The sequence below is a fragment of the Rhipicephalus microplus genome, chromosome 7, assembly GCF_043290135.1.
Source record: "Rhipicephalus microplus isolate Deutch F79 chromosome 7, USDA_Rmic, whole genome shotgun sequence".
NCBI classification, from domain to species: domain Eukaryota; kingdom Metazoa; phylum Arthropoda; class Arachnida; order Ixodida; family Ixodidae; genus Rhipicephalus; species Rhipicephalus microplus.
This window is the reverse complement of record NC_134706.1, coordinates 50,401,965-50,474,053: the sequence shown is the minus strand read 5'-3', so window position 1 is coordinate 50,474,053 and position 72,089 is coordinate 50,401,965. Positions and strand designations below refer to the sequence as shown.

The window sequence follows — 72,089 nt, the reverse complement described above, 5'->3', positions numbered from 1 at the left end:
TTATTGATTTTATTTGCGTACTTCTAGATTTTTTGTTCACGCAAAGATGATTTTTCGCTCACACCCAACGAAACTGACGCCGACGTAGAAATGTCAGCGGAACAAGCTCTGTAATGCTATTGCGTTAAAGGAATGTGTCGTTCGGAATGCACTTGTTCTTCATCGGCACGAAGTACACATATTGCCTTACAGATGTGTATATAGCGGATGAACAGATGTGTATATAGTGGGTGATGAGGCACCCACCATGTGGGTGCCTCATCACCCGCTATATACACATCTGACATGACGATGAGGCACCCACACGGTGGGTGCCTCATCGTCATGTATAGTGGGTATCTTGCATGTTCTGTGCCATGTCTGGCACGCGACTGTCGTTCATTGTGATCAGCGTCATGGTCATCAAATGACTACGGTGGACAGGCTTCAACCTAAGGTGCCTCACTCTTAAAATTCTCGTGCCTCCGCGAGGTAAATGATAACTAGTAAGCGAAGCTAGGTTCCTAGTTTCATAATGTCTACATTAATTTAACAAACTTGTACACACAATGAACGCACGGACGACGGACGGATGAATGGGCAGACATACGAAGGGATGGAAGCACAGACAGGCGTACACAGAGAGAGACGACGGACAGGTAGACGGACGCATGGATGTACGAACAGATGAAGGAACGGGTGGTGTGGGTTTTGTTTTTTCACAGCTGTGTCACAGGTGTGGTGATACGAATGTGGACGCAGTTACATTGCTGGACAAGATGATATAATGCTGAAAGAGAGCCCGTGAAATTCATAGCGTCGCCCCTAAAACATTTAGGGAATCCATACCTGAATGAGTCTGGTCGAGGGAAATATTGGTGACCCTGGGCTTAAGTGAGCCCTAAGCGCCAAAGAAGTTTGTTAAGCGAGTCTGCGTCAGCTCCACATTTTATGGGTGACCTATGCAGCCAGGTACTTTTACGGGTACTGATGATGCCGATGTATTGTACTGGCTAAAGACATTCTTCTGCGTGTGTATACCTAATTGATGATTTCTTTAAAATTTTTTATACTATTGATAGATAACCTACACGTACAAATGACTTCCGCGCGCTGAACGATTTTGGTTGCGTCGGTGTGTATAAGATTTTAACTCACTCCTACAACAACAAAAAAAATGGGCAGACAGCAACTTTTATATACTTGGCGTCGCAACTTTGTATACATGGTGTCACAACTGTTACGCAGCAGGATTTAAGTATACAGGAACGTCGTAGCCAACACTTAATAGATATTGTTTATACTTCATTCAAGTAGCGACAAAAACTATTTGAGTAAATTTGGCTCTAAAATTATGTGAAAAATTGCTATTCTGATCGCAAACTGTTTCGCTCTCGTGGAGGAACTGCACTTCCACCACTCTCTCTCCTTTTCTCCGCTAGACACACACAGAGACACTCATATATATATATATATATATATATATATATATATATATATATATATATATATATATATATATATATATATATATATATATATATATATATATATAATCAAGTAGATCCTCCGTGAGCAGTCACAACGTGGTTTCTTTTGACGTTTCACCTAGAGTTTGGCCTTCATCAGGATTGAGGTTACAGTTTGTTAGTGCTGATCCTGATGAAGGCCTGACTCTGGCTGAAACGTCGAAATAAGCCCCGTTGTGGCTGCTTACGGAGGATCTACTTGACTACTTGCAACGCTATGGCCACTCAACCACCATGCCTGCCTATATATATATATATATATATATATATATATATATATATATATATATATATATATATATAGTGGGAGTAATAATTTAATGGGCCAGTTAGTCTTCTTGAAGCTATTGGATATGGCCCAACGGGAGCGTTGTCAACAAGGAGAAATATATTTATCCTTGTTCACAACGCTTCGTTGTTCCATATCCCATACCTTTATATATATATATATATATATATATATATATATTAGCTCATATGCATCATGTCACTACACAATAGCTTCGAATCAACATTGTAGCATGAGTGCCAGTGTTGGTTCTTAGCACACAGTACTTTCCTTTCTAAATAAGCATGGGCTCTGACGTAAAAAGATGTTGCAGTCTTTTTATTTACCTAATAAGGGTTCATCGCTACATTGTGAAAACACGCCATATAGCTAATGAGAATTATTCATCCCTATAGCAGCAGAAAACGTAGGAATATCAGGTTTGCTCTGAAAACAACTTATTCAAGTACCAAGAAAAGGCGACCTTTCGAAAGTTCCTATTGCACGTATGTCTTCGCGTTTGTCAAGACTGTTGAAGTGTGTTTAGGTAATAGAAAGGCAGCCCCAAAATTACGTTGATGATAATGTTATCTTTGAAGTGGTTGTAATCAGTTTTGTAATGGCTGCGCGGGATGAATATTCACTTCATTGTTCCGGCCATCGTAAGGACATTGGTAAAAATTGATACTCACTTGTCGTCGTAACAGTGGTTGATCTTAAATAGGAGGCAAGACAAATAAATTTCGTGAGGCGAAATGTACCAATGAATTTAGCCTGCGTATGTTGTGCGTATTTTTGCAGGGCAAGAAAATTGTGCGCAAGTTTTCTCCCTTTGCTAGATGTTCGCCTTCAGCTACTTCGTTACCGTTGGGTGCAGCTGGTAATCGGGTGCGCCCATGCGGTAATGCAGTAACGTGTTCAGCGAATCTGGTCATGTCCTGCAGCAGACCACCTTATGAAACTTCGAGGACGTTGCGTTTTCAATGTCGAACTTCTCCAAGTAGCCTTCCTATCAGTTTCAGACATCTAATAATGAATTGGTGCGAATACAGTATCATTGCTTTAAATAAATAAAAGACCGTAAATATTTGATAGAGATATGAATAATGCAGCGCGTGCGGTGCGGAATACGAGATCAAAAACTCTCAAAAATAAGTGATTTTGCAAATTTCACGGCTTCTCTTATGTAAGTTTTTTTACTTAAAGCGCGTCTTAGCAGCCAAAAAAAAAAGGTGGTCTCTTTTACGCATCACTGGGACCACCCTTCTGGCTCGCCCGGCGCGTTTAGTTCCGGTTACTCCTACATCCCGTTTCAGGAATTCGACGTTGCCTCCCTAAATCAACGCGCAATATATTCTATTTATTTAAAATCTGGCTGGCCATATTCTGCGACGTCAAATGTATTCGTGATATAATCAACCCCCCTAAAGTTTTATAATGCAAAGGAAGTTGATATGGTTTGTTATTCGCTTCTGTGTGTTCTAATTAGTGGCGAAATCTTTCGCCTCGCACCGACCAAGAAATTGTCTACGACGATGGCAAGTGCCCACCTATATAGTTTTTAATAAAAAAAATCTGTATTGTTAAAAAAAAACTTTCATACCCATCTGCGCCAGCCGCTCCTAAGATAGAACAATCAATCTCGAACCCACTGAATGGTGTGCATGCAGAATGTGTATATTATATACACAAGATTCATTCACAAAAATATACGTTTCCTTGCACATATTTTGACAGCAATCACTAGAGTTTCTATAAATATTCTCGCGTATTCTAAGGAAAATTTTAACGTGTATATATTACATTATACTTTGACATACAAAAATTTCTTTGACATAAACCTTCCTTTATTAGGAGTGCTTTGTCTGAAAGAATGAAAAAGGAAAGTGGCTATGTAGTATGCAAACAATCCCGTGCATTGCTCACAAAGTGTGAGCCTCCCCATTTCTAATGTGCATACTACTGAGGGGAAAAATTGTGTGGTATGCAGTGCCATGATAAAATAAAACTCTAAGTCATACACTTGGTTTGGGAAATTTGCAGGTACTTTTTATTCAAACGTAGTATTGGTATTCAAGTGCTCAGTTGTGGAGTACTGGAAGATTATTTATCACTCTCGTATATGAATTAGTTAAATACGTTTCTAGATATTACTTATTGTTAAATTACTAGTGTTAACTGTCAATAGCCTCAATAAGTAAGGACATATAATTAATGCAGAAAAGCACAAATATGAAATTTAACCTTTCGGGCAGTGGAATGCAGAACTGACAAAAAAGAAGGAAAAAACATTATTTTGGTAATTATCATCAATTTAGGTGTCCTCACATGTACATTTATGATATTACCTGCTGTAAGGGTTGTCGTACTGTTTGTAAAAGCATTTGAAAGTAAAAACAATCAGCCATATTCAGTAATACTAAAAAGAAAATTTGATTCTTCTTGGAAGTAAAATGCGCGCCACAAAGTGAAAAAAATCTGAATAACCATGTCTCTTTTAAATCATTGAACAGCACAAAATTTGTCAATACTACCGGTCGCGGAGGTACTAGTGATCGTTATCAATGCTCCTAAAAAACAAGGATAATCCAATGTATTCATTTAAGCAAAAAAAAAAAACATTTGGCAGATCCCACGTATCTGGGCATCGACGATATGCGAAGCATGCAGAGGGAAGGTGACCATGTTGCAATTGTTTTATTGAGAAACACGCCATGAAATGACGCTAAATATATGTACAAATATTTCACGCACACACATATGTTGAAGAGTTGCAGATGTTTGTATAACCATGTGTTCGCACTTGCGCAATGATGCCAACTGGAACACGCGCAATAGCAACACCAGAAGCTGTTATGAAGCGCTGATGCTCGCGAAGATGCTGGCTCTGGACACTGCTACATAAATCAACTTCAGCACATGGCAACTAACCGCAATTGACATTAACCCGACGTGACGGCTGTGTCAAAGGAGTACATATATAATGTTTATTAAATTGGGTAGGCAGCACTGCAACCACTATTGACGTTTCACGAAGATTATAACGTATATTTGTAAAGTAGTTCTGAGACCTGGCGTAGCTCTGTGGTAAAATGCTAATTTGGTTCATGCCAAGGTAAGGGGGTGACCACGAGAGCACCCAAACGTAAGCGGCTGGATAGATAGATATATAGTCGCCGAAGTTTGGTAACAAATACTTCGCATTTAAATTATAATTTTTTCTTGGTTGTGAAATGCCGAGCTGTAACAAAGGAATAAAATATGAAAAGTTTAATCACTACTTCTCGTTTATGGCTCTAATATATAATTTCTGCATAATACCTGTTGTAGTGATAGGTGTGCTGGTTGTTGGAGCTTTTGAAAAGGAAGCATATGAAATAGTGTTTAGTGGAAGGAAACAGAAATATGAAATTTTTGGTCGTTAAATAATGAGTTCACAATCAGAAAAAAAGCAAGAATAGTGTATTGCTAGTTAGATGCTTAGCGAGAACCTGTCACCTTGTTACTGCTGCAAACAGTTTCAGGTGTTCATCATCACTTCCAGTAGATTGCCCCGCCGTGGTGGTCTAGTGGCTAAGGTACTCGGCTGCTGACCCGCAGGTCGCGGGTTCGAATCCCGGCTGCGGCGGCTGCATTTCCGATGGAGGCGGAAATGTTGTAGGCCCGTGTGCTCAGATTTGGGTGCACGTTAAAAAACCCCAGGTGGTCGAAATTTCCGGAGCCCTCGACTACGGCGTCTCTCATAATCGTATGGTGGTTTTGGGACGTTAAACCCCACATATCAAATCAAATCAAAACTTCCAGTAGATTGTTCCTAGCATGCCGAGCAGACAACACCACAGAAGATGCATGTAAACGTCAATGCTGTGTATATCACGCTTCACACGTAAGCTTCCTTCCAATCAGGCTTGTTGAGCCTAAACTAAGCGCAAGATGATTTAGTCAGTGTAGTTGTCACATTGCCCCACACTGCACCATGTAAGTCGTGCGTGACGCACACTTGTTGTGTTTTTCCAATCTGTATTTCAAATAAATCGAATTGTTCTTACAAGCGGCTTGAGGTTTTCGTTATACCAACTAGAACAAAGCGCTGTATATATATTTGCTCTAGAGAGAACCAAACCTATATACTTGTCCTAGAGAGTCTAGGCCAACTTTTTTTCATGTCGCCATAATATCCGCAGTCGTAGGTGGGCGAGCACAAAATAAAATTTGCACCCACCCCCTAATTAATTATAGTGAACAAGTTAGTGATATCTCCTTTCAAATATTCGTAACTCAATATTTCTTTATATTAACAGTGGGTGAAGGGTTGATGCTGTGTGCAAACGTGATATGCACCACCGTTCATTGACAATCAGCAATAAATGTACGAAACAAAATGCTCAACTTTGGCACTCACATAATCTTCGCAGCCGGGCGGTGCTTTAAAATAGAAAATAACACAATGTTGCGACGTTGATGCCCCACTCTCGCACGTTTGATGTATTGACAAACGTTTTAAGTAAGAAATTAGACGCTTTATTACCTTGTAGTGTTATATCAAGAAATTTCATACTTTAAATCGTGAGTGTAAGAAGTACAAGACAAGGATCACTCAAGATGCTTTTGCACCAGCATGAACAGACTATTGTGGGAAAAAAAGTGCACTGTCAAAAAGTCGGCGTTTAGGCAAAGTACCAAGAAAAGCCTTTTTTAGGATTTAAAGTCTCACTTATTATTCGCATTGTATAACAATTTTACGCTGCAATGAACTTAAAGTCTCGCACTATGTATAAATTTTGGAAGATATTTTAATTGTTGCCGCTATTTAGGTATTGCTTTGAATAGCATTTTTTCTCACATGGGTGAATCTTAGAGTACAACTGCTTTTGCCCCTCCCCCACGTCATAAGTTTTTACAAATATACTGCAAGACAAACACAGAGAGGGTGGGCGCAAAAACATGAAACTTAAGTGCTTTCAGCGTAGTTTATCAACGTTTCGTCACGCCGAGAGCACTGCGCAAATAAGAGAATGTCCACATAAGTATATTCGTGGTGTGTCCTGACACACTTTGATTGCGTGCTTCAGTAACCACAATGTAAAATCAACTTCAAACCACTGAAACAAAACTGCTAAGCAAGCATTGAAAAATAAATCTGCCTGAAAGTTTGCGGAATTCAGCATAAGGACATTCACTTGAATGAACCACTGGCTACATCTTGAAAATCAGCGTGCGTTTTTTAGACGAAAAGAAATGTAAACCATCTCCTATTTAGCTGTGGCGTTTTTCCTTTGCAAAGTATGCACAACGTTATCATATACTAATGAATGTTTCATTCTGTGTTCTTCTCATAATGATGATAATATGTGGGGTTTAACTTCCCAAAATGACCATATGATTATAAGAAACGCCGTAGCGGAGGGTTCCGGAAATTTTGACCACCTGGGGTTCTTTGACATGCACCCAAATCTGAGCACACGGGCCTACAACATTTCCGCCTCCATCGAAAATGCAGCCGCCGCAGCCGGGATTCGATCCGGCGACCTGCGGGTCAGCAGCCGAGTACCTTAGCCACTAGACCACCATGGCGGGACGTGTTCTTCTCATAAGCAAACAGCAAGGTATTCTACCTGAAGTCAAGCATCACATCTGTGTTATTTTTATATAGTGTCTGTTGGTGAAATGACACTCGCCGTCAAGTTATGGCACGTAAGTACATAACTTCACGGGGAGTACATAACTTCATGACTCGACCGCTGGTGCACCTGGACCACTGGCATTTTCCTTTTTTTTAATTCTGCGAAAAATTCAAACGAAAGTGTTTCAGGCCATTGCAGTAAACTATCTCAAAATACTATTGCTCATGTGGTAGTTTATATGTATTTTCACCTACTTCCTAACTTTTTTGTAAAATTATCCGCTAACTGACAATGTCTATTTGGTAAACTATTAGGTATACTATAGCTGGTGCTCTGTCAATTTCGGACGTAACAGCGCAACAATTATTATTATTTATTACCCCGTCTTCTACAAGAGTGCCTTTATTTTTATGCTCACAGACCTTATATATTCCTACAAGTTTATCCCTAAAATTATGCCGTATTGCTGTAAGAAAGGCGGGATGTGGTACCCTTAACAGCACAGCGCTTAATGACCATGTCTCGATGGTTAGCTAACATCTCGTAACATGGTTCTGTGATAAAGTAGAGTGACATCGGGAACCAGGCATGTGGGCAGTCAGACTGAAGCAAAGAAAGAATACGTACATAATGTATCTAATGTATTGCGTATTATTGCCACTCTATATCTTTATTTCCTTTAATTACCTAACATTCTTCAAAGAACACTTTAAATTTTCAGCCTTACATTATGACCAGTCCCCAGGAGTGGGTAGGTACCGTAAGTTGAAGAAAAAAACAATCAAACAGCTGGTCCAGAAACATGTGTATCTACACATCCCAGCTGGTAAAACATATGGATCTCCAAAGTGAGGTACCGTCCGTATCATGGCCGATTCCCCGAGGTGGGTTGCACCAGGACTCCGTGGATCAACCAACCTACCAACCAACCAACCGACCCGCCGTTGCCTCTTGGCTTGTTGATTGCAATGGTGCAGTACGACAGCTGAACCCAAAGGCTGAAGCCACATTGACGCGTCATCACGGGTCGTGGACAGCTCGGGTCTCTCCATCCAGCAACGCCATCTAAGCTTCCTCGATCATTGACTCCACGACTCGACCGCTGCCGCACCTGTCCATCAAATCACCCACGGAATGAGTCAATGCCTATTCAGTAGTTCCAGCGCACAACCTGACAAGCACTTAGCTGCCACCTGTGTCTGAGAAGGAGTAATTGCTCCTGTTGTTTGGAAACTTCACGTAAGCTTTCAGTGACGGGGGCGGATCACGCTTGCAAGACCTTTCCGAGGTGTGAGCACACAAAGAGCGCCTTTTAGGGTGCAGCCTCATATCAACGGGTGGCATACAGCCACCCTAAACACTGTTCGCGCTTCCCGTGGCGACAATCTCTCACTCAGAACTTTATCGGCACCTCAGCCCGGATGAACCCTCTGACAAGTATCCACGACCGTAAGCACAACCGAGTTATCATGGGGATCATCATAACATGTCAGCGTGTAATGTGCTGGCATCTATGTATAAACGCGTGCTCTGCTGATTATGTGTTTTATGGGCATTGCCCCATCACGACTGGTAAGTTGGCGCTCTTTGTCAAGCCGAAATCGCACAGTCATTTCATTTCACCAATAGTCGCATACTAGGCAGAAACATGGGGAATGAGCGAGTAGGTCCAAAATGTGCGTCGTACGGAATGCGTCGTACGTATCTGAGTCGTACCGAATGAAAAATCTTATACACTGATGCAGATCAGGTTTAAAAGAGTTGGATATATTACGAGAACAAAAAATGAGGAACCCTTAAGTTTCGCCTTTAAGAGTTGAACACGATAGCAAAATCCGGCCACTAGTGCACCCTTAAACCCCTAAGTGCATACTTATTCATATGTTTTGTTATATACATACGCACGCACACAAACACGCACACATTAGATCGGACCAGCGCACGCTATTATTTCCGATTTGGCTCATTTTCGTCGGGACATCTGTCAAACAAAATGCACTAAAGGGGCCCTGAAACACTTTTTCAAGTAACCATCACTCCAAGAGCTTATTGTCTCACGAATTCAACGCTACAAAAATTTTAGGAATCCATTTAGTGCGAGTGGAGTTACAAAGGTTTGTCGCGTGCTGCGATTGCATTCTCTCTTCTCTCGTCCCAACGAAAGTGCTGGAAGCTAAGCAGGGAGGGGTGGCAGGGCAAAGAAACTACCACGCCTCGTGACCTTGAGCACTTTTTTTGTCTTCGAATGCGTGGCTTTTTCAGCGCGATCGCGTGCGCACGTGTGAACAAGTAGCGGCCTCCCACGGCTATCGCGGTAACTTTATTTTTCAGTCGCAAATTCACAGACGATTTTAGAGACGATATTAAAGATGATAGTCTTTCTTGGGGACATTTGAAGGAAAAATTTTGGTCTGTCTACATGTCTGTCTGTCTGTACATTTATCTGTTTGGTCTGCCCTTAACGATACCTCAAACTGCTTCAAACAGCCAACCTCATCCGCAGCGCCCACCAGTAATGCTCAAGGTGTAGCGTTCATAGTTGTGCGATTGTCAATTAAAAAGCAAATACTGCGCATATCTGAGGTGCCATAACACAACGTCGATGTTTTGTATGTCTCCCTTTATACTATAAGAGTCACACACAAGTAACTCTAAAGACTGTTGTGTTTATCGCGCTTCGCTGACAGTGCAACGCGTTGCTAAAAAAATGGCAGTATATCCACGGGGTGAATGACGGAGAGTGGGGCGAAGCATCCGTCCGTCCTTTCAATCTTGCGTCCGTCCATCTATGCGTCCGTCTGTGTGACTATCCATGCGTCCATCTACCCGTCCGTGCGTGCTTCTGTTCGTGCATCTACACGTTCATTCGTGCGTCTGTCCCTGCGTCCGTCCCTGCGTCCATCCGTCCGTGCAGCCATCCATGCGTCCGTCCATGCGTCTGTCTGTGTGTCTGTTTGTCCATCTAGTCAACACTCCAAGTACCACCATGTGGCTAGCATCTTTTCATCATATATCCCACACATAGACGCACCGCCATCAAGCGGACATTCCAAGGACTAAACGAAAGGTGGCACACGCACACTTTCTTACGACTTGCGCTTCATGTCTACTTCCAACCTTAAACCACCTCGAGTTCATGGTAGATACTAGTTCACTGTATTCAAGGCACCGCGGCCCAATGCTCGCTAAACCTTTCTAAAACCAAAAAGGTTACGCCCAGCGAGTATAATATAGCAACCCTTTCTTGTCCAATGTCAGATAGTGCTCAATGTACATGCCAATGGCTGCTAATGTGGAATGAGATACAGGAGAATTCGGCTTTTAGTTAACGCGCACGCTGCGAATTTTTTATTGTTAAACAACGCACAGGAGAAATTTCCCACTGGCACCACTTTGCAAGTCAAAGCGTAGGACTGGTTACGCACTACGACTACGACTATGAGGGACGAACGGGTGGCGCTTTATGGAGCTCCGCCCCTAAAATGTAAGTGTTTCGAACACTTTGCTACGACGTCACGGTGGTGGCACCTGCTCGTCGCTTTGCATTCTGCACCTTATCACCTCCGAGACTGGCGCGCATCTTTCTCTGCGGGCTCGCAATGGCTTCTTTATCGAAGATAACTGCCAGATAGCGCTCATTCGCATCCGGTATTGACGGAGATAGGTTAGATTTCAGATTCAGTAAGAAAAAATCAGCAGTCATGATTTTTATTGATGATGAAGGTAGTGAGCTTAGAATACAGGAGGTCACGCTAGAAATAACAGATAAATGCAATTATCTGGGCGTATGGATAGGCAATGGGGCCGAGTGCCTAAGGGAACACGAAATATACGTGACGACTAAAGGTAACAGGAATGCAGTGGTGATGAGAAACTGTGGAATTAAAATAAGTATGATGTTGTGGGAGGAATGTGGAAAGGGGTCATGGTTCCTGGTCTGGCGTTCGGCAATGCGGTCGTGTGCATGAGATCAGAAGTTCAAGCAAGATTAGAAATTAAGCAACGTGGAATAGGTAGGCTTGCCTTAGGATCTCAGGGGAATACAACAACTAGGGGAGTAAAAGGTGATATGACATGAACATCATTTGAGGACAGGGAAGCAAGCAGCAAGATAAAATTTGCGAAGCGATTGAGAGAAATGGGGTAGGAGCGTTACGCTAAGAAGGTATTCAGCTACTTGTACATGAAGAATGTCAATACAAAATGGATGAAGCGAACCAGAAAATTCACTGGTAAATACTTAGAAAACAACAGGGGGCCAAACCAAAAAAAAAATTATCGGTTAAGAAGAAGGTGAAGGAAGCTGAGACCCATATGTGGAGAATTGGCATGATTAAAAAGTCCGCAATAGAGATCTATCGAACTTTTAAGAAGGAAATTGCCAAGAAAAGGATCTATGATAATACTCGGGGTAGTTCTCTACTGTTTGATGCAAGGACGGGAGTATTGCGAACCAAGACATATCGGGCCAAATACGAAGGGGTAGACACGGTATGCAGTGCGTGTGGAGAGGACGAGGGAACTGCCGAACACTTGATGATGGTCTGTAAAGGGCTTCAACCTATAGTTCAGCATGATCGCACAAAGTTTTTCAAAGCACTGGGGTTCAGGGACAGGGAGGGCAAAATAAACATTAAGTGGGTAGAATTACCTAGAAGGAGGTTGTCTGATTGGTTGCTAAATTCAAGGCACGAGTGAAAATGAAACCCTTCACTACAAAGTACGAGTCCTCAACCTCACTATTTAAAGGGAAAACAATAATTTAGCTTTTGGTCCATTAAGTATTACGGCTTCTTGGCGCGAGCCACCACCCGATCTAAAGGGTACAGCCATATCACTCCATCCATCCATCCTACATGCTCGAGGCACTCCAACGTAGTGCCTCAAGAATACAATTCACCAATTTTCTTGCCTAAAACATCGAATAATCGTTTTGTTCACTCTCTCCAGAAGCAAAACCGTCTTTCGACGGCATTCGCAGTGTAACATGCACATTCGGGCCCATTTTTTCGCTCACAACCAATGGGGCTGACGCCGACGGCGGGTTTTCTGTGACACGAGTTTTTTAACGCGATCACGTTAAAATTACTCGAGGCATACCTAACGTGTTGTACAAATGACTGGGAGTCAGATATAGTGATAGAATGGGTTTGAGTGAACGAAACACAGGGGAGAAAGGCATTTGGTGTAAGTGCGGGTGAAAAACAGTGCCAAAAAGACGCCACAAGAAAGCGAACGAGAACACCACATTTGTCCTGTTGTTTCTGCGCTGTTTTTCACTCTTAATTACCAAACAGCCCATATGCGTACCCTACTAGAGTTGAGTTATTTGAACGCATCAGATATGATTGTCTTTCTTAACACAGAGGAAGTTTGGTATTATCGGGAAGGGTGTTCCAGTCGCAGTAGATTTGAATACTTGCTATTTATAATGATCAATATGAGATTGTACTAAGTTATACCATAAAAGTACCCGACTAGACGTCTCTTGCTTTTTCAACTGTGAATTTCTCCAAACTTGCATTGCAAGACGACTGCATATATCAATGGCATTTTTCGTAGCCGATATCATGTTGCAGTTTTTTTGTTGATTGGGATTACATGAGCACGAAAAAAAAACTTAAAATATTTGCTTGCTTTACCATACAAAAAGTTATATGATGGATTATGATTTATGCCTGTTTGACGTTCGTGAAAGTGCCGTTTTGAAATGTCTAAAACTTTGAATCGACATATACAAATGGCAAACTAACTGTTGTCAAATAGCGCACTATATCTTGTTGTTGACCTATCTAATCTGTCCATGTGAGTGACTCACTAATTTTCAAAGTTCACTCTCTAAAGACTTTCATGCTCTCATCCTGGAGGTACACAAAACTTTCTTGGTTGAAATAGTTTTTTCTGGTGCTACATTGACGTATACCATTTTTCCTACACTTGCGCTTTCAGGAAGATATAGAAGTTTTCTGCGATTTTGTATGAAGCCAACCAACTCCTTCCGCTTCCGCAGACATCTTTAGAAGCCTTGTTTGCACATATGCAGGTTAAAGCACTTTAAGAAGATAGGTATAAATGAGGTCGAGACTTCAATTTGACGGTATAATTCTTTTTAGTAATCATGCGAAGGGATTAGTTTATCTTTGGTAACCACGTATTTGCATATTGGGACAATTTGTTTAAAAAAAGCGCCAGCAGTTTTCTTGAATTTGTTTAGTTAAAACATTATGTCTAAGATTGCGTTAGCTTCATCTGTACCATTCACCTTCACATTGACAAACTATGAGATACCTAATTGCTGACTACTGCTCAATAGTAAGATAAATGCGTTGACAAAGCAGATCGCCAGTAAGGGGGAACAGTCGGAAAAACATGAGTGCGTGCTCGAAAAATTGCATGGACTTGAGGGCGATGATCCCAGTCTTGAACAAAGAAAAAATGACTGGACTCTGCCATTGTCTGCACGGGGCTTGAAAAGAAACGTTTTTCCAACAGTGTGGGAGGTTGTGTACACGTCTGAAAATTTGAGGTGAAAGCGGGCAGGTGAGGGATACGTGTTTGTTTGAAGTAGACGCAAAGTGGTGGCCTGTGCCTGGTTAAGCTTGTAGTGAGGTGGGGGAAAAGCTCCAGTGTGGCGGCACTCACCCGGGTCCGCTTACGCACATGCTGTGGGAGTGCCCGGCACAGTACAGCCACCCTAACACCACGACATATTCGTCGAAGCTCCATGAGGCTCTGCGGAGCCCCACTATTGACGACCAAATCTGGGCGACCCAGCACGCCCGTGAGGTGGCGTCGAGGCAAGCCCTTGACGTCCCCTCATTGGAGGCTTAGGCCCGGCCACCTAAACCTGCTGGTTTCTTATAATAAAGTTTATTCCTCCTCCTCCTCGAACAGTGTGGTGGTGACAAGAACTGCATTGGTGAGGTTGACACGACGTTATGCTGGTATTGTGAGGTGTGAACATCCACACTGATATGGCCCCTGGGTGAAGTCAGAAATACTGTGGGCAAGATAGCTATAATCTCGCTTCTCATGGAAGCCTGATGTAAGCAGTCATTCCAATGAAGGCAATATTAGCATAAAACATCATATTGAGCCGAAGCGCTTGCTACGCCTAACTGGCTTTACGCCACGTCGGTGATGTGGCATTGTGAGTGCCAGTGACAACTGAGTGGCCTGCTTTAAATAAAAAAATCACTGCGAATTTCACTTATGCCGTGGCCTGGTGCAAATTTACGGCTCTGCCACGTGCATTCATGTCCCGCCACTCCCAACGTGAAATCGTATAACGTGTTTCAAAGAAGAACTTTCAGTAGTGTGGATTCATGTTAGATCAACTGCTTGCCACACAAGGGGTCTGGTTTCAATTCTCAACCAGACTAAACCCCTTTGTATTTACTTATTTGCAACGATTTCTAAGTGAGGAGTGCAACGCCCTTCCGAATTCTTCCTTTTTTTGCTGTAGATTTGCACTTATCTTTTTTTTGACAACTCACCACGTGCCCTAAGTAGTGGTGCACAGAAGTTTGTCATTATCACTTTAGGGACGCAAAAGTGAGCCGGTTGTAGTCATTGGTTTGTAGCTGGATGTGTCACTATTATGTCGTATTTCTTGAGGTGACTGCTTGAATATGCTCCGAGTCCCAATATTTTCGAAATTGTTTGAGAGCTTAGACATCTCAAGACATTTTAGTTTGGTGGCATCAAGACGAACGATGCTATCATGTCGTAATGTTGATGGAAAGACGCGTGGTACCTAAATGTGGCTGTGTGGCCAAGGCGTACATAAAATCACGTGGCATCGCCATGCAGCTTTATCAATGACATTGCAGCGCCCCCAAGATTGTGAAGCGATTATGAGGTCATCTTCAAGTATTGTCGCTTTGTCAAACGTGGGGTGATTAAAGACACTGCAAAGCTACCTTACCTGCAAATATATTTCCGGGGGATGTGGTGCGCAACAGTGAATACGGTGCAATTAGCGGGAAATTCCGAAATAGCAAATCTTGCCTTTGGCTTTTCAGTTGCCTTGGTGAAGGTGTAATATAACGTCAAACTTTCTGTGCGGATGTTTATCTTATACCATAGAACGATGAATTCATACGCAACGCGTGTTCTACGGCGTACATGAAGCGCATACGCTCATTAAGCATTATACGCATACAGAACGTTTTCGCGATAAAAGAAGCTAGAAGCTCTGGTGAATCTCACCAGCAGCGTGGGGCATTTAAAATTACATTCTTTCAAGCGAGTAGCCATGGTGAAGCAAGACTCCCACAGCAAGCTATTATTTGTTCCTCAAGCACCGGCCAGTGTAATTCATTAGCTCATTCTATCACTTAAGCAATCCTCCTTGCATATTGGAATCGGAATCGCATTATTTTGAAGTGGGTTTCTGGTAACTGACAAGGAAGGTAACTATAGCTCTTTGATGTTGAAACAGCCACCGCTCTGTGCAACACACAATCGATGTAAAAAATTCGGCAGATCCCACGTACATGGGAATCAACTTTACGCGAAGCACGTAGAGAGAAGGTGACCGTGTTGCATTTTTTATTGAGCGACACGTCATGAAATGACGCTAAACATATGTACAAATGTTGCACACAGACACATATGTTGAAGAGTTGCAGATGTTTGTGCAGTTTTCCACTTGCACCACGATTCAGCTGGAACTGTGTTTTGACATCACCAGAAGTTGCTGTGAAGCGCTGATGCTCGCGAAGATGCTGGCATTTGACATTACTACATAAATTAATTTCAGTGCATGGCACCTCGCCAGTATTGACGTTCACCTGGCGTCACGACTGTATGAAAATAGTACATATGTATTGTTTATAAAATTAGGTAGGCAGCACTGCAACCACTACTGACATTTCAAGAAGATTAGCGTCTACTTGAAAACTAGTTCCGAGGCCTGGCGTAGCTCTACAGTTGAATGCTTAACTGCCAAACAGAAAGCTTGGGTTCGATTCCTGCTGGGGCCCTGAAATTTATTTGCACCCGTCGGGTGGCCAACGCTACTTACGTCAGGTTTTTCTTATCACTGACATTTATTCTATGCCTTCGCTGGGTCGATGCTACCGATGCCGGGAATCACCTAACCCTCACGCGTTAAAATTGGCCTTGTGTGTTCTCGTCGTCCCGGGTAGATACTAGGTGGCACATACCGCGCTTACCAGCGGACCATACCCGCCCGTGAGTATGTGCCACTGTCTCGCGGGAAGTGCTTGATGACGTACGTGACTGGATTGTGACGTTATTGATGCCTTGACTCGTGCATCATAATCGTCAATCTATCTTACCCATTCCATGCTAATTTTGGTTCACGCAAAGTTAAGGGGGTGACCACGAGAGCACCCAAACGTAAGCGGATAGATAGATAGATAGATAGATAGATAGATAGATAGATAGATAGATAGATGGATAGATGGATAGATAGATAGATAGATAGATAGATAGATAGATAGATAGATAGATAGATAGATAGATAGATAGATAGATAGATAGATAGATAGATAGATAGATAGATAGATAGATAGATACGCTTAAAATCGCTGAAGCTCGCTAAGAAATGCTTTGCATTTAAAACATTGTAATGTTTCTTCAGATCACTGATGCGCAAATATATCGTACTCGTGTAATGTTGACCATCGGCACAGACGCTTGCGGCAAACAGAGCCAGAGGGCATTTTTGGCTACCCAACCGATGCTAACCAAAGCCATACCAATGGGCTCTACTGGTTACGCCTGAGCTTTGTTTCACTCAATGCTACTTTGTTTTTCGTTGGGCCCGTGATTGCTATAAACACTGTCATGTTTATGAAACATAGGCACGTGTATTTTGCGACTACCCTCACTGCGTCCCACAACGAGTTAGACAGCTCGTAGTTAGGCAGATCGTGGGTTCAATTTCTGCTCACGGCAAGTTATTTTTTCACCCACTTTTTTAACTTCCTATTTACATTACATTGGTTGAAATAACTTTTCCTATATATTTCTTGACATTATCGTCTGTTAGATCTCATTATTATTATGTCAGAACACGGAAAAACGAGCCCTTACGTATACACTTCTTTCGCTTATTCATTAACGAGGTTCTCGTACTGGGAGACTTGGTGCCGTTAAGTTGTATAGGAGGGACTATTGGTCAGCTGCCAGATCGTAATAAGTTCGCGTGCCACGTGACGCCATACAGGCTCATAAAAGAGTGTTCCACACTCAATTCCATGGCTACAGGTGGCGCTGACTGACGCTCCCACGTTTAAATTCACATATAAACTCAATGAAGTGGCTGGGGGGATAGCCACCGTGATAGCTCTGTCGTAGAGCATCGAACGCGTTATTCGAAGGCCGCTGGTTCGATTTCTGTTCACGGCAAGTTATTTCTTCACCCACTATTCTTTCTTCTTATTTACATTACATTGGTTCTGATAACTTCCTCAATACATTCCTTGGCATTCTTGTCTGTTAAATCCCATATATATATATAAAGTATACAACCTTCGCTCCCACATTTCCGATATAGTTTCGGAGCCCCTGCGCACGTCTGATTTGAATTTGATCAGCCGGCTGTATCTTCCAATTCCCGGGTGCCTAACATAACCAAAGTCGACTGTATATATATCTGGGCGACGTCACAGTGTTTTCCGCAACGTTTGACGAGCACCTTCAAAGACTTGAGGTGGTCTTACGAGCCATACAGTCCGCGGGCCTGACGTTGAAGCCTAAGAAGTGCTACTTTTGCAACGGAGAGCTGCGATTTTTTGATCAAGTCGTCAGTCATGCAGGTGTTCGTCCTGATCCTGAAAAAAACGCAGCCATAGAACAGTTGCCTATGCCGACCGATAAAAAGGCTGTCAGACGCTTTCTCGGCCTCTGTGCACATTATCGACGATTTATCGCAGACTTCGCACGCTTAGCATAACCGTTAACACGCCTCACGAGAAAAAACGTCACCTTTGAGTGGAATAACGAATGGGAAGCTGCTTTTAACGATCTTCGCCAGCGACTACAAACACCTCCAGACCTTGCCCACTTAGACGAGAGAGCCCCCACGGTGCTTCACACCGATGCTAGCAATGTTGGTCTGGGAGCTGTGCCTGTGTAGCAGCAAGAGGGCACAGAAAGGGTAATCGCTTGCGCAAGCAGAACGTTAACACGCGCTGAGGGTAATTACTCCACGACTGAGAAGGAATATCTCGCCGTGGTATGGGCTGTTACAAAATTTTGTCCGTATTTATAGGGCCGCGCCTTCAAAGTAATTAGCGACCACCACTCACTGTCTGGGTTAACAAATCTTGAAGACCCTACCGGGCGATTAGTGCGTTAGTCTCAGGCTGCAGGAATTCGATATGGAAGTCGTACAAAAGTCAGGAAAGCGACTAATGGACGCCGACTGTTTGTCCCGTTCACCCATTGGGTTGGCAACCCTAGCCGAGGAGGAGGAAAGACCATTTCTCGGTGTCCTCGACACGACCACCCTTGCGCAGCAATAACGTGACGACGTTTAGTTGCTCGGCTTAATTACCTACACTTGGATGGCAGACCTCTGAAGGCACCAAGAGTTTTCGCAAGAGTGTTGTCATCGTTTTGTTTACTGGGCGGAGTACTCTACAAAAGAAATTTTTCGTCCACGGGATCTGCCTATCTACTCGTCATCCCAGCAGCCCTTCGCACCGAAGTACTGAAAGCATGGCACAACGAGGTTACCTCTGGCCACTTGGGTTACATGAGAACGTTGGCCAGGGTACAGCAAAGATATTACTGGCCAAGACTAACCACAGCCGTGGAGAACCACGTTCGTAGCTGTCTCGACTGCCAGCCACGCAAGTCACCACCGACTAAACCAGCTGGTCTCCTGCAACCCGTACATGTCCCAATGACTTCATTCCACCAGATCGGCATGGACATTTTGGGTTCACTCCCTACTTCTACTGCAGGCAACCGATGGGTTATCGTCGCGACGGATTGTCTGACCCGTTATGCCGAGACAAAGGCTATCCAGAGAGGTACAGCAGTGGAGGTGGCAGGACATTTCATCGAGAATATTGTACTGAGGCATGGTGCACCAACCGTCATAATCACAGACAGAGGAACCGCATTTACGGCAGCTCTTTTGGACCATGTCTTGATGCTGAGTGGAACAACGCATCGTAAGACCACCGCCTACCACCCGCAAACAAACGGGCTGACAGAGCGTTTAAATAAAACCATTAAAGACATGCTTTCGATGTACATAGACGTTGAACACAGAAATTGGGATGAAATCTTGCCTTACATAAGGTTTGCAGACAACACGGCCAAGCAAGAGACAACCCGCATGACGCTGTTCAGCCTCGTTCATGAACGGGAAGTACGAACCATGTTAGATGCAATGTTACCGCACGAAGGCGATGACATCGTCCCGGGCACCGACACGTTTACCGAACGCGTGAAAAAAGCAAGGCAACTTGCACGTTTGCGGATCAGCGAGCAGCAAGAGTATGATGCAGGCCGCTACAATGCTCACCGCAGAACAGTCGTCTACCAAACTGGCGACAAATTATGGGTTTGGACGCCGGTAGGGAAACAAGGACTTTCCTAAAAGCTCTTAAAAAGATACTTTGGACCGTACCTAGTGCTGCGACGACTGAGTGATGTCACTTACGAAGTTGTTCCCGACAGTTCGCATAGTACAAGGTGTCACCAGCACCATCCTGAACTCGTTCACGAAGTCCGCATGAAGCCTTACGTCAGCAGGTGATTGCGTGAGACTTTACTTGAGGAAAAAAAAACTGCATTACAGACTTCGCATCGGGGCGATGCTCTTTGAGAGAGAGGCAAGTGACGCGTGTCTACATGTGGATGAAAACGATGATGGGGTATTTAGTGGGCACAAGTTAGTAGGCCTCTAGCTTCTCTCGGGACCGAAGAAGACAATCTTGTGGCTCAGCTGTTGAAAACACGCTGCTTTCGTTGTCTCAATGTGTACCTGTGTTTCATACGCGTTGTACCGCGACAATATGTATTCAACCTTCAAAAAGTGCTGGTGGCTTGTCGATAAGCAACATGCTGACAAGAGATAAATTATTACGATTGACACGGTAAGTGCTGAGCATTCAGATTTGGTCAGCGCTGGTAGCGCAGAGTGGATTTTAGTGGCATAAAGGACCTCTCATACGAGCACCAAATGAAAAAAAAAACACAAGCGCAATATTATCTCCTATCATTTCTTGTCTTTCTCGCACTCTTCTTTGACGCAGAAAGTAGTTCCCGTGACGTCTATAGCGTAAATGCTCTTTATTGGTTCATATAAGCGAAATACGAAAAGTCATTTGCCTCCCACACTGCTTTACCATGCATTCCGCCTCTGCGGGCTCGAATGATCGTGTACGATAAAGCGATCACATTTCATTTTTTTGCGTTTACATCTGCGTAAGCGGTGATAACTGCTTGTAGACGTAAAGAGCAAAAGCCTGATAGGTTTTAGCGTTTACGGCAGAATTCTTCACGTACTTTTAAGAACAAATGGGCGAATAGGGCGAATTGCTTGTGCGAAAGATAGCGAAGAAGAAAAAATCTGGCTGATATCACAAAGCAGGGAAATCGATGTAATGCGATGCAGTCAAGTAGGTTCTGCACACATACTATTGTCTGTATTAAAGAAAAAGCAATACAATATTATCATAGGATGTATTTTATTACCGTGCATTTGTAATAAATGTATGTGTTTACAGTCCTCCGTGCTTCTTGGTAATGAAAGTATATTTTAGTACATGTTAATGACGTGTCGTTTATGTCCGCAACGCATTCATATCATGTCGTGCCGAGTTTTGCATATGATGCAGCGAATGAGACGGGTGCGGGAGCACCATGAGCATGTAATGTGAATTATACCGCACTATACATCCATCTCAAACTTTTCATAGCTTACGACTTGTTATCTGGCATCGTCTTACTCGCATTCTACACCATAACAATGTTAATATATAGGAAGCAAGGGAAACAGCCTCGAGCACACCATGAACGTGGCATTTAGGTCACGCCACATAAGACATGCTATCAATGATTTTTCTATCAAAATGTCAGTGATGCTTGTCCTACAGTCATATAACGTCTCACAACTTGCCGCATATATCGAGCAAGCGAGCACGGCATGTGCGTCATGCAAGTTATGCCGTTCATTACATACGTGTCATATTCTGCATGAGACAGCCTTTCACCTATTTTAGGCATATCCTGCCCTATCCGTTTTAGTATATATCCAGCGAATAAAACGGCTGCCACCACTTAAAGAGCACTGCATGTAAATCATGCCTTAGAATGGCTATATGTATTATTTTTTTAGGTTATTAGTTCGTCACGCATGGTCTCCATGTAACCACGCCATGCAATACAAATTTTGGTGCCTACCTGTTCAAAAGCGTACCATGAGCGCATCAAAAGCGTGGAATTTAAGTTTTGCCCTACATGACATGTGTGTCATATAATTTTCATATTACCACTTCTCATTTAGATTTCTCATAGAAAATTTTCATGGTATACGATTTTCCGCATATATCAATTCAATAAGACCGCCGCGAACACTCAATACTGCCACGCAAATCAGACTGTACATGATATTCATTTCAGAATTCAAGCGTCACGTCTAGCAAATTATTTTCTCAAGAAACTGTTGTCTTGCAACACAAACATTGCTTTACAATACAATAATGATATTGCCATGAAAGAACCAGGACGACAGCAGGTAGATGAAGCCATCTTTGACATGAATATCAAGAGTTTCAAATTATGACTTGTCATTAGTTTTCATCAAGACGTCCTGCCACGCCTTAACGATTTCGAAATATATGTCACTCACTAAATGTCAAAAAATATGTCGAAGTATTAGGTGGGAAAATACTTGAAAGCTGCAAAAATGAAATCCCACATCTCGCACACTTTTCTCCCTGACTTAAGCTGAGATGGCGCTACAAAGCCCAGAGGCCCTGTTCAGGTGGGATGAAGTAAAGCAAGGAGAAGGGGCGGATAAAATAAATGCTTTGCGAGTGTTTATGGTCAGCTTGAACGTTTTCACAGCTCTATAGTACGCCAAATACTACGCTATAACGTGTTCGGTGCCGATATTCCGGTGGGTCAGGGTCATATAATAGAACGAAGATGCTACTAATCGTCTGTGGGCATGAGCTTTGTGGGGCTATAATGGCTGTCACACTTTTAACGCGATAGCGCTAGAGAGCTCGTGTCGCAGAAGTCCCGCCGTTGGCATCAGCCCCGTTAATTGTGAGTGAAAAATTGTTTGTGCGTCTGTGAGCGAAAAAAGCAAGTTACAGAGACCACCGCGGGAGGCCGCTACATGTCCACGCGTGCTCACGCGATCACGCTTACAAAGCCGCGCATTCGAAGAAAAAAAAAATGTGCTCAAGCTCACGAGGCGCGGCAGTTATCTTCCCCCTGCCACCATTCCTGCTTAGCTTCCAGTGCTTTCTTCAGGACGAGAGAAGAGAGAGTGCAATTGCAGCATGCTACAAACCTTTTATGGGCGAAGCTTCATCCCTCGTTGTAGTTCATCCCTCGATGTAGTGGCTAACCAGTCTTACGCTTTGACCTGCGAGGTGGTGCCGGTAGGAGATTTTTCCTGTGCGTTGTTGAACGATAAAAAATTCTCGTGTCTCTCATTTCCCGAATTCTCGTGTCTCTCATTTCCAATTAGCAGCCATCGGCATGTACATTGAGCACTATGTTACAAGAAAGGGTTGCTACGTTATACTCGCTGTGCGTAACCTCTTTGGTTTTAGAAAGGTTTAGCGAGCGTTGGACCGCAGTGCCTTGACTACATTGAACTAGTATATACCATGAACTCGAGGTGGTTACAGGTGGGAAGTACACACGAAGCGCAAGCCGCAAGAAAGTGTGTGTGTGCCACCTCTCTTTTAGTCTTTGCAATGTCCACTGGTTGGCGGTGATTCTATATGCGAAATATACGATGAAAAGATGTGAGATGGTGGTACTTGGAGTGTTGACTAGATGGACGAACGCACACACAGACAGATGCATGGACGACCGCACTGGTGGCTGCACGGACGGATGGACGCACGCACGGACGGACGGATGGATACACGGACGGTCACCCAGGGGGACGCATGGACGGACAGAAGAAAGAACGAATGGACGGACGGATGCTTTACCCCACTCTCCATCATTCACCCCGTGGATATGCTGCTATTTTTTTACCTCCACTCGCACTGGACGGATTCTTAAAATTTTTCTGGCATTAAATTCGTGAGAAAACAAGCTCTTCTAGACAATTCATTCCATGGTTACTTGAAAAAGTGTTTCAGGGCCCTTTTGACGCGTTTTGTTTGACAGGTGTCACGACAAAAATGAGCCCATTCGGCGATTTATAGGCGCATTTGGGAAGCCTCAAACTATGTAAAAAAAAAAAGCCGAGATAGTGCAACCATCACCGCTAAAAACACACAGAATTTTTCAACCACCTCTAAAAATGAACAACTGTGTTCATCTAGCAGAAAACATGTCTTTCCAGAGGCGTTTATCAAGCAAACAGCAAACGCTAGATAATGTGCTGCAATCTGTCAGGGATTGTAAGACTATTTAAAGCCTACGAAATGGCGAGCGTGTGGTGTGTATCTTGGAGGCCATGCGACTCTTGCTTTAGATCAAAAACCTATATATACCATTCCCGAGCGCACGCTGGTACGGTCTACTGTATGCGCGCGCGCACGCGCGCGCGCGTGTGTGTGTGTGTGTGTGTGTGTGTGTGTGTGTGTGTGTGTGTGTGTGTAACAAAACATATGAATAAGTATGCACTTGGCGATTCAAAGGTGCACTAGTGGCCACATTTCGCTATCGCGTTCAACTCTTAAAAGCGAAGCTTAAGGGTCCCCCAATTTTTTAAAGTTAAATTCAGTTGTATCGTTAAGACATATACAAGAAACTCCACTCGCGCATGTCAGCCAAAGATTCGGATATCTCCACTCTAAAAATGCATATTTTATACACTACTTAGACGATCATGTATTAATATGGCCTCCCATTCATGTTCTACTCACATATCATGTAATATATATCTTAGTGTATGCAAAGTTTACAACTAAATAAGGGTCTTTTATTATGCAGATAGATAGATAGATAGATAGATAGATAGATAGATAGATAGATAGATAGATAGATAGATAGATAGATAGATAGATAGATAGATAGATAGATAGATAGATAGATAGATAGATAGATAGATAGATAGATATGCTCAATGTTCCTAATGTACGCTCAAAAATTCGCATTTTTTACGTATTCAACATGCTGCAGTTTGCATGTACAGGGATTTCAAATATAAAAGAAAGTTATCCTTAAAAAAAGGCTGGCTTCGGCACCTAATTATGCTGAAGCAGGGGACGTACATAATTCTATAGCCAACGATGCAATATGTATTTTGAGAGTATTACCTCCTGCTAGTGGTTGGCGGACAACAATCCCGACTGATGGCATATACACGAGAAATCACATGTTTGCTTGGGAACGTCTATCTTTAGGCGCAAAACCATATTTTCGTACACAACATCAAATTAATGCACTGTCGCGAAAAGATCAATAGAACAGAATGACAACATGAATTATAATATTAGAATAGGTTTATTCGGAACGGTCTAGCGCGTTTCGCGCCAGGTTTCTGGGGAAGGTGTTTGGTACAGAGCAACTTTGTACGTAGCTCGTGGGCATGCAAAGACCATTGAAGCACCGTCCCTTGCGACATACTTTAGAGTCCCTATATGTCCGCTCTTGAGCTCCCTTTTCAAGTATCTGAAAATGAGATTGCATCAAATCGATAATCACGCTGTGTTATCATGCTTGAGAAAATAACTTGACTTGTGTTCCCAGTAAATTTCTGGTAGCTGTAGTTTTCACTCTATGCATAGAGATGAATTTATTTATAACATATGACTCATTATGATATTTGGTGAACGTATGCTTAGGACTTATTCTTCAGTCAATACACTTTACTAAAATTTTCGCAAATTAGGCTTTTCTGCATCATGTCCGCTATAAGAAGTAGCATTATAAAACAAAGTTCAAACGTATGCAATCATTTAAAGCAAACAAGTGTTGGCTATTAATGCCGGCGCAACTAAAGACTGAGTGAAACAAGTATCCGTAAAGATAAAGATAGCAAGGAGCCCTGAAACGCCATCGAAAACCTACAAACCGCATTGCGCCAAATGCGCAATCGCCTGATGCTATCGTTCGTGAGGAAATTGCTTCACTTGCGTGGCCAGGAGACGACTGCTGGCTTAGGCTGATTTTTTTTTTCCATAGGGTACAATTATAGTCACAACGTATTCTATACTATGATATCTGCATAACATATTCTTAGCACTGAATGGATTAAAACTTCGACACTTTACTGCCACTTTCGCATCCTTGGTTTTTCTGCATGATATGAGCTATGTGAAATAGCATCATCCTACATGATGCAAGAAACTAGTACGTTCCGAAGTCGTCGCATAAAGCAAGTACACAAAAGAAACACCGTCGCAAATCGACACGAGGTCTAAGTAATATTTATAAATAAAAAAACTATCAAGAAGGCTCAGAACGACATAAGAACCAAATGCGTCATTATTCTCTCATCAAGGCAACTATCAGAGAAAGCCCTGTGTTCTACCTAAGAACTAAGCTTCAATAAGATAAGTCACCTCTTCTACCGAAGATAATTGCAGCAGTTAATGACGGCGTGCAACACAGAGAAAACTAGGTGAGAGAAAAAGTACAGTTCAAGCACATAGGTATCATTCCAAGCCCAGCCGCGGTGGTCTAGTGGCTAAGGTACTCGGCTGCTGACCCGCAGGTCGCGAGATTGAATCCCGGCTGAGGCGGCTGCATTTGCGATGGAGGCGGAAATGTTGTAGGCCCGTGTGCTCAGATTTGGGTGCACGTTAAAGAACCCCAGGTGGTAGAAATTTCCGGAGCCCTCCACTACGGGGTCTCTCATAATCATATGATGATTTTGGGACGTTAAACCCCGCATGTATTATCATTCATCAGGAATCATTCCAATTCCATTGTCTCCTGTCGTGACGTTCACAAAGGCAGCGGATGGTATGTGCAAGGTGGAACTGTTTATTTGGCTGAACTTGTGGTCGGTGAATTCAAATTCAGATAAAATCAATACACACTGGCACTGACAATGGCGAATTGAGACCGGTCCTAGTGACTCAATGCTAGTTTCTGTTTCAAGGAATATCCAAGCTCGCAGCGGTTGCCGGGCATCCAAAAATCTGGTTGAATGAAGTCGGGTTGATGTGAATGTTTGTATTTATTAACTTCCCGTGTTTTTTAAATAAAAAATTGATATCCCTGTAAAAACATCGGGTTTGTTTATATGTATTTTCAATTTTTTTTTAATTTGTGAAAGTTAAAGCAAGCAAAGCGCGGGAAATGATTGCATTGAGTTCATAGCGCTTGCCTCCATTTCTTCTCGCCCCTCGCTCAGCAAAATTTGAAGTTGGATCGCGCTCGGTTTTTTCGCTCTGATGGCATGTCAAGTACGGAAAATATAAAGAGAGGAAGTTATGGCGCGCAGAGAACGGAAACCACAGTGAGCTACGCCTGACAAGTCAACGAAGCAATCGTCGAAGATTGCTTAAATAAGCAACAGATCTCTTGCGCGGCTCCGCGGTGTGCTAGCTCAGAGATTTCTAGTTCCGCGAAGGTTCTTCAGCGTTTCCTAAAGGCAACAGGTGAGCACAAAAATTTTGACCCATTATTTGAGCAAAAAATAATTTTGCATGATTACACATAACTAAAAGTTCTCTGCAAGCTTAACTGATCTGACAGAAGCGCAGTTCCGCTTGAATAATTGATAAAGACCAAGCTCTTGTCGTGAAAATGCGTTTATTGAAATGGTTGGATTCATGTTAACTGTGCTACATAGTTTTAGTTTCTTTTACTTTTGGCGTGCATTTCAAATAATGCCAAGTAACTATACGTTTCTTCCTGCTTATAAAGTTCATGTAGCAGCGGTTCGAAATTTGCGAGTCTTTACTTCTAATCGTGTCACTCAAGCACACGTGATAGAGTAAATGCTTATAAATATTATTACAGAGAATATTGCAAAGCCAAGGCTTTGACAAGCGAGCTTTTCTTTCCCAAGGCGACGCGGTTGTCTTGACGAATACAACTTGCCGAAACACTGTTTCCAGTGACGTTATTTCTCGAAAAACGTCTGATCACTTGAAGTCTCTCCATGCCTCTAAGCTTTAGTCTCGTTCGGTACTCAAGTTATGCAAGAAAACTAAGTCGGTCATCATAACAATATAGATCGAGTCAAATACAACGTATCCCTCTCGCGTTTTTTGATAATTTTTGCATTGGTTTGGATATTATGTATTCAAAGTTTGCTTATTATGTCCGAATGTCACTGGTAAATTAGAGCTGATTTCGTAGATTGCCACTTTCACACTACATGTGTGTCTGTTTGCGCAACTTTGTTGTGCCGATCAAAGTTCGTCATACTAAGAAATCAGTCTAGAAAACTCTAGAAAACTCTGGAAAACACGAAGAAAAGCACAAAAAATACTTTTAAAATTTTCAGAATTGCTGCATCGCCCGAGCACCCAGTGGACCTGAAAGAAGGCACGAGCGTATTCCGCTTGCATGCGAAGTGGGAAAGGAGGGGTTCCGCGGCAACCCTCCTGCTCTCGACATTTCGTCCTTTCCCTCTATTTCTGGACGTCAACAGTGGCGTGACAAAAGACACTTTCTGTTCCTGATTTAATTTTAGTAGGATGCCCGGCAACCGCCAGTGGTAAAATCGGCGCTGCCACTGCCAAGAAGTAATACATGGGAGGAATAGGGAATTACCTCACCGTGACTGGGCATCGGCCGTCAATCAGCTGATCTAGGATGACTGCTAGTTGGGCGTGTTGGTAAAGGTTCATGATGAAACAAGCGCAAAAATACACACACTCATAGAGGTTACAGACAAGCGCTTGTCTGTGTCCTCTCTGAGTGTGTGTATTTTTGCGCTTGTTTCATCATGAATCAACTGATCATCGTTAAGACGTGCCGTCTTTTATACACCACGCGCCGAACTTTCCAGCGTTATCACTGATGGACGCGCAAGCTCTGGAATAAGATTGAGTGTTCGCGTCCTGGTGCGCAATGTTCCACAAAATGATCTACTACCAACGAGGAGCTTTTCGAACAGGGAGGCGCGATTTGAACCGAGTGTTGCTCACAGTGTCTCAGGATTTAAACCAAACACACTAAAGTAACAAACGTTGCGATGCCCTCCCCCCCTCTCTAAGTTACTCCTAGTATTGTTCACAACGTTTTTCGGTTTACATCAAGGACGTGAAAATGACGCGTGCAACCCTACTTCCACCATTTTAGCAAAACTTAATGAAAGCTGAAAAAAGGGAGTTCGTTTCGGCTACACTTTGGTAGCCCAAATGTCAATTTTATCGTGATAGCAATTATATCGAGACTCTCGACGGGATTTCGCCGCCGGCGTCGGCGTCGATGTCATGCACCGTGCATGTATACGAATATATATATATATATATATAAACAGAAAGGAAAATAACGTTAAAAAACAGACTCCTGTGTGGAATCGAACGTGGGACCTCCACGTTGTGAATGCAAAGCATTAGCCAATGGATCACCCAGAGGTTATTTTTTTTCTTTATCACCGGTTCTGCACGTTGTACACACAGGAACAATAATATACATGAACATGAACAGTAATATACTCAACATAAGCGATGACAAGACAGTCGCGGAAACATTAGTGGTTACAGTGCTAAAATTCCTTTAGGTTCACCAGGGGCTCAACCCTAGAGAGCCATTCCGTAAGAAAGTCTCGTTATTTGAGTACGTCAGCGTATTGAGGAATGCTTTCGCGGAAAAGCACGCGTGCTGGACGCCTGTCAGGGTCACAGTAGAAACCGGCCATTCTGGCCCACAATAGACAATGGAGGCCAAGAGAGTTACCTTTTTCAACGTTCAAACGGCAAGCTATTCATATCTACTACTTACCGCTGTTGGCGGTCACCGGGGGAAGCTATCGTGTGTTCAGCACGGTCAGCGAAATCGCACAATGAACATGCGGCAGCCCTCATATCTCACGCGTACTTTGGCCCGAGGAGAGGAAGAATGGACGATCTCTAGCGCGCCCTTATCTCCCGGTGGTGAGGATCATTATGATCATGCGTCTTGGCTGGCGTTGGGCTTGAACTGGAACAATTCTGTTGTAGTTACGGGGTGGCCAAAGGTCACTGAAATTGTTGCACAGCTTCCGTTTGCGAAAAGGGCACGCTTTTCAGACACAGCGAAATAACAATCGAGACGCTCGTTCGTGTTCATTTGTATCTGTGAGTACGTTTCTTGCGTCATTTGTGCGTGAGAAACCTGAAACACGTTTCGATCTGCTTGCCATTCTGTGGGTGACCTTCTGAATTGTTCGAATTGTGTTTTTCATCCATCCATCCATCCATCCATCCATCCACCCCTCCCACCCCCACCCCCCAACACACACACACGCACAAACACACACATACGCACACACGCACACGCACGCACACACGCACACGCACACACACGCGCGCACACACACACAATCCGACTTTGGTCGGCGCTCTTTTATTTCGTTTGCTATTTATGCTCCTGCCCGATCAGACGGTGCTTCGTGCTACAGTCAATGTCATCCTGGGGAAAGATGAGAAACTAAGCGAATGGACAGACCTTAGCGTGGACGTGCAGTGCATAGTGATTGAGTTTCGCTTCAACACTTCTTATTCCTTTGTGGGTTAAATTATACAAACAAGTCAATATAACTGCGATGGTTGCCACAATTTCAGCCACAATTTTGAGCTAGACAGCGAAACCAATCAAGAAACAGCCCTGCAGCTGCGTATTCATAGTAGTGTTACATTTGAACACTGTGTGCTGTGTGGCAACGAGTTCATTATCTGCGCAGAGCCTTCGCATTTGCAAATTGTTTCTAAAATCTGGAGCCAGAAGAAGATAAATGCGTCGAGAAAGTTGTAGGTTCAAATGATGTATGCCTAGTCGAGGTTGCGGGATGTATAAGAAAGTTGCGAAGCTTCAAGTCACAGTAAGAAGCTTCAAGCTGTGCCATTGGTAGTGCACAGTAGCGTATACTTTTTGAACAGTTTTCTCCGTTCAGATGGCAGTCCCAGTAATTACGCTATGTGTACATTATCAGCAGTCGCTGCAGCATGCTCTCGATATTTTTCATGATTTCGGCATTTTCTCTGGTGCAAAGTTAAACTTTTCTAAAAGCCAGTATTTTTTCATTGGCAACCCCAGCGGTCGTATCAACATCACGTCACCTCTACAGTGGTCTCCTAACATTACAATATTCGGAGTTACTTTCACTGCATTTGGTGTACAGGATAGCATCTGGTTATTCGTTGTACTAACTCTTCAAAGTGATATCAAAGCAGCCACGTACTTCGCATTCTCCCTCTTAAAACGCTAATACTTAACTCAAACGGTGTACCTAGGAAAACTTTGGTACCTTGGTCATTCTGTTAGGCTACCGCTCCACGTCTGCAGGAAAGTGCAAAGCTGCATCAGTTCATTTTTTTGCATGGTGGCACAGAATCGTTATCTCGTCCAGCGTTAGCTCAACCGTGAGATCAAGGCGGCTTTGCATTTCCCGACGTTTCCATCACGGAATCTACACTGTGCCTCCGCACTCTGCGAATACAAAGCAATGATGGCACGCCCGCTCAGACTCTGGCTCGCTACCTTCTGGGGCCCTCACTACGCGTCTTCTTGCAGGATATCAAAATTAACCAAAATCTCTATAAAGTGAGTTGACATCTTTGTATCGAGTCCTTTTGGCATTTCACCAAAGTTTGGAAGCTACGTGCCCCGAGATAGAGGTAGCCGATTCTAGAGTGGTAGACACAATGGCTGCCCTTTTACGGCCCTTCGTGCTCAGCATCGTCAATCTATAATGAACCGCGCTTGAAAACCAATAACTGCAGCAGTGTTGCCAGGCCATCTCAGAGACTTTGTCTGGTGGTTTGGCTGGGGCTTGCTCCCCACGCAAGATCGGTTGCAGCGGTGGCAGGTGGTTCGCACTTCCACTTGCCGCAACTGCGGCATGGTAGAGACCAATCGACATGCGACGATTGAATGTGTGGTTTCCCGCCCTTTTTTGGCGTGCGGTTCATGCTGGTTTTCGGGGACAGGGTGTGCGAACTTTCGTGTCCACGTGGCCGCTTCTCTACTCCTTCATTAGTTGCGGGGCTGTTCAGCCTTTGGAGAAACCGATGTGAAGCCGTAGCTGCTAATTGCCGCCGGCGTGCCCTGTGGCCGATACTGGAGAGAATGAGATGAGAGATCCTCACGTTCCTCTCTGAAGAGCTTTTCTTCCTCGGGGAGCACGAGTTTCTGCGGCATTGGTCGTGCCCTTTCGTCAAGGTAGAACACGAAAGGATACAACTCATCTTTCGACCGACTTGGTGCTAAGCAGCGCCGTTGAGTTGTTATATATGATTTCATTTGTTACAAATCGTGTTTCAATGCATCTATTTTATCGTTATACAGTTGTATCATGATATCGCATTGAGTTCTTGTGCACATATATGCCAACATTGTCATGTATATTAGAGCAAATGTCTTCACTGCAACGTAGTGATGCTGGTCGAGATACATGGATGTGCCGAAGTGTATGTGCCCTGTACTAGAATGTTGTGAAGCCTTTGTGTTCTTTAAATACTGTAAATAATTTTTAAACAAAAAAATTGTTTTACATAAAAAACAGTGCCAATAACGAGGAACAAGAGAACGCTTTGAACCCGCAGCATGCTGTGCTCACTGCTGTTCTCTGTTCTAGTGAGTATACAATTTATTCAACGTTTTTAAAGCATTATTTCGTAGTGTCTACTGAAGCTCACTCAAATGAGAGTTTACTCTATGAAAAGCTTCTAAGCGATGGGCACTTGCGTGTTCTTTTTTGAGAATAATGCCGTATGAAGTTTTCAAATACATGCACGATGTTAAAAAAAAGCGTGCATCTTCACTTTTTGTTATTGTATTTTAAGGGGAACATCATGTAGTATAATAAAATATCAGAAAAAATTCTCAGTTCTCCTTACCGTTAAGCAGGTCACCCCGTTACGAACTCTGTGTACATACGGATACCATGGACAGGTGTATGTGCAAAGGGCATGATACTGCAATAATAAAATCAATATCGTTCAGAGGGTGCAGAAGTACTTCCGAAAATAAAAAGCCTTTTGATGAATGTAAAACCAAGCACCACGTCAAAAATGTCTCTTACCAAAAGCTTATGAGATGTCAAAACCGTGTAGATGCAGCCGTAGTAATCTCTGTAGTACCCTGAAATATGACAACGTCGGAGCTACGTAACGTGTTCTCGGCGTGCCGCCATTCACTTAATTGATATCTACAATGTTCTGATTACATGACGGTGCAAGAACAACCTATACACGGGGGACAGAAAGAGGAAGAATAAGGAAATAAGCGGAAGGATAGGGAGGTTAGCCAGTTTTTAGAGCAGCCGGCTGCCCTGCGCTGTGAAAAGGAGTACGTGATTCTAAGAAACTAACCGTGCTCGTCCTCTGCCCCGAAGGCTTTGAAAACGCTGATACGTTTCTTAACGCGCTATTACGTCTTAGCGACAGTCTTCAAGCAGTGTCGTGTTCTTTTTAAAATTTATTTGGCTTTTTCTTTCTGTACCTATTTAATGAAGACATATAAATATTTCATTAAGAGGAAGGTCACATGTCCCAGTCATTCTCTGTTCTAGATGGTCGTGCTATCTATTTGTTAATCCATTCTCAATATCTAAGCTTTATTCATTGTTACTATTGTAAGGTCTCGCTCAGCACAGTCAGTTTACAAAAATAAGAAATAGCTGCCATACCCACCACATCAGCCGCAGTGTTCTTACAGGAAGGATACTTCTGCATAGATGTATTCAACCGAAACCAAGTTCCAGTGACTTCATCGTATCTGACGTAACAATGGCTATCAGCAGACAATCAATTTAAGTATAGCAGACAGTATGCATACTAATTGTCACATAAATGCGAATGAGTTTGGATGTAAATAAAGAGAGCTTGACACCATAGAGGACAAAACCTGCAACCATCGATTAACGTATCGAACACTTCACCAATTAGCTACAATACAATTGTACTGCCATGCACTTTATCTCGTATATCCGTGCGTTTAAACTTCGAAGTGTTACTGCGTTAGTTGTAGTGGGTAATATATGATTGTGAAAAAGTGTTTCACAGTCGTCATGTTCAATGCTACGTGCAGTGACGATTTTAATTTACCAGATATGTCCGATAGCTTTCACGAACAACAACCAATAGCAGCACGGTAACTTCGTGGGCTATCAGACACGTTATTTGATAGCCAGCTGCAGTCATTCAATTTGAAGGTTGTCTTTTTGTCCGAATTATTTGTTTGCATTCACACTAAAATTATGAAGCTATGTCCTCAATAATTTTCTTGGCATGACTGTCAGTTATTTTTCATTCAAGATGTCTCTAAGAATGAAAACAAGCCCTTAAAATGGCCTTTTTCATTGAATCTTCTCTGCGAAGTCGCATTGCTAATTAAGCCCGAACTTTTCAATAAGGGCTAAGAGACAAAGCGACAGCGTGCCCTTGATGCTTGGGCAATATATATATATATATATATATATATATATATATATATATATATATATATATATATATATATATATATATATATATATATATATATATAATGTTGAATGAGTCATTTTTGTGGTTAGTATGTAAACAACATTACGAAATGAATGACTTCGCGCTTACTCTGCATTCTCACCTTTAACACATTAAGCTGCTACGCAAGTCAAATTTTGTCACATGCAACTAGAAAATATATGTTCCGTGTCCATGCAGATCTTGATAAGTATCTTGAAATGGAGCGTTTTATTCTGTCTTTTCCAACACGCCAAACAGAAATAGCCAAATTCTTACCGTATTTCGGCTCATATTTCTCACGAGCACCTTGGAAGATCAATGAAAAGTATAAAAGTAAATCAGATTTATTGATGTTGCTCTTCATAATGTTTGACAGAAAGATAGGCTATGCAATGAAGATTGCTTTGTCGTATAAAATGTAACTAATCATGTTGAAAGAATTACCTGGGTTCCTAGCGACCATGTCAATCATCATAACCACGTCAATTTAAAACGGAAGATATTAGACTAAGTGGTAATATTGAAACAAAATTTTGAGATTACGCAGTGTAATGATTAAGGTGCGCTTAATCATTAATGTAATGCTTAAGGTTCCTTCAACAAAGGAACATTTACAAATAATTCAGACGATCCCCTTCGGGTTAATTTTAATAGCAGTAGCTTCATTTAAAAAAAACACATTGAAAGAAGTTTTGAGCTTCAATACTATACTTGCTCTCGGTTATGATTATTTGGTATTTTTAATTGTGCGACATGAATACACTTAAAAAATTGCCTTTGGTCTCACCCTCATATCAAGATTTAGTGAAATGTCTGTTTTGTACCTTTTGTTGCTTAAATGTATATAAGAAGAGGTTGTTTTTTATCTTACTGCTGCTTCATGTACTTGCTTGCTCTTGTGAATTTTAACTTCGTCTGACCTGCCCATATTATAGTCTCAAGATTTTCTAAGATCACGTGATTTTACTCCTTGACGAACAGCCCATAGTTACGTAAAAGTGACTAGCACGCACTACTGCTCAACTAGCAGTGGTCTTATAAGACTACTGCCACTTCATATAGGAGTTATGTATAGATGCACGTCCTATAATTTTCTATAATGCGATTCACTTTCATATGCGTTCTATATTTACCTAAATGTGTTGTGTGCTAAATGTGCTTTTTTTCGAAGCGGAATCAAAAGCAATAAATCTTTAAAAGCTCAAGGCACACATTTATATAAGCTTACCTTTCGTAGTTATTGTGGTTCTTGTGGTAGTTTCTAGTGTGAAAATAAAAAAGAAAACAGGATGCATTACAAAAAGATACTGTATTTAGGGTGAAATAGAACAGCATGAACGGCGTGGTATGAATTTTATATTCTCTTTACTGCTCCGATATGAAAAAAAGTGTTCCGGGAGGCAAACAAACGATACTTTTCTAATAAAAACCATCATTTTCTTTTCATTTGAGTGTTACAATGCTCAATGCGTATTACTTCCCAAGAGACCCACTAATACGTTTCCGAGGCTTATGCAGTTTTCACAACTCACCTGTGCAGAAGTTACGCAGCCATTTTAAAGGATTAAATTTGCTGGAGATACCTCTAGATACAAACCGCCTTCAGATATGTTGACGATTGACTACTTGACTTTCCCGCCGCCTTCCGTGAACGCTAGGGAAAACCTGGCTGAGCTTGTTTTAGGTGCTTTCAAATCACATAGGGTTGGGATAGACTTCGCCTGCAAAGTTCTCCAACAGTGACCGTCGAGGTGCTCAGATATTAATACCACAATGTTTTCAAATCACGTTTGCTGTGAATATCAACCACGAAGTATTAAGCCCTTGTTAAAATATGCTTCTTGCAACACAAACTTGGTAAAGGAAGCGATTGCTTCATTGGATTTAAGTGCTAACTTATCTGAATCGTGCCTACGTATGATGACTGACAGTGTAAAACGCGGATAAACAGACTTCGTTCAGCGGGATTCCCAAAATTTGTCATTTCTTCAGTGTGCGAAACATTTCTCCAGAAGATCAAACAAGAGCAAGAGAAGCCAGTAATAACAAAAGAGCAAAAAAGAGTGGCTGTCATTCCGCAATATATCTCATGGCTTGAAAAAATACAGCTTGAGATATGGTATGGATGTGGTCTTATCAGCACCGTGCAAAGTAGGCCAGATTTGCAAGTTATCATATGAACGCCTTAGTGGAATTACTATGAAAAGTTGGGACATTTGACGTAAAACACACAAGTGGATTTATATAATCTGCAGTGGGAGTTGTTTACAGGCTTCCAAAAACGTGCGGTCACTGTTACATAGGTAAAACTGGACGTTGCACAAATAAAAAATTGGAAGAGCTTATGAACGATTTATGCAAAGGGATAAGTTCCAACCTTAAAATGCATGACAAAAGTTGTCGGTGAAGCTTCGATTTGAGGCCTACGGGGCAAATATGATCGCAAGAGAGCATCCAATTCAAATATACATCACCACTGACAATTTGAGAGCCCACATAAGACACTTCTGCCGAGTTCTTGGTCACCATGTTGCAGTGGTGCCATTTCGATGACCACAAGCGATGTCTTCAAAGAATACTTCTGGCTATAGAGAATGCCTTCCTTTTGGCTTCACTCCAGCAACAAGACCAGCGTCACCTCCGTGGTGCCTACAACAACCACAGGTGTGCCTCACTATTCCGGGAATAACGAACAAGAGCCGTCATTCAACAGTGGTCCTACGACAGGTGACATTGTTGCTACTCAACGAAAAATACGGCCAGAGTACCCACATTTACACCGAGGGATCTGTCTTGGCTGACAGCTCCACAGGTGCTGTTGTCATCCCGACGTACCAGGTCACTATAAAGTTCAAACGGTCACATAGGACAACAACTACAGCAGCGGAGCCTGCCGCATTACGTGCTGCTATACTTTATATCGCAGAAGCCCGACCTCAAAAATGAAGCCGTGAGTGTGCTGGAACGCCATATGTGCAAATCACCACGCGAAATTGCTGAGATGTATCATAATAGGAAATTTGGCGACGAATGCGTGAGCCAGCCTTCGGTGGCTTTACGTGAAAAAGAGATCACGCTTTTGAATTCCTTGCTTTCTATTCGCTTTTCTTCTGGCACGTTCGTACTTGCGCTGCAATCATTAATATAATACCATTAGGTGTGCGAGTACACGCCAAACAAAAGAGATATCAAGTTTGGCTTCTGCCACAATTCTGCATTAAGATTTTTTGGCGTTAAGATTACCAAGTCAACCGTCAACATATCTGTGTAATTTTAGATGGGGGGATATGACATCCTCACGAGACGAGCAGGCTGCACTGGTGCTAACGATCTTATGACAAGTCGGCACTTAGAGATGTCCGTATTATCAAAACGAAGCGCAACCTACAGTGTCCTTGTCATAAGTGCTCGTTGTCGTGTTTTGCCGGGGCATAAGAACGCTTTGGCTAGAGCGTGAATGTCGAGTCCAGAATATATAACTGAAATTTATTGCACCACTATCAACGCGGACTGAAAACAATCTAGCCAGACTTGATTTGCATCTATTCGACTGTTCAAAGTGTTACGCTTTTTTGGGATTACTGTTAAACTTTTTCTCTCTGTTTCTTTAAAATGTGCACTGATGCCCAGAGGATTAAACTTATTTTGCAATATTTCAGCAAAAAGAAACAAAAAAACAAAAAAGCGAGGTGATGTTTAGGGCAACCGGCTTTTTTCATTCTAGCAATCTGCGAGCAGAGGCTCTCACGAGTGTTGGAAGTTACCCACCTCAAGCCGTAGTTGTCAAGATTTGCCCTTAAAAGCACAATCAATACAATCCTAACCAACACAATGCCTAACAAAATCTTTACGCATTGTGACGTGCTAACGCACATGTTTGTAATGTCTGTGAATCCTGAATAAAGCATGGTCAGCAATGGTTAGTAGGTGTTGCTGGTGCCTTCGTGATTATTTTAAAAGCTCTCGGGTATTCTTTTGTTTATTATTAAGTGTGTCATGCTTAAGTTGGCATCCACTTGCTTCTTTAACATGGAATAATATATAAACCGCAGTGATATGATTGACGTCAATGACGTGCACGCTTTCACGGGTGCTCAACTTTACGTATTTTTTCTCGTTTGGCGCAAGTGACTCTAAATCTGCAGATAAGGCTTTCTGGCTGAGATGTCTTGAGCTCTCACCGGCAAGAAATCGCGTGAAGTAGAGAATCACTGCCTTAGCTGGCGAAAGCACAGCCAGAGTGCCAAACTACGCAATTACAATGTCCTTCGTTAATGCCTTTAATGATGACACTGTTTCCCTCGTAATCAGGAGAAGAAGGGGGTCGAGGAAAGGAAATAGCGGAACTTCTGCAGCTTTAGTGAGGAGCACGGCTCAGCGCCTGTAAGGGGTTCGGGCGAGGGTATTAATGATGTGGAGAAAAGAGGAGAAAAAAAATTGGCCCCGTATCTGCATGTTACACTGCAAATGTCGTCCGGTAGTTTTGCGTCTGGAGAGAGTGCACGAAACGTTTAGTCGATGTTTTGCGCAGGAAAATTGGTGAATGGTATACTGGAGGCGATGTGTTGGAGTGCCTCGAGCGTGCAGTGGAGGCGAACGAGCGCATCAAGTCACGCCACACGTGAGACATGATCCCTATCTGGCAGTTATTCTGAAAAACAAAGCGCCCGCGCCCTGCATGGCCGTCTAGGGGGTGATAAGGGGCAGAACGCAAGGCGACGGGTAGGCGCCACCACCGTGTCATCTTAGCAAAGCGTTCGAAACACTTGCCTTTTCGTGCAAGCGTGCTTGGTTAGCGCAAAGTGATAAGCGCTACGGTCCTTATAATTGGCTATGTATGCCTTTTCTAGTAATATACACACTTACAGAATATTGACGTGTTTTTACGGTGCCTCAGATATGTGCAATAATTGCTTTTAAATTGACGACCAATCAAGTATGAACGCTGAACCTTGAGCAATATTAGTGGGCGCTGCGGATGGGGTCGGCCGTTCGGAGTATTGTTTGCCCACTATGGTGCCGTTTAGGGTACTGTTAAAGGCGGGCAAACAGACGACAGACCAAAATTTTCGCGTCGAAAGTCCCCAAGAAAGACTATTGTCATTAAAAGAGAAACTCGGGACGAGGGTAAGCGAGCGTCGATGGCCATGCGGCAGAAAATCCTTGTCACGAAACAAATTATTTAGACAACGTGATAACGGTGAGGGAAACAGTGTCGTCATTGAGGGAATTTTCGAAGCGAATGGTAGATGTGCCGTATGCTGGACCGCTTTCGGTTTCACCAGGTAAATTAGCCAGATTTCTTCGCTCCTCGTTGACTACGAGTGACCGCCTTTTAGAAATACTAAAGTGGCTCTCGACTATTAGTATGATGGTCTTGAATTCACCAATCAGACTCGACCATCTATGTCCCCTGGTTAAAAGGTAATTGTTTTTTTACCTGTTCAACATTTTACTTTCTGCGGTAATTAATGCTGGTGCGTATATCAAGGTGCCATCTGCCACAGTAAATATAACGCCACCGATAGCACACAGATACGTCTTTTCACTGTTTTTAATTATATTAGATGCACTTTTTGAAACACTCTATATAAAAATAAATAAATTATGAAATAAAAATGGTGTTATGCCATGATCACATTTCGTCGTTAACTCCAAAAGACGAGGCGTGCGAACACGGACTCGAGAAAGACGATATCACAGCAGAAAGGCATTTGTGGCGTCTTCATTTTTCTTTTAGTTTGTGTTTGCCCGCACTGTGTCTTGAATGAATGATCACCTACTAGCTCAGCCCTTTGTTATAATAAGGTTCGTCTTTACAATTCTTCTTGAATACGTACTAGCGAATATGCAGTATTATAACTGCGGAAATACAAGTGCAATATTCCTACCTGTTTCAGTACTTTTCACTGTTGGTGATTCTGTAAGAGAAGAGGAGGAGACAGTATGTATTTGCAGTTGCTATTTCGCAAGTTTGTTAAAATTCGCCGTCTGTGAAACCTCCACGGAAATTTCAGATTGCCCTTTATGCTGTTCTTGACACCTTAAAATCATTGATATGACAAGCCAAAGGCTGCAGGTGAACCTTCTTCATACATTTGTTTACCGAAGGGTGCAAAGAAAAGTGCTGTTCCATTCACAACAAGCTATCCTGAAGTAGGCGTCGAAACTACGTATAAATAAATACCACCAATTTAATAATCTAATCTACATTACAACTTCAGTTTTCCTGCTCTCCAATGCAGACCGAGAACATTATATTGGTGTTGACGTAATAACACGTGCAGCACGCAAGTGGAGGGCGAAAGAGCGTCGCTGATACGCCCTTTCGTACTCCAATTGCGTGCAGCAGGTGTCCCGGCACGTGCGCTGAGGCTGTGCTGATAGCTCGTTTGCAGGCCTTAAGCAGCACCGGCGGGAAATTTGGTGTCTGGTGGACGTGCTTAGGGATGGGGCTGCATTGTTCCCAAGCAAGGAAGCGCACTTGGCTTGAGAAATCAACGTTTTTCACGAAACAGTGGAAGTGATGGTTGTGGTGCACGTTTGTTGCACGGTGCTCAACCACAAAAAAGAAAAGGGCCAAGGATGTGGAGAGCACTGGAAAAAAACCTGTAAGGATGTGTTATAAACAAAAAAAAACAGAATTTGCCTAAATATAAAAACACAGCAAATCAAACACTTCAATGTGTCATAATCACACCTCATAGTTCATTTTAAAAGACAGGGAATGCAAATGCCGACAGAAGAAGGAGGCCAAGTCAGCACGAATGCTTTGGTGGTGCCTTAACATTTTTTTTCTAGATTCTCTGTTTGCCCACCCTGCCTTTTGAATGAATGTTTACCAACTACGACAGTTCTCTTTTATTCCTAGGTTCCGCTTTCCCACTCGCATTTTTAAATACGTGCCAGCGAATATATAGAAATAAACCTATCGAAAGACAAGTATAGTAATCCTACCTGTCTGGGTAGTACCAATGGATGGTGTTGCTATAAAAAAGTGGCGGAGACAAAATATATTTGAACTTGCGGTACTACAATTCAGTTAATCAGAATCAGGATCAGAATGACTGAATGACAGAATGACTGAATGATGAAGCAAATGAATATGTAGAACGTAAGAATATACAGAAGGAAGTCCCGTAGTCACAGACTGAAACGGGACCTCCTGTGCATGATAACATAAAAAATAACATCTACAAAATGGCAGTAATAAGACCTAATAATGACGTAAGGTTATAAATAAAAGCAAATTAACAAACAGCATTACCAGAAATTGATGAAAAATGAAAGGAATGGAGCTAAGTCAATAAGAGTAAGAAGAGGAGGGCATGAAGCATATTCAAAAGATAAAACGAAAAATGCTGTGCATGACATAATAAAATGCAGAGAATAAACAAAATACAATAGGCACAGAATGTATATCACAGAAATAAGATACAAAGATACAGTGAAACATAAATTAAACAAATATGAAAAAAACCTAGAGCAGTCAAAAACCGGAGTTATACGAATCAAAAAGAAAGTTTTTGAGGTGAGAACAAAATTTCTGGACATTTTGTAGTTTTTAAGGTTTGTGGTAGCGTAATCCAGAAAGCGTGTGCTGAAAAATGTAAGCACTGTTTGCCATAGTTGGTGCGCACGATGGGTAAGATGAAAATATGTTCGCCAGTGAATGTAGTATTATTAGTGTTCACAAGGAATGTCTCCGGTATGATGGATGGAAAATGTTATTCTGTAGTGCCATATAAGCAAAAATGGCGAAATTATATCTATTGGGACTAGAAGCAATTTGAATGTAAGAAGGTATAATAACATGGAGAGAATTGAACACGCTCTGAAAAACGGCGGAAGTGTCAAAGCAGTAGAGAGGAAACTTGGGATAGGCAAAAATCGGATGTAAGCACGAAGGGGCAAAGAAGGCAAAATAACAAGCAATATGAATAGGAAATTTAAAATAGCTGAGGTGTTTTACAGAGATCTGTACAGTAGCCTGGACGACCATGACCTTAATAGTATAAGAACTAGTAGTAACCCAGTGACACCCTACCAGTAATGATAGAAGTCAGAAAAGCCTTAAATAGCATGCAATTAAAGAGGTAAACCTGCTGGTGAAGATCAGATAACATCAGATGTGCTGAAATATGGAGGACAGATTGTGTTAGAAAAACTAGCCACCCTGTTTACGAGGTGTTTCTTGACAGGAAGAGTACCAGAGTCTTGGAATAACGCTAACATCATCTTAATACATAAGAAAGGAGATGACAAGGACTTGTAGAATTACAGTTCGATCAGCTTGCTCTACGTAGTATACAAGCTATTTACAAAGGTAATTACTAACAGAGTTAAAAAAAAAACATTAGAATTCAGTCAACCAACGGAACAAGCACAATTTCTAACAGGCTACGCAACAATCGACTACATTCATACTATTAATCAGGTAATAGAGAAATGCTCAGAATATAGCCAACCACAATACATAGCCTTTATAAACTACGAGAAGGTGTTTGATTTTTTTCTAACGTTGTCAACTTTACAACGCGATGTCGACAAACAGCTTGTTACCAAAAATTCTGGTTTCAATGAAATAGGCATCCTTGCTCTGAGCAAATAAAAAAGAAGCTTTCGCCGTGAGCGAAAAGTCAATGAAGACTCAAATGTAGAAGCGGCGTGCCGTTGGGTTTCCTTGCGGCTCAATTTAGGCCTATCAGAGATCAAAGGTCGCAGTGCGTGCGTGCGTGCGTGCGTGCGTGCGTGCGTGCGTGTGTGTGTGTGTGTGTGTGTGTGTGTGTGTGTGTGTGTGTGAAAGAGAGAGAGAGAGAGAGAACGCGTCTGATAACAGATATTGTACTTGCATTCACCTGTTAAAGGGAACCTCAACTGTCCCTCTTCAGTACTGGTTAGCATAGTAAATTGATTAAAAGACAATATTTTTGAGGTGCACCTATGTTTACTCATATAAGCATCTCAACGCTACTGAAACTAATATTTTAAAATCATAAAAAAACTGAGTTCTGAGTAATTCTTACCTGTCGTACTCGTAGTTGTGGATGCGGACGTTTCTATGATCCGGTAATGGTAAAAGAAAACAACACTCAATATTAGCAAGAGACAGAAAAAAAAGAGAAATGACAGTAACGCTGGTAATTTCATCGCAGGGTAACTTCTTTTGCAAAGCAATAAAGCAACCATCTTCCTATATTGACAGCAGGGAAGTATATGCAAGAAAAAACAGCAGGGCCTGCTCAGAATTCTCAGCGCAGTCACAGCGAAAGCTCGAAGACCAGCGCTTCAGAGCCTCTTGTAAACACTCTTTCAGTAACTGCTGCAAACACACTTTCAGGGTACGCATTACGCCATAAATAATCATATTTTTCTGTCATAGGCCACCATTCATTATGTTGTCCTGCGTCTTTTTGTCGGAAAAGCGTAGTGTTCGCTACACATTCGAAAGGAATGTTGTGCAAATTCTAAACACCATGCATAGCTTTCTGTACTGTAAGTACTTTGGCTATCTATCTATCTATCTATCTATCTATCTATCTATCTATCTATCTATCTATCTATCTATCTATCTATCTGTCTGTCTGTCTGTCTGTCTGTCTGTCTGTCTGTCTGTCTGTCTGTCTGTCTGTCTGTCTGTCTGTCTATCTATCTATCTATCTATCTATCTATCTATCTATCTATCTATCTATCTATCTGTCTATCTATCTATCTATCTATCTATCTATCTATCTATCTATCTATCTATCTATCTATCTATCTATCTATCTATCTATCTATCTATCTATCTATCTATCTATCTATCTATCTATCTATCTATCTATCTATCTATCTATCTATCTATCTATCTATCTATCTATCTATCTATCTATCTATCTATCTATCTATCTATCTATCTATCTATCTATCTATCTATCTATCTATCTATCTATCTATCTATCTATCTATCTATCTATCTATCTATCTATCTATCTGTCTGTCTGTCTGTCTGTCTGTCTGTCTGTCTGTCTGTCTGTCTGTCTGTCTGTCTGTCTGTCTGTCTGTCTGTCTGTCTGTCTGTCTGTCTGTCTGTCTGTCTGTCTGTCTGTCTGTCTGTCTGTCTGTCTGTCTGTCTGTCTGTCTGTCTGTCTGTCTGTCTGTCTGTCTGTCTGTCTGTCTGTCTGTCTGTCTGTACATTTGTCTGTCTGTCTGTCTGTCTGTACATTTGTCTGTCTGTCTGTCTGTCTGTACATTTGTCTGCTTGTACGCTCTTAACGGCACCGCCTACTTGAAACGGCCGACCCCATCCGAAGCGCCCACCACTGTTGCTCGAGATTCGGCGGTCGTACTTGTACAATTGTCAATTAACATGCAATGCCTAGGACACCATAACAATACGTATATGTTCTTCATGTGCGTTTTTTACTAGAAAAAGGCATACATAAGGAACGTTTTAAGAACCGTGGCACCTATCACGCTGCGCTGACCATGCAACACTTTGCTAAGGCGAGACGGTAGTGGCACCTACCCGTCGCCTTGCGTTCTACACCTTATCACCTCTAAGACAGGCGCGCACACCCGTCTCAGAGCTACGCGCTTCATTTTCCAAGAAAACTGCCAGACAGCGCTCATTTCTCATGTGTGATTTGATTTGGTGCGCTCGTTCGCTTCCACTGCACGCTCGAGGCACTCTAACGCAGCGCCTCCAGAATACCATTCACCGATTTTCTTGCGCAGAACAACAAATAAATGTTTCGTTCACTCTCTCCACACGCACGACTATCGTCTTTCGTTGACATTTTCAGATTAACATGCAGGTACGGGGCCAATTTTTTTTCTAGATTCTGTGTTTGCCCTCCCTGCGTTTTATATGAAGGCTTGCCAACTACAACAGCTCTCTTTTACTCCAAGGTACCGCTTTCCCTATAGCATTATTAAATACGTGCCAGCGAATATACAGAAATAAACCCATCGAAAGACAAGTGTATTGATCTTACCTGTCCCGGTAGTACCAGTGGATGGTGTTGCTACAAAACAAGTGGTGGAGACAACATGTATTTGAAGTTGGGGTATCGCAATTTAGTTGATCAGAATCAGAATCCTTTATTTGAAATCAAAGAAAGGAATATATGGAACGTAAGAGTATACAAAAGGAGGTCCCGTAATCACAGACTGAAACGGGACCTCTTGTGCATGATAACATAGTGAATAATACCTACAAAACGGCAATATGAAGACCTTATCAAGGCTTAAGCTTACATAATACATGCAAAAAAAGTTAATTACCAATTAATAAAAATTATTGAAAAAGTGAAGAAATTGGGCTCAGTCAATGAGAGTAAGAATAGTAGGGCACGGTACGTTTTCAAAGATAAAACTAAAAGCCGTGCATGACCTAATAAAATGCAGAGAATGAACAAAGTACAATAGGCAAAAATGTATATCATAAAAATAGCATACAAAAAGATGCATTAAAATATAAATTAAACAAATATAAAGAAGAAACCTAGAGCAATTATAAACGGGAGTTGTATGATTCAAAAAGAAAGTTTTTGAGGTCAGAAGAAAAGTTATGAACATTTAGTGACTGTTGATGGAAATGCTAATGCTCATCACACGCGACCCTTGAACGAAAAAATTGAAGTGGACCTCTGTGATAACGTTACCGTCTATACACTATTCAAACGACAAGTCAAAGGCTGAAGCTTGGCAGCAAGTTTTCAAATTGTTGGTTTTCCGAAAGACATGAAAAAAAAACTGTGTTCCTCTTAAAACGAAAATTGCGATGTTTTTTATTTGCATTATTACCCTCATTTCGTCATCTATTTTATATTACAACTTTTTTTTTCGTGCTCCATGATACCAACTGAAAGAGTAAAATTGATGTTGACGTAAAAACTGCCATGTTTTATTGCTAACACATACTTTAGTTTATGTCGAGCATCATGCTATTAACGCTAGTTTCGCTTTCTGATATCCTGAAAAAAAATCTACGCATCTTCACGAAGCGAATGATGATGAGTAGGTGACGCTATATCCTAAGGTCCATAATATCTACGTTGATGTCACCAGCTAGTATAAAGGGTGGACGGATTGACGGACAGATGAACCAACGAATGAATGGACGTACGTACAGACGCATGGACAGATGAACGGACGTACAGACACACGCACGGACGCACGAACGAATAGATGCACTGACGGATGGACAAATGGATGGCGGAGATAATCCTTTGTTGTGCTAACATACGGTTGATTGATATAAGCACAAAGTAGCTTTTTAAACACTTGTCTGCGTTTTTTGTTCTGCAGGTGTTGAGTTTTGGTTTCAGTTTCGTCGAGCGTCATGGTAACCAACAAGGCTTGGCTTAAAAAAAATCTTGCCTAAAACAGGTGGTGTCCTCTTAATGGTATCAGCTAATCCGCCTTTTTGTACTCGTGAAACTGTAGGTATACATTGCACAGCTCTGAAAGTGAAAGCCGCATCCTGCTAAACTCGACATGAGTGTCAAGGCAGTTAAAACGAAGATATGGGGACTAGTTCACCGCGAACGAGACAAGTTACAGGAAAGAAACTGTGGTATAGCGAATGTCCTTTGTTCTATGGAATCAGTTATCACCATCTTCGTATCAATGTACTCAGCTTGAAGCGACTACACTAAAGAGTACTTTTCGCAGAAATCATGGTGTCCATATTGTTGCCAGTGAATGACCTATGGGTGCAGTCAATTAGCGAAAAATTGCGACTGAAGAAATTAATGATAAAAACACTTGGAGGACGCTCGAGAGTCACCTTCAGGAATAGAATACGATAGCAAAATTCACGAATTTAGGTAGTCTTCAGCGCGATTTAGACGAAGACCAAGAGAAAACACAGAACACTTCGTCTAAATCGTGCTGAACCCTATCCGAGTATGGGCCAACTCAGCCAAGTTTAGGTGCAGTAGAAGTATAACTCAACCTTGTAAAGGTGACATTCGCAAATGCCAGCCTAGTATTGTTTCCCAGTTAGTGCCTCGACTATGCCACAATTTAGCGAATGTCTGCGCGGGTAACATCAGTCGTTTCAAAGTATCCTTTAGTGACGACAGAAAGTACAATTGCGCAGTGCCAACTACATCATAATTCTTCCTTTGCGAAACCAGTGAGGGACCCGCTACTCGTTTGTAAGACAACACTTGACCCGGCTCAGCAGCTGACTTTGTAGATGCTTTTGCTGATGGGGATGTATGAATGTGTCTGAGCGCTTTCTAATGAGCGAACCTTCAAGTCATTGCACTTTTCGCATGTTTTTACGCCCGGCGCAATTATGTGCTTCTGCCGTGCCATACTGGCGCGAACGAGACTCCTCCAACTATATGATATTGTAGTGACTTATATGGGGGCAGCGTTAGGACAAATACAAGAACGAGAAAAGGTGCGGCATGCGCTTCCTTGTGTTCTCGTTCTTGTATTCGTTCTAACGCTGTTCCATATAACTCACTATGAGCCCTAACCAACAAGTACGCATTTCCGTTATTTTATACGATATTATTATAGTGCTGTTGATGTGGCTTTGTTGTAGAGCCCCTGCTTCACACATTGATGGTCAAGCTTGCTTCTTAGTAGAGCAGGAGTTTTATTATTTACTGTATTTGCACATTTGTCAATTTTTCGATAACGGGCAACACTAATTTTATGCACGCGATTCTCCACGTTCAATTTAGCTGCTCCACCATAGGGCGAAACAGTGCTTCAAAGAGTCGCGGAAAAGAAATCTTTAACCCCTCTCAAGTACTGCAAGTACTCAATTTGAGACACCTAAAACTACATGACAAAAGCATAAAACTTTGCGATTGGTCCCAACACGAGACTGACGCTGGGAGTTATTTGTTAAAAGACCCACCTTTTGCAATTACCTCAATCATAACATCATCAGTACCAGCAGCAGCAGCATCAACAGAGTGTGCAGCTTCTCAAGTACACATATAAAGTAACAGAGGAGTAGAGAGTACTCGAGTAATTTGCTGAATTGTTACTTATATTACAGTGGGCACTGCCCCTCTGTATTCGCTGCACGCAGGTATTTCAGAATAACTTACCTGGTCATTGCGATAAGCACATATTCTTTTTTTGCTGCCGCTTTACATGTCGATAGAAAGGTGACAACTGGACAGATAATCAGTAGGTGATTTGACCGGGGCCGATTACGCAATTGATTTGTACTCTCGAAGGAGAAGCTCAAGCGTTTTTGCTAAGTCATCTTATTTTTTACTGCGAATCCAGCAAAATTTTTATTCATTGCAAGCAAATACTAAAATACAGCGATTCAAAATGTCGCTGGTTACGACGTTTTCAAACGTGCCGATAGTATTCGTAAACTGCTTGGTATAAAATAAATTTGATCCCATCATTCTGGTGTTAATTTTTTAAATGCTGCTAGTGTAGTAGTGCTGCTCTTACATTAGTGAGTAGCAAAATGTTTTTCTAACGTTGTAAACATTATAACGCAACATAGGCAAACAGCTTGTTATCGAGAAATTCCGGTGTCAATGAAATAGGCGTCCCAGCTCTGAGTGAAGAAAAAAGAAGCTTTCGCTGTGAGCGAAAAGCCGACGAAGACGCAAATGTCGAAGCTGCGGGCTGTTTGCATTTGGGTTTCCTTGCAGCTCAATTTAGGCCTATCAGAAAACAAAAATCGCAGTGCGCGTGCGCGCGCGCGCGCGTGTGTGTGTGTGTGTGTGTGTGTGTGTGTGTGCGTGCGCGTGTGTGTGTGTGTGTGTGAGAGAGAGAGAGAGAGCATGTCTTCTTACGGATATCGCTCTTGCGTTCACCTGTTCAAGGGAATCATAACGGTACCCCCTCAGTGTTGGTAAGCATGGTGAATTGACTCAAAAACAATATTTTTAGAATGCACTGAGGTTTATTCAATTTAAGCATCTAAATCCTACTAAAACAAAACAACTCAGTTCTAAGTAATTCTTACCTTCTGTGCTCGTAGGTGTAGATGCTGACGTTTCTATGATCCGGTAATGTGGAAAGAAAACAACACTCAGTATTAGCAAAAGACAGAAAAAGAGAAATGATGGTAGCGCTGGGAGTTTTATCGTAAAGGTAACTTCTTCTCTAAAACTATAAAGCAATTATAGTCCTATATTGCCAGCAGGGGAAGTGTATGCAAGAAAAAAATTGCCCGCAGCTTCCCTCGGGGGAACACTGAGGAGGATACGGAGCATATAATTGGTTAACGGTGTGTTAAAGTGCGACTTACTTGGGTCGATGGCTAAATTGGTTAACGTGGTTGTGAAATGGGGTGTTAAATTGCGACTTACTTGGGTCGATGGCTAAATTGGTTAACGTGGTTGTAGGGGGGGTGTTAAATGAGTGAACACGTACACACGTATGCGAAAGGGCGGCGCTGGTCGAAGGGACGTCGATCATTGTGTTTGTGGATTCGTTGGAATTCATTTCACCGCGACCTTGGACGTCGACACGCCGTACAAACCAACCGACGAGCGGCAACTGAGCGAGCGAGCGCCGACCTTGAGTATATATATAGCGCGACGGCGCATGCACTGTCAGCTGTCGAATGTTCGAGAAGGGGGAGAAGCGCAACGGCGCATGCGCGCGCGTCAGCTGCCGATGTTCTCGAAGCGCGACGGCGCATGCGCGTGCGTCAGCTGCCGATGTTCTCGAAGCGTGACGGCGCATGCGCGCTACATTATACAGCTAGCGAATGTTCGTGAAGAGGAGAAGCGCACGCGGTGTGTAGAGGAGGAAGGATGCACAGATGGTGGAGGAGTGAAGCGCGCGCGGTGTGTAGAGGAGGAAGGGATGCACAGATGGTGGGAGAAGGAGGAGGAAGCTTGCGGACGGCGCTGCACTACAAGCCTCGAGTATTAGATGCTCCGCATCTAAAAATCACCAGGCCTGCGCGGAATGCTCAGCACAGTCACAGCGAAAGCTCGAAAACCAGCCCTTAAGAGCCTCTTCTAAACATTTTTTCGGTAACTGCTGCAAACACACTTTCAGGGTACCCATTAAAATAATCTTATTTTTCGCGTCGTAGGCCACCACTCATTAGGCTATCATCCGCATTTCTTCGGAGAAGCTTAGTGTCCCCTACACGTCTGAAAGGAATGTTGTGAAAATTTTAAACACCATGCATATCTTTCCGTACTGCAAGTACTTTGTGTTTCTATCTATCTATCTATCTATCTATCTATCTATCTATCTATCTATCTATCTATCTATCTATCTATCTATCTATCTATCTATCTATGCCCCGCTGCGGGGTTCTAGTGGCTAAGGTGCTCGGCTGCTGACCCGCAGGTTGCGGGATGGAATCCCGGCTGCGGCGGCTGCATTTCCGATGGAGGCGGAAATGTTGTAGGCGTGTGCTCAGATTTGGGTGCACGTTAAAGAACCCCAGGTGGTCGAAACTTCCGGAGTCCTCCATTACGGCGTCTCTCATAATTATATGGTGGTTTTGGAACGTTAAACCCCACATATCAAATCTATCTATCTATCTATCTATCTATCTATCTATCTATCTATCTATCTATCTGTCTGTATGTATGTATGTATGTATGTATGTATGTATGTATGTATGTATGTATGTATGTATGTATGTATGTATGTATGTATGTATGTATGTATGTATGTATGTATGTATGTATGTATGTATGTATGTATGTATGTATGTATGTATGTATGTATGTATGTATGTATGTATGTATGTATGTATGTATGTATGTATGTATGTATGTATGTATGTATGTATGTATGTATGCATGTATGCATGTATATATTGACACAATGTGACTTCAAATTACGCGCGCTAGCAAATACTTGTGCCTTCTAGATGATTTGCGATGCACGAGCCTGCGGGACCCAGCTGCGCGCGAACCGGGTTGAAAAAAAAAGAAGAACGTAGAAGAAGAGGCAGAAGGCAATCCCCGAGACAATCTAGCTGTGCTATATTTCTCGCGCACAAGTTCGCCCAGCCTACGTTAGCTTATTAAAAGAGTTTATTGGAAAGTGCGTTACAAATCTGGTGGAAGTGCTGGGTGTGATGCCAAGCCCCTCTCGAGTGACGGAGCACAGTCCAGAACCACAGCGATTTCGACCCAACGAGCTGACGCCTGTTCATCAGCGCTGCAGTCGACGCCTACGTGGTGAGGGTCCTGAATTTTCACCTTTATCGACTTCGCTTGGAACATCAACGGCTGTGAACGGGTACGCAACTGACATGACAGCTCAGGTCACTCCAGCCAACATTGTCGTAAACCAGCCAATGCTACCAAAGCCTTTCCACGGTGAAAGCTACGAGGACGCAGAGGACTGGCTTGAGCACTTTGAACGCGTCGCAAAGGCTAACAGATATGGGGAAGAGCGCAAACTTGGAAGTGTTTACTTCGCACTGGAAGATAGCGCACAAACGTGGTATGAAAACCACGAAGCCACCTTCCGGTCATGGAATGATTTTCGACGGGAGCTGCTCGCTGCTTCCCCGAACACAGACCGCAAAGAGAGAGCTGAAGCTGCGCTCCAGACAAGAAATCAGCGCAATAACGAAACTGTCGCCATGTATCTGGAAGACATGTCTCGCTTATTCCGCCGAGCGGATCCAAATATGAGCGAAGACAGGAAGCTGCGCCATCTGATGCGAGGCGTGAAGCAAGAAGTCTTTGCCGGACTAATTCGAAGCCCACCGCGCACCGTCGCCGAGTTTCGTTCCGAGGCGACAACAATGGAAAGGACGCTACAACAGCGAGCAAGGTTATACAACCGGGATGCGATTGTCACTTCCTTGGACATGTTGCCACCAGCCTTCGGTAACGGCATGGAAGCACTACGCGAGCTGGTGCGGTCTGTTGTGCGAGAAGAGCTGCAGAGGCAGCGTCTTGACCAGAACGCTCCAATGCTTTCGTCTCTGGCCGATGTGATCCGTGAGGAGGTCAGGCAGGTGGTACACGAACCTTCGAGCAACGCACAGCCAGGGCCGCCACTACAACAGAAGACGAGAATGACGTATGCTGATGTGCTACTACGAGGACCTCCAGGACGTGCGGACGTCGCGGCGGCTACACCTATGCAGTACCCGATGCCGCCGAGCACCCTGCAGCCAACGCCAGAGAGGAGACTAAGGAAGAGCGATGTCTGGCGCACTCCCGACAGGATACCGCTGTGTTACCACTGTAAGGAGCCTGGTCATCTCTACCGAACGTGCCACTACCGCCAGGCAGGACTCCGTGGTTTTCCTGTTAATGCACCTCGACCACGAAATGGTGAACGTCCCTTCGAAATTGAAGAATACCTGTCAGGTCGTCAAACCTCAAGTGGCTTCCAACGACACCAACCTCGGGCAACGACAACGGGGAGGTATAGATCGCCTAGCCCCCGACCTTCAGCAAGATCCCCAAGGTCTCGTTCCCCAAGCCCGCGTCAAGGAAAACCAGAGTCAGCGACCTGTGGAGGCAAGGCCGCTGTCGACGCTAACGCAGAAAAACCTCCATTGCTGACTCTGAACGACGACCGATTCAGAAACCGGTGCTTCGATAGTGACGTTGCTTCCGATTTACGTGTGTTCGTTGACGGCTACGAAGTCATCGGACTGGTAGATACCGGCGCAGATTATTCAGTGATGAGTAGCGGACTTTCTAAAATACTAAAGAAAGTGCTGACTCCTTGGAAGGGACCACAAGTTCGCACAGCAGGAGGGCACCTCATCGACCCTACTGGAATATGCACAGCAAGAATGGGAATACGGGGTTTCACGTACGTCGCCAGTTTTATTGTGCTGCCGGAATGCTCAAGAGACTTGATTATCGGCATGGATTTCTTACGAGCTAATGGCGCTGTAATTAACTTGCGAGAATCTTCCGTCTCATTCTCGACTAGGCACGCGATTGGTACGTTTGAAACGGAAGAAAACGTATATGACCTTTGTATTGCAGATGATGGCGTCATGGTTCCGACAAGATCGAGCATATCTGTTGCAGTAAACAACAAAGCATTCAGTGAATTCGAAGGATTTGCTGACAACAACACTGCCTTACTACTCCAAAAAGGATTCTGCATGGCACGAGGCCTTGTTAAGTTACGTGACGGATGTGCAAATGTTCTACTCACAAACTTTGGAAATGAGGTGCAGCACGTTGCAAAAGGAACCGTCATCGCCAGTCTGAATGATTTCGTCCAGGTTACGGAGCTGCGAACTTTTGAAACCAATGATTCTGATTTCGAAGACGTGGAGTCTGTCCTTGCAGCCATCGACATCGAGCCAGGCCTACTACCAAGCGAAAAAGAGCAAATAGAGCGTCTTTTAAGGGAATTCGCCGAATGTTTCTCGTTGTCATCTAAGGTTCGACGCACTCCTGTCGCTAAACATCGCATCATTGTCGACGAGTCAGTGAGGCCAATACACCAGCATCCCTACCGAGTGTCACCAAAAGAAACAGAAGCTATTGGTAATCAGGTTAAAGAAATGCTCGAAGACGATGTAGTCCAGCCTTCATCAAGTCCATGGGCGTCACCTGTTGTTCTTGTGAATAAAAAAGACCAAACCTTACGTTGTTGCGTTGATTATCGAAAGCTGAATGCCGTCACCAAACGGGATGTTTATCCTCTGCCAAGAATTGATGACACTCTGGATAGGCTGCGAAATGCCAGGTATTTTTCCTCCTTGGATCTTAAAAGTGGGTATTGGCAGATAGAAGTGGACGAAAGAGATCGCAAAAAGACAGCGTTTGTGACACCGGACGGTTTATACGAGTTCAAGGTACTCCCTTTTGGCCTTTGTTCAGCACCCGCCACATTCCAACGGATGATGGACACAGTGCTTTGTGGTCTTAAATGGCAGTCATGTCTGGTTTATCTCGACGATGTTGTAGTTTTCTGTGCTACCTTTGAGCAACATTTGGAAAGGCTCCGGGCCGTGCTCACTGCGATCAAATCAGCGGACTTGACGATAAAACCGCAGAAATGTCATTTCGGCTTCCGTGAGCTCCTTTTTCTCGGCCATGTCATCAGTGCAGAAGGCGTCCGCCCAGACCCTGCAAAAACTGAGGCCGTAGCAAGAACAGACAAAAAGGCTGTTAGGCGATTTTTAGGTCTTTGCGCCTATTATCGACGGTTCGTTAAAAATATTTCACGAATTACTGAACCACTGACACGGCTGACAAAAGAGGAAATGCCTTTCGTATGGCTTGCCGAACAAGAGGATGCCTTCAATGAACTACGAAAGTGCCTTCAAAGCCATCCTGTTCTGGCGCATTTTGACGAGGAAGCGGAAACCGATATCCACACGGATGCAAGCAATTTAGGTCTTGGGGCCGTGCTCATCCAATGGCAAAACGGACAGGAACGAGTCATTGCGTATGCCAGTCGCACTCTTTCGAAAGCTGAGGTGAACTACTCAGCGACCGAGAAAGAATGCCTTGCCGTGGTATGGGCTATCAGCAAGTTTCGACCATATTTATATGGTAGGCCTTTTCGAGTTATAAGCGACCATCATTCGCTATGCTGGCTGGCTAATCTCAAGGACCCATGTGGACGGCTTGCACGATGGAGCTTGCGATTACAGGAGTATGATATCACGCTTGTGTACAAGTCAGGTCGCAAGCACAGTGATGCGGACTGCTTGTCACGTGCTCCGATTCAACCTGCTGCTTCTGCTTCCACCGAGGATGGTGAAGATTTTATTTTCTTGGGAGCTGTGACACCATCAGAGATGGCACATCAGCAGCGATCCGACCCTGAGATACTCCTCTTGATCAAGTACCTACAAGGACAGTCTGTCGATGTTCCACGACCTTTTGTCCGCGCCTTGTCAGCGTTTGTCCTACGAAACAACATCCTGTGTAAAAGGAACTTTGACAACAATACAGCGACATTCCTGCTTGTCGTCCCTTCACCTCTGCGACCAGAGATTTTGGAGGCTTGCCACGACGATCCATCAGCTGGACACTTAGGAGTAAGCAGAACGTTAGCACGCATCCGCACTAAATACTACTGGCCGAAGTTGCTTAGCTCTGTACGACACTATGTCAGAACCTGCCGGGACTGCCAAAGACGTAAAACGCCACCGCTAAAACCAGCAGGTCTCCTTCAACCGATAGAACCACCAGAAGCCCCATTCACACAAGTGGGAATGGACTTACTGGGCCCATTTCCTACGTCATCATCGGGAAAACGGTGGATAATAGTTGCGACCGACTATTTAACCAGATATGCCGAGACAGCGACTCTAGTTAAAGGATCAGCCGTTGAAGTAGCCGAATTCTTTGTCTCCAACATAGTACTGCGGCACGGAGTTCCAAAAGCGTTGATCACGGACCGAGGGACTGCATTTACGGCTGACCTGATGAAATGTATCATGAAATTGACGCACACCAGTCATAGAAAAACGACGGCATATCATTCTCAAGCAAATGGTCTAACGGAACGACTGAACAGAACGCTGGCTGATATGTTGTCAATTTACGTTGATATAGAACACCGTACTTGGGATAAAATATTACCCTATGCAACATTCGTCTATAACACTGCGATGCAAGAGACAACACGGATGACGCCATTCCAACTTGTTTTTGGCCGGACGGTAACGACACCTTTAGATGCAATGTTACCTATTGATGAGACGCCCGAGAATTACTATGACGTTCACGACTACATACAAAGAGCAGAAGAAGCTAGACAGCTGGCACGATATCGCATTCTCCAACAGCAGAAAACCGACACGCATCGATACAATCTGCGAAGAAGAGACGTCCAGTACGCACCAGGAGACAGAGTATGGGTATGGATTCCTGTACGAATACGTGGCCTGTCAGAAAAACTGCTTCGCCGCTATTTCGGTCCGTACAGAGTGCTCCGCCGCGTCGGCTCGCTCAACTACGAAGTTACGCCAGAGGGACAGGATATTTCATCCCGACGGTGGCATCGCACGGAAACTGTGCATGTCGTCAGGATGAAACCATATCACGACAGGCAATGAAGCGCTGAAGATACAACGTTCTCTGACGTTAACGACATCCCCGACGAGGGTTTGTGAATGACTGCCATGCAACCAGTTTGACACAAGCATCGGGACGATGCACTCTGGAAAGGGGGGCAATGACCCAATGTGACTTCAAATTACGCGCGCTAGCAAATACTTGTGCCTTTTAGATGATTTGCGATGCACGAGCCTGCGGGACCCAGCTGCGCGCGAACCGGGTTGAAAAAAAAAAAGAACGCAGAAGAAGAGGCAGAAGGAAATCCTCGAGACAATCTAGCTGTGCTATATTTCTCGGGCACAAGTTCGCCCAGCCTACGTTAGCTTATTAAAAGAGTTTATTGAAAAGTGCGTTACAATATGTAGGTATGTAGGTAGGTAGGTATGTATGTATGTAGGTAGGTAGGTAGGTAAGTATGTATGTATGTATGTAGGTAAGTTTGTACATAGGTATGTAGGTATGTATGTAGGTATGTATGTATGCAGTATGTATGTATCACTTTACGAAACTTTACAGAACACTTTACAAAATCCTCAGGCCTGCGTGGAACACGCAGCGCAGTTCCAGCCAAAGCGGGAAAACGGCCTTTCACAGCCTTTTTGAACAGCCTTTGAGTAACTACGACGAGCAAACTTTCAGGGTACCCACAAAGCTATAAAGAATCAGAGCTTTTGTGTAGTAGGCTGGCATACACTACGCCATCTTTCGGCGTTCTTCAGAGAAGCGTGCTATTCGCTGCACATTTGCAAAGAATTTAGTTGGTTGGTTGGTTAGATGGATCCTATTGGCTCAAACCACGACGGGTAATCGGCCATGAATTGTGCTGAAAGGATATTTGGGGAAAAAATGGTGGAGGGGGTGCCTAAAAAAGTTTTTTTAGTACAAAATATTTGTGCAGTGGCTGATGACGATGAGGAATGAAGCCTGTAGCACAGTTATTAGCTGAAAAAGAACAAGCTTTTGTAATGGGAGGAAGCATTGAACGACCCACTCGGTATGAAATTCGGATTATATGAGGTGATACACAATTCTGATTATATCAGGCCATCCTTTGCTGTTGTAAAACGGCTTCTTATACATGCGAACGAAATTCCTTTCGCGACATCTAGCCTGCCTAAGGCAAGTTTGCAAAGAAGTTCTAAACATCGCTGTGTTTGTAACTAGTTTTTTTTTATTCGTGCGATACCGGTTACGGGCACCGGTGGCGGCGGCTGTGGTGACGGAGCACAATTAGCACACGAGACTGTTGTTGCGATTGCATAACAGCAAATGAGCATCTGATTTATATGTTATTGCACTCTTTCTCGCGCTGAAACGATGACAGAAATTATAATAAGGTTGGAATTTTGTTTAAGCAGGCGCCACACATACGTGGCCATTTTTCACTCTACGTCAAGTAATATCTTTGGAAGGTGATTACAACTACGTTGGATGCTTAAAGAGGCCGGCGACACCCCATGTCATAAGGAGGTGTTGACTTGCGGAAAACTCACCAGGTGTGGCGAGTAATGCGCCGATCACTAAACGTTTTTTTTTTCTGAATGCGAGTGCTTTTATTGCTGATTATGTTTGTCAGCTAGTCTGTGTCAAGGCATTTGTTAATTAGGTAAGAGATACCAAGAAGCGAGACACATTAGTTCATAACGCAGGCATTTGTTTCCAAGGCTAATGCTCTCTTGTAAAGCTACCATTTTCTCCGTGTACAAGGTTTTCTAACTGTCGGTTGCTGTATTGTGCTTATGAAACAACACTATAATAATACCTATACAGAGGTGTATGAAATAATACACAGAAATACGGACAGCAAACTTGATTCATGGAACAGGTATTCTAAATAGTATTCTGGCAGTGTAATATCAGGTATCACAAAATATGCATGGTTTCCGAAAGAGCTTCCTTTCCAAGTCTTCCACGTTTCACGTATTATAAAGTTTCGCGATACCGGTTGTCATATCTTGTTTGAATTATTTCATTTATTTCACTGGCGAAGAGTAATTCTGATTGATTATTTACATCTATAAGTGCCCAGAGCTTAACTTTCATTTTCTGCGTACGCTTTATGCTTCCAGTTTTTTGTCTTCCATAATTTGAGTTTCTTTTTAGGGGCTTGCTGCTTGAGCTCGCAGCCTGTCCGGCAACATCTGGCGCGTACACCAGTGTTGCCAGTATACACTTTTCGGGTCACTGCCCAAGGTCGCCACTCCGGTCGCCACTCCAGTCACCTCTCCGGTGATTCCAACTGATCTCACTAGAAGGTGCACTACTGCACAAGGCGTCGACTTTTAATGGCCCACGCGCTCGCCTCCTCGCGAATACCTCCACTTCGTTCTCGCCGCTTTGTAAGCATGGCTGATTGATTTGTGGGGTTTAACGTCCCAAAACCACCATGTGATTATGAGAGACGCCGTAGTGAAGGGCTCCGGAAATTTTGACCACCTGGGGTTCTTTAACGTGCACCCAAATCTGAGCACACGGGCCTCGACATTTCCGCCTCCATCGGGAATTGTAAGCATGGCAGCACGTGACAATTTATACGATGAGTGTTAGGCATGGGGGCCGATATCTTCGCAAGTCCCCTCACCTGCCTTCTCTCAACCCCGTTGAAAACTTCATGATAGCTTTACGTCTGCCATTTATCAGCGTTAGGCGTTTGACTCACGGCAGCGGCCAGTACGATATAAAGGGGCAGGTAGTTATCGTGCCAATCAACGTTGCCCACACTGTGCAGTGGTGGCCGCGGAAAGTACCCGACAACGCTGCCTTCGACGTACACATGAAGCGGCGGCTCGTTAATAACCCTTCCTATACTGAAATCGTCTCGTCAAGAAACGCACCGGGCACCTCCGAGCAAGCTCTTTTAACCTCATGCAATTACTGAATGTAGCGGTGATTTTTTACGTTAGCTGCTCTTGAAACAAATATCTAATGGTACGTCACCTGTCAAATATTTTTTGTTAGGTCAACTAAGTGAAATAATTGATCTACTTTCAGTGGCTCCACAAATTTTAGGTATTCTATCTGAGGTAAATATTTGCAGCAAAAGCTTCTTGTAGCAGCTTTGTTACCTACACATACAGAGTAGTATAGGAAATGAGTGCATTGCAGGTGAGAAGAACGCACTCACCTTTACTTGCTGTTGGTGCGTCTTCACATCCAGGAACATCTGTCAGAAGTAAAAGGTATACAAACAGGTTAAGCATAATCATGCAGATCTTCGAAATCATAAATTACATATATATATATATATATATATATATATATATATATATATATATATATATATATATATATATATATATATATATATATATATATATATATATATATATTGCCCTTTTCTAGCTTACGTTGTTGCGCCTACTTTTGTAATTTTCCAACATCCAACTTGGTTGAATACTTGAAACTAAAGTGTCGACGGAACTCGGATGAATTGGGTAAAGTTAAGCTTGAGTGATTGCTTCTACAATATACGCCTGATAGTTTTACTATTCTTATAAAAGCCCACAGTCAAAGTATTCATTTATTGAAATATTGCGTTTTATTGAAGGGTTTTTGCTTGCAAATTTTATACGCTGTGTTTGCCGTAACCCGTACTGTGACGCATTTTGAATCCGTTTGTGCTACTGCCACGTAATACCTGCAAACTTCTAACTCTCATTTCCCTGCATTACCGTAATGGTCTAGAAGCTAAGGTACTCGGCTGCTGACCCGCAGGTCGCACGATCGAATTCCGGCTGCGGCAGCTGCATTTCCGATGGAGGCGTTAATGTTGTAGGCCCGTGTGCTCAGATTTGGGTGCACGTTAAAGAACCCTAGGTGGTCGAAATTTCTGGAGCCCTCCACTACAACGTATCTCATAATCATATGGTGGTTTTGCTACGTTACACCCCACATGTCAATCAATCAACCTCATTTCTCACGTAACTATCTGTCTATATTGTACGTTTTCTCTCTCTTGGAATCCCCTCATTCAGCCCTAATGACCACCAGTTGTCGTGCCTGTATCTTACGTGCCTTGTCCATGCCCATTTCTACTTTTTGATGTCAACTATGATGTCCCTAGTACCCTTTTGTTCTCTGACCAACTCTGATCTCTTGCCGTAACTTAAGCTTACTTTTATCATTTTGCTTTATATTGTTAGCCTCATTAACCCCAATTTCAGCTGAACCATGTTAATAAGCCTTCCGAAGTTTGCTCCGTTAGTTAATACGGGTAAGATGTTTCTCATCAGCACAATAAATATTTGTCGATGTCAGTCACTCTTAAGCCAGCTAGGCCGTTTCATCTCGTGTAGTGCACATTGCAGTCGTTATAAACATTATACTTAACGGTTTACTTCAGGAATGTCATCATAAAAGAAGAGCAATATTCAATTTAGAGAAGTTTAGTAGGCGTGTAGGTATTATTGTTGTGGGGTGGATTCGAGTGTAGTTTCAGTTACGCATATGTCTGTACACTCTAAACTTGAGAAGCTATCAATACTGACATCTGTCAACAACATTTTTTCCACATAGGCCCATGGAGCAAGTTGCCAAAAGTGAACCCCTTTCTGATTCTTACGAAAATACCACGTTTAGATATTGTATCACTCGTCCTTATTGGTCGCTATGCTGTGGGAGATACTAAAGTGGCTATGTGGTCTGCCAAAATTTAATCTAACCTAGTGACGTTACATTCTAATAAAAAGTACCAGTTGCCATAGCTGGATCCACCATGCTCTCAGATAAATGACTGGCTGTATGCCGCACCACATGCTATTGGAATTTCGCAGCGTGGCGCCATGGCCGTGGCTTGCTGTGTGTCGTAGATTGATAAACATTTACCCCATGAACCGCCACAAGCTCAATCAGTGCTCAAGAATCTCGTCGGGATGGTTAATAACGGAAAGTAAAGCACGCTCTACGGTTTTTTCGTGAACCAGCCTTGCGCGACTGCGCTAATTTCTCATGTGAATGGAGTTGTATGAAAGGATATCTGAAAATAGCACTTAAGAAATAACACATTTCATGAAGAGCTGACTATGGCTGCGTAAATCATTCGTATGTTTTTATTTAACTTGACATGAATAAAGGAACACTTACTGTTGATAGGTTCCGCTCCTGCAGCCACTACTAGAAAAAAAAAGGAAAGAAAGTATTGTTGTTTCCATATACATCGAGCCACACTTAGCCGGGTATCTCAGAAAATAATGTATGCGCAGCACTCAAGGGATGTCCTGTTTTCACTACGCATCGAATAATGACAAAGTAAAGTTACAAAGAGAACTGAGGCTCCAGATTGTGTTGTGAAAAATTATCACACTACAATACTTCGCATAATATATTCTATAACAAATGGAAGGTATTTAATTTGCCTGGAAGTACATGGGCTTCATGTGACCAGTAGTCATTTTCGACAGGTGAAAAACAATTCGTATGAGCGCGTCGCGCTATCCTGCATTTCAACGTTGGTCGATGGATGGGTTCATAAAGAGTGCAGCTTCTCCACGGCTATGTTTATATACACACGAGTTCCATTTTTAGTGTATTCAGAGAAACACATAAAGTTCAAACCGCTGATTTACATACGAGGGATCATTGTAATATAACTGATTACACAATTAGTGGCTATAACCTAAATCAAAACTAAATACAATTTCTTTGTCCGGCAAATAAATGGATAAGCAATTTAAGTAATAAAATAGAATCCTACCAAAATAATGAATTGTCATTTTTAAAACTAGATTTTTTTACAGTGAGAAGATTGCCAAACATCTTCATGTCACGTAAAATTTAAAAAAGAAATTTTAAGTAAAAATTTAGTTTATCTAATACCCTATAGCAATCGATGTAATGCGAAGCAATTAGCAAGAAGCCGCATACATTGCATATTTGTCGTTGGTGCAAGTGAAGGCAATAAGATCATGTATCGTAATTCACGTTCATATGTTTTCCAAGCATACATGCATGTGCATTCTGGTAAATATCAAGAAACTAGAACGTTAATTCAGTTTTATGCAGTGCATGACTTCTCATTCTCATTCATGTTCATCCCACGCTCATGTATGCAATACTAATCTGAGGACATTGCCTGGACGCTGTAGACGCATGCACTTCAATCTCCACGCGTTCTCGTATTTTCTGTAAAGTCCTTCCTCTACAGAACCATCTAAAGTTCGGCACGGACATGCGGAGGATGTATTACGGAATCAGTGTACACAAGCATAGTTGAAATCGGACAATTATTTCTGTTTTTACGTCTAGCATCAGCCAGAGGAGCGGTGGCGATAACGACAGACTCTCGTCGCATGACAAAAATCACAGCGTTGCCGCGCTTGGTGACGGTTTGGACTCAACTCTGGGAATAGGTGGTGCGTTGCTAAGTCATCTCGGAGAATAGGCGTTGCATAGTTTGAACGATTCTGCTCAATTGTTTGATGAATGTACCAGCTTTCACAAAATTCAGCATGCTGGCAAAACGTTTTTCATTGGTAGCATAGTTATATCAGCTTTGACTAAATGTAGGAGGTTGGAGAAATCATGGCAGCTTTTCTGTTACTGGTTACGCATCATCGTGACCGCTGTATCTTGCCGAGGAAACTCTGACGATAGATGCGGAAAAACGCATACAATTAAGTATCACCTATCCGCAGAAATGTGCATGTGACATATCGCGCATAATGTAGCAAGCCAAGACTTTTTATCCTAAGAACTCCAAATATCCCGGAAGCCTTTTTACAGACATACCTAAAGGGTGTAGAGGGACCCATGCAGCGGCAATTGTAGCACAGAAAAACATCTTTATGGTATCGATCGAAACGTGTTCTGCACGAGTGGCTGAGGCGGTGGCTATAGCCACAACCATATGTAGAGCATAAACCTACATAGAATCAGTAATGGTAGTCACTAATTCACATTCAGCTTGCTGAATGTTTTTTCGAGTAGCTCTACCAAAACTAGTGTATAAAAATTTACATTAACTAATAAGAGGACACCGTCGCAATATATTGTGTCTTGATGACGAAGGCGTGGAAGGCAACCAACCGAACGAAGGCCGGCCCGGATGTTCAACCCGTTTTCAATGCGCGTGCAATCTTTCTCGAACAAAGGGAGCAACGAAAACAATATGAATTTTTATATCAATAGATGGATAGGCGACAAAGCAGGAATTGAAGGCGCATGCTAACCAGTAGCTTTCCTAATTTCTACAACGTAAGTGAAATATATATTGAAAGATTTAGAGAAGCCTGTTCATGGTGTTCAGACACACCGGCACACAGCTACGTAACATGGGAGTGCACCAAGAGGCCCACACAAATCGCTAATGCACACATTGTGGAGTAACCGCACATGTTTCACTGGCACTGGGAGACACAGCTTGTGAGCAAGGACAAACATAGGCAAACGGAATCGCCTGACAAGGCCCAGGGAGCCACTCGTACCAGCGAAGTCATGGACTGAGCGCCCGACCATAATGTTGGCACTTATTATTTTATATATTTTTCGCCATATAAAAACCCTCTTCATACTAATTTTGGCATATATCCAGTTGACAAAACGGCTGTTAACACACAACGACATTATCTTGTGTATCATAGCGTACACGACACGCACATCATGGTTTGCATGTTAGGACCTGAATATTATATTCGACATGTAGTCATGTCACACAACACAAATTTTGATATTTATGAAGCTGGCGAAATGGCCGCGAGTGAAAAATCGGCATAGCAAATAAATCATGCCGTACATGAAATGCATTGAACGATTTTCATTAGAGGAAATGTAATTTTTGTGTTTTATGCAGACACATTGTGCAATACTAATTGTGCCCCATACCATCCCACTGAACTGGCTCCGATTGAGCGCTTGGCTGACGTGCAAGTCTCGGTTTGCGCGTTAAGACTCATCTGTTTGTATATCCTTTCATGATGCGGTACCATTTTGCGCATATATCAAGGCTGTCGATTCTGTTCATTACACGAGTGCAGTGATTTTCATGTGGTGAGCTCTAATTGATTTTGGTCATACAGTCATTTCATGCCATACCAGTTTAAGTAAGTATGCCTTTAACGAAACGGTCCCAGGAACAGAAAGTTGTAAATAGATAGATAGATAGATAGATAGATAGATAGATAGATAGATAGATAGATAGATAGATAGATAGATAGATAGATAGATAGATAGATAGATAGATAGATGCACTTATGTAAAATTATTAACAACTTAAACACACGTCCGTGATACTTCCAGACACACTCGCATCACTAGGATCTTCTATGGAACGCGTACCTATACGTGTCACCAGGCTTACTAAAGGTGTTGATAAGCCATTAAAGCAGTAGCTTTCCCTATAGTGTCTACAATTTTCTTAGCATCTCAGCGTATTTCATTTTTTCCAAGGCAACAAATCATCGCAAGAACAAGCACGTTTTCATCAGGCGTGACTATTATTCGCTGCCTACTAAGAGATCAGTAAAGTCATTTTAGAGAGAAAACACAAAAGAAACCCTCCTGCGATGAAATGTCAGAAAATTATACAAGAGTCTGACATTAAACGCACGGTGAAAAAAGTGTGTTATCGTGTATCAACAAAAGTTATTAAAGGCGACACTAGGCAGTATTCAGCGAAAGCACGAAATTCTGAGAAGCGACCCGCGCACCAGCATCAAGGCACGCAGATGGCCGGAGAGAGCGTCTCATTAACAGCTATTTTCATATTAATTCAAGGTTTTAGAGGATCGTAATATTTTAATTCCCTGTTGCTAGGCAAGCGGCTCAGCTTCTGAACAATTACTAAAACCCCCCAAAATATACTATGAAAATAAGCTTGCTTTCTATAGTGGACCATGGTAAATTAAAACACTTTGACAATTGCGAACCATCACATTGACACTTACGAATACCATCAATTTGAAGAAAATAATGCTTACCTAGTCCAATGAGGAGATATAAATGCCACAAAATTCTCATGACCTCCTCCGACAAGATGCTTCAAAGAAAGAAACGTCCAAATCGCATCAAAACTATAAATATATATTTTCAGCAAGTAATTGCTAATTTAAATATTACTTTCCCCTGTTGTTTGGACGTGTGTTCAACCGAATTTTCACGAGAGACAGATCAAAAACTAATCTGATTTCCTGCTTCACTTCGCCTGACATTTCATCTGTAAACTGCAAAATGAAATGATATTTGCGTTGAGTTCAAGTTACAAAGTGGGCGAAATGGCACCCACGCAGCTGTACTTTTGACGCCTTTAGCAGCTCCAAAAGCTAGCTTCAAGTTTCAGTGTCAAGTTTTGACTTTTGAGTTTCAAGCTAGCGTGAAGTTTCACTGGCGCAAAATGAAATTTGACGCAAACTAACATAGGACGTGCCAGCAAGATCATCTTTTTTTATTTTGTTGTAGCGACGCGAGAGTTTTGTTTGCGGATTGTGGGCATTCATAAAAGAGAGCTATAAACATAGAAACTTAAACCTTGATAGCAGTGTATTTGCATTTATAGATACAATCCACCACTGACTTTGAGCGTAATTGCACGACACCGTTCTTCATTGACTTTGCTGCACAAAACTCTTTCCATAGAAACAAGTCTGAATGAAGGGAGCATTTTACAGCAATATTGAGGTTGCCCTTTAAACGTAAATGACAATTATTTGCTGTTATCGGCCTAAAAAAAGCAGTTCCTGGCGTCAGCAGAAAAGTTTTAAGTGCTTTCAAATAAGAAAACTACGAAAAATGAGAAGAAGCTAGCTATTTTTGCGGTGTGTCACAACTATTTTTACCCAGGCTAAAAAATATGCTGAATCATTCTTTGTCGAAGCGACCAAATCCATGTTGTTTATTGTCGTTTAGAGCAAGTCATATAACTATTTTGTCTGCCCGATCGCCTAATTAAAGTACAATTTACTAACTAACTTTTGAAAGAACAAAGCTTGTTACAGCTTATACTGAGAAACATTGTATACAAGTTGCGAAACGTCCAAGTAAACTGTTTATATCTGTATATCTTCTTCATTACTACTGTTGCCCTTTGAGCCTAATTACGCCATTATTGTATATTTGCCCAATTATAAGTACGATTAACTTGTTAAAGGGTCCCTGCAACACTTTTTGTGCATGGTAAAAAGCGCTGCCGATCGGTAGTGATATTCCGATCGGATTCCGATCGGTAGTGGTATTGCGAGTGGATCGGTATTCTGACAACACGCGAGCCAAATAATTTAGCGCAGCACGCGGACTGGAATTCACAATAAATTATCAAAGTCAGCTAAAAATGGCTTTCTGTTCTCGCCCGAAAATCACTCGTAGTAAGCCCATCTATCAGCCATTGGCTGAGTTGTACATGGCGTGCTCGGTCGTTACTGAGATCGCCGCAAGATGCAGTCACCTGTCCACGCGTGCGCACGCGATCACACTGAAAATACCTCGTATTCGAAGAAAAAATAATAAAAAGTGCTCAAGGTCACAAGGTAATGTGCTCCTCACATTACTCCCTGCTTAGCTTTCAGCACTTTCGTCAGGAGAAGAAAAGAGAGAATGTGAATGCAGCGTGTAACAAATATTTATAACTCCGCTCGTACTGGACAAATTTTTAAAATATTTTCGACGTTCGATTCGTAAGGCAATACGCTTTTCCAGTGAATTAATTTCATGCTTATTTAAAAGTTGTTTCAGGGCCCCTTTACCTTTTGAAAGAACAAAGCTAGTGGCAGCTTATACAGAGAAACCTTGTACACATGTTGCGAAACGTACAAATAAACTGTTCGTAACTCTATAACTCCTTTATTATTAGTGTTTTGCCCCGCTGCGGTGGTCTAGTGGCTAAGGTACTCGGCTGCTGACCTGCAGGTCACGGGATCAAATCCCGGCTGCGGCGGCTGCATTTCCGATGGAGGCGGAAATGTTGTAGACCCTGTACTCAGATTTGGGTGCACGTTAAAGAATCCCAGGTGGTCGAAATTTCCGGAGCCCTCCACTAGGCGTCACTCGTAATCATATCGTGGTTTTGTGACGTTAAACCTCACAAATTATATTATTAGTGTTTTACTCCTTATGGTGGATTATCGCGAGATACAAAAAAAATCTCTTATCATGCGCACTTGCGCACGGACGTGCGCTACAATTGCACAGCTTTCTAGCATTCCACATACGAACGATGCACTTCTGTTGCGATGGTTGCTGACCGCAATCAGCAGACACATCGGTTATCGCTTATGTTGCGGCTAGGAAAACGTGCGTCACCACAGCGACCACCATTGTTGCCGCCCTGCTGAGGCAGCACACGCCACCAAATACCGCCCGTGTTTTTTTTTTGTTTTTTTTTTCGCACGGATCATTTGGATCACTCCAATATGATGTGCAAGCAGGTACGTCACGCGGACTTTGCTGATGTCTGAAATACGCAAGAAACCGTTGATGATCAACAGATACAAAGTTAGAAACTTTAATTAGACATCTTACCAATCGATACATAATTGAGCGCTATAATTTATTTTCACTAAAACGTTTTGTTCGGCTACTTGGTGCATGTTAATGGCAAGTTACACTATTGCAAACCACCTGGGAAACATAGAAGAATGAAAAGAGAGTTCACTCTCTGTTCTTCCATCTATAGCAATGCCGAGGTGTTCTAGTGGCTAAAGTACTCGGCTGCTGACCCGCAGGTCGTGGGATTGAATCCCGGCTGCGGCGGCTGCTTTTCCGATGGAGGCGGAAATGTTGTAGGCCCATGTGTTCAGATTCGGGTGCATGTTCAAGAAGCCCAGGTGGTCGAAATTTCCGGAACCCCCCACTACGGCGTCTCTCATAATCATATGGTGGTTTTCGGACGTTAAACCCCACATATCTATCAATCAGTCAACGGATGGCTCCAGAAGTGCCGCAACCCTTTACTTGCATGTGAACCAATACACTGACCTCGACCACTTTTGCAGCCATCCAAAATGTGGCTGACGCGGCCGGGGTTTGACCACTCGTATATTTAGTACCATAACAACATAAAAACATGGTGATTAACTCTTGCATTGTCTAAATAAACATGAAAATGCAATACATCAGTCACATCTTGAAAGTCCAGATGCAAAAGTGTTGTCTATGAACCTATTATTGACCAGTTGTTCAAATAATTCCAATGGTCTACTCAGTCTGCCCATTCAGAGTGTAAAAAGTCCTAAGTACTCAATAAACGCTTCCGTAGTGTCGCACAGATTACAATTATTGGTAGACTTGACACTCATTCACAGGTCACGCTTTACCTACCCACCCAATAATATTTCATAGTCCCCACCACAAAAGTAGACAACATGATCGTCATGCACATACATTTCAATTTCGAAATTGCTATCAACACGCGCGTTTTCTTACGTCAATCAAGGCATCTAAAAAATGATAACAGCAGCGTTGAATAATATTTAGGCCTTGGTTACCGAATGGCTAAGCGTTTTGTTTTCTCGTAGTCACTGAAGAACTACAAGGAGATATTTTGGTGGCATTTGGCAATAAAGACGCAGCGGAAGCATGAAGCTCTTATGACGCATGCAAGCCGACTTCATGTTCGCTGCTTTTCCGATAGAAAAGTTAGACATGATGCACATCGAGAATATAACATTTACACTGGTGAATCGTCGTAAGACGTTGATTTTGTCTACGGGAAGATTGACAAGTGTTTCATCCTGCCATTTATTTGGAAAGCCGTGTTTTTGAACTTAGTGTATTGCGCAGCCTGTTTTGCCCAAACGTCAGTTGATTGAAAGCAGTAACATTTTGAAAAATATATCATGTATAATTGAAGTGAACTTGCAAGATGTAGTTCTCATAGCTACGAACAAGAGATTGAGCGTACTGGTACAGAATTGTTTGGCTTAGAAATTAGCTGCTTGGTACATTTTTGGGGTGCTATTCCGCAGAATCGGCGTTGCTTACCATGCGCATTCACAGCATTCTAGCACAAGCAATACACAACAGTTTTTTATTTGTTAAATGCGGCGTATATACCGGTACTGATGATGCAAAATTGAAAAGTCAGCTTTGCTTATCGTCGTTCTTGCGCAGCGCATACCTCACTGCTCTTTTATATTTATTTGTTTATTTTATTTATTTACAGTACCTTACACAGCCCTCGAGGGGCATTGTGTAAGGGGGGCGGTACAGATAATATGTTATATATACATATATATATATATATATATATATATATATATATATATATATATATATATATATATATATAATCTGCACATACATAGACCAATATTGAATATAATAGAAAATGCAGTTCAACTTATGAACATGTAAACAACATACTAGAAAAGTGAGTTACAGTATGTGAAGGTGAAATACAAAAAAAATATTATGACAGTAACTACAACCTAGCAGTAGTGCAAAAACACCGGCAACAGTCCTATAAAAACTAATGATTATGAACATGCGATAGAGCAGTTTTTGGGGCATAAGTATTTTGTAAGAGTATGATAGAGCTTTGTGTGGTCTTGTTCTGGCGCAAGATGATCTGGGAAATCATTCCGCAAACGAATAGCTCGTGGAAGAGCCGACTGGTTGAAAGCGTTAGTATTGCCGTACATGCGCGATAAGCTAAAGGTGTTATGTAGTAGTCTGCTCGAAGTTCGATGTGCTAGATTAAGGTGAACAGATGGCATCATGCTGGTGTGGATGAGTTAGTGAAAAAGTGAGAAAAGTGAGATGTCGTGGCGAATTTTCAGTGGCTTGAGTGCAAGGCTATGTTTAATCCGTGTTACGCTGGACAGGTAGCTGTGATTACGCGCTATAAATCGACTAGCTTTGTTCTGTTAGCATTCTAACTTATCTATGAGGTATTTTTGATATGGCGACCAAATGGAGGATGCGAACTCCAGTTGAGGACGGATTAGAGCAAGATAAGCCAGTTTGCGCACATCGGAGGGAGAACTGCATAAATTTCGGCGCAGGAAACCTAATGAACTTGATGTGTTGGCACAGTTAGAAGTGTTATGTGTGGACCAAGAAAGTGTAGAAGTTAAGTTTATGCCTAGGTATTTGTAATGATCAGTGCGTTCTACAATGCTAATATGAATTATGAATTGGCTATAAAGTTACCACGTTTGCGACTAAAGGTGATTAGTTTGGATTTGGAAACATTAAGTGTCATCCGCCATGTTTTGCACAACTCATTATCAAGCTCGAGGTCTTTTTGAAGAGTTAGATGATCGCTAATGTTGCGGATGGGACGATAGATAATGCGGTCATCGGCAATTATACGCATGTATGCTGCACAAACACAAACACACAAACAATATTTTTGCTAATGTATTAACTACTTTAGAGTAGAAAAATAGTCCAGCACTCAAGATGGAAGCCGTTGTGTATTTTTCTAATACAAAACATATCGTCGTCCTCTTGTTCGCACCACCACGCATAAAGATAGCCGAAATTAGCAGCAACCCCGCAACATCGACTTCCTTCGACAAAAGCACCAACCCGGCGCCTGTTAGCAAGTGTTGGACGAGAGGCACAGCTTCATGCGAGTGACGTGTATAATGTGGGAGAAAGTAAAGGGCATCCAGGCGTTTAGAGGGGCTATATCACAGGTAGCATCAGTTACCTGCTGCAGCACACATTAACGTCCGGAATACTTTGAAAGAAGCTTTTCAGCCAGACCAACATGCCGCGACGGAGCCCACAGAAGAACAATGTCACCCTGATTAAAGTAGACGTTCCGATGGTGGCTGTCATATCGGTGTTTGTGGTGGCGCTGTGAGTCTGAAAGACGTCGATGAGCAATCTTACAGGCCTTTTCGGCTGTGCGAACAGCGCGGCGAGCATATGCTGTGGACAGGACGGCAGGGTGGGTACAATCGTGTCGAACGGCAATGTCGGGTCTCTTTCATAGGAAATGTAAAAGGGAGAACATCCAGCAGTGTCATGACGTGAGCTATTGTAAGTGAAAGTGACAAAAGGTAGTGCAGTGTTCCAGTCGCGATGATCAGTCGACACGTATACATGGCTAGCATGTCAGTGAGTGTACGATTCAAACGTTCTGTATGCGGTTTGTTTGAGGAATTGTAGGTGGTCGTAACCTTGTGCTTGGTTGCACAAGAACGAAGTAGGTCGTCGATTACTTTAGATAAGAGTAGCGGCAGTGGTCGGTGACCAGTTGACGAGGAGCGCCAGTATGTATGATGACGTCTTGGATAAAACAAAATTGGCAGACCTCGCATACAATGCGAATCGATGATATGCGAAGCACTAATAAGAAAGGTTGATATGTCACTTTAAAATCAGCACAACCTTACGAGGTGGAGGTAAATGATGCCGTACATGACTTCCTTGTCATGATTATCATGATTGGATGTGTCGTTTACCTTCGTCATCTATTCACGTCAGGTGATACCAAACTTAGTATGTGTAGAGCTAGCGAAATGGCCGCGAGCACGCTATTAGCGTGGTATGTTGTCATGTTCTTACATGACACGCTTGTCAGGATTATCATGTTTGCACCAGTCGTATATATCGTCATCTATTCACTTCACGTAACACCAAATTTGGTATATGTGGAGCTTGAAAAACGGCCGCAAGCGCATCATGAAGGGCTCGATGTACTCCAATGTAGCGTTGACGCGCGCGCACGCTGGGCACAGCGTCGCTACGTTAGCGAAACACGAGCACTCTTCACTCTGACACCAGGCGCGACCGGCGCGGTATGACGGCAACTGGCGCGAAATTCGCACCGATTCGTTCCCCAGACAACACTGCGTCTTTTCGTGACGGAGGAATGCCGGACGCGCTGAAACACGCATGCGTCAAAGCAACGCAGTGCGGCGCACGCCGGCGACTATATGACAAAACCGGCACCTGGCGTCGTAACGACGGAGTGACGGGACGAAGTGAACGCCGGCGAGCACACGCACCACGTCACGTCAAAATGTATTCGCGCCTTGATTATGTAGTCATGTTCTCACATGACACACATATCATGGTTATCATGTTTGCACCAGTCACATAACTTTGTC

General features: G+C 42.8%; 1 protein-coding gene across 4 annotated transcripts; it reads right to left on the bottom strand.

Moving 5' to 3' along the window:
- Positions 1 to 25,015: 25,015 nt before the first annotated feature.
- Positions 25,016 to 65,260, bottom strand: LOC142767451 (uncharacterized). Of its 4 annotated transcripts, none has more exons than XM_075869148.1 (13): positions 65,013 to 65,254; positions 61,183 to 61,209; positions 59,225 to 59,263; positions 49,086 to 49,118; positions 45,118 to 45,147; positions 43,168 to 43,200; positions 41,099 to 41,128; positions 40,033 to 40,062; positions 35,370 to 35,402; positions 34,418 to 34,447; positions 32,719 to 32,777; positions 32,534 to 32,611; positions 25,016 to 25,202 (listed from the first exon to the last, which is right to left on the bottom strand). In XM_075869148.1, exons 1-13 carry the CDS (start codon positions 65,050 to 65,052, stop codon positions 25,035 to 25,037), a joined length of 630 nt encoding a protein of 209 aa, XP_075725263.1. In that variant the 5' UTR covers positions 65,053 to 65,254; the 3' UTR covers positions 25,016 to 25,034. The 4 variants fall into 4 exon arrangements, with proteins under 4 accessions (XP_075725263.1, XP_075725262.1, XP_075725265.1 ...); XM_075869147.1 differs by having other exon boundaries at positions 61,183 to 61,212; positions 65,013 to 65,250; XM_075869150.1 differs by lacking the exons at positions 45,118 to 45,147; positions 49,086 to 49,118 and having other exon boundaries at positions 65,013 to 65,260.
- Between the last annotated feature and the right edge of the window lie 6,829 nt (positions 65,261 to 72,089).

Bases quoted from the DNA above. Each gene is read 5' to 3' on its own strand.
- LOC142767451 (XM_075869147.1), bottom strand. From the start codon at position 65,052: ATGAGAATTTTGTGGCATTTATATCTCCTCATTGGACTAG. The intron at 61,213-65,012 runs GTAAGCATTATT...TTTTTTTTCTAG, and splicing joins ATATCTCCTCATTGGACTAG to TAGTGGCTGCAGGAGCGGAA. The intron at 35,403-40,032 runs GTAGGAATATTG...TTTTCACACTAG, and splicing joins AGTGAAAAGTACTGAAACAG to AAACTACCACAAGAACCACA.